General features: G+C 45.0%; 1 protein-coding gene and 1 pseudogene across 1 annotated transcript; one reads left to right on the plus strand and one right to left on the minus strand.

The window, feature by feature from the left end:
- Positions 1 to 17,172: 17,172 nt before the first annotated feature.
- On the minus strand, positions 17,173 to 29,690 carry LOC121162853. Its single transcript, XM_040990089.1, is given in 5 exon segments — positions 17,173 to 17,290; positions 21,844 to 22,002; positions 23,525 to 23,609; positions 27,690 to 27,803; positions 29,114 to 29,690. Coding segments are annotated over 5 exon segments (1,053 nt in total).
- Positions 29,691 to 48,930: 19,240 nt separating this feature from the next.
- Positions 48,931 to 49,923, plus strand: LOC121162855 (annotated as a pseudogene).
- Positions 49,924 to 50,948: the final 1,025 nt, after the last annotated feature.

Genomic DNA, 50,948 nt, shown 5'->3' on the forward strand with positions numbered 1-50,948 from the left:
GATGATTTACTCCTTAAGTGAGCGCAACGGCCGATGCTATGCCTATCTGAAGCCAGGAGACTCTTCCGGGTCTCCCACGTGGGTGCAGGGTCCCAAAGCTTTGGGCTGTCCTCGACTGCTTTACCAGGCAACAGGCAGGGAGCAGGAAGGGAAGCGGGGCTCCCAGGATAGAACCAGCACCCATATGGGATCCGGGCGTGCAAGGCGTGGACCTTAACCATTTGCGCCACCACGTGGGGCCCAGTTTAGGACAGAATTTTTAACTATAGATTTTTCACTTCTCTCTTCTTTTGTGGGGAGATACATTCTTTTTAAAGTTTTTGCAAATAATTTTTAGTACATAAATGACTCGCATGCACCTTAAGTTAGTGATGATAAGCAAAGCAAATCCCTTTTGGAAATCCCCTTATCTGTAAGGGGGGAGAGAGTTGGATTACTCGGTCAAATGATGATGGAGGTGAAAAAGTCCCAAGACAGTCAGGGTGAGGCAGCCAGCTATTTGAGTTTGATTCTGTCTTTGAGCCGGAGCACAGCATCAGCTCAGGCAGGGCAGGTATGTGTGTGACTTCATCAGGATTATTGGGTGACTTGCTTGTGGCCTGGGGCCCAGCAGTTCTCATGGAGCTCTCTGGATGTGTTTCGGTTTCAGGGACCACATATGACTCGGATGTCTCATCGCAGGGAGCCTGGTGAGTGTTCTCACTGGTAACAAAATACAGTCCGCCTTTCTTACTGATTTGTCTTATTTCATAACTGCATATTCATGAAGAAGTCACTTAACCTTTTTTGTGTGTGTGGTAGAAGAAACCTACTTCTGTATTCTATGCCATCTGTTTTAGAGCCAGCTCTTCAGGAACATGTATATATATGCAGACATTTATTGAGAGTTTACAATTTGCCATGCGTGAGTGACTGGATTTCCACACTTAGTAATAGTCATCTCATCAATCGCTTGAAGATTTTATTATGATACCAAATTTTCTATCGTGAAACCACAGTTCAGTAACTTGTCTAAGATCATTCAATTCAACTAACGAGGCTGGGTATGGAACAGAAAGGGATAGGACAGATTAGGGAATGGATGGGAGATTATATATTTATATAGGAACTTGAATTGTGGAGGTAACTGTGAAAAATCATGTTTGTGAATCACAAACTTTGCGCACTTATGCAAGAAGTCATTCTGTTGGTGCTATTCCAGCGTTGCGAACCTTTTGAAAGCTCCTTCAGTTACGGTGGTCTTAAGTAAATTATCCATTTCTTGTAAATCCCTGAATACTGAATAATCATTAAAAGTAGAATTTGAATTAGGTTAATGTACATTGGAAGAACTATCCAAGTGTGTGCATTTCAAATAACAGGCTAAAGATCTGTATATTGGTGAAATCCCATTTTTGTCAGGTAGTGGATACACATGGGGAAAAGTTGGCAAAACTCTGAAATGATCTGCACTGCATGGTGATGTCTGAGTTTTTAAAAATATGTAAATTTTATCTTTAATAAAAAGATCAATAATTCTTCTATAAAAAGGTGAAGGCAAAAGAAAAACTCATTTTTTATGACAAATATAAAGGAACAGAAAAATTTGGGAGAAAATACTGCAAAATGTAAGAATGGTTGATGTGGATGTAGGTAAAGATAAAGGGGTGATGTGAGTTTTTCTTTCATCTGAGACTGAAAACAGACATCAGTGTAGTGATTCCTTGATGTCCATGGGAGGATGGCTCCAGGCTCGCTTTGGTGCTGCAAGTCCAGAGGTGCACAGGGCCCTCAGATGTGTCTCTGCATGTATTTTGGTTCCAGGGACCACAGATGAAGTAATGGCACAGTGTTTGTGTGGAAGTTACATAATTGCCCTGTATGCTATAAGTCAGTTTCAGATGACTTACACCTAATATAGTGTAAATGCCATCTGAATAGTTCATGTGCTGTGTTAACAGATGATAAGAAGAAAGTCTCTACTTGTTTGGTACAGATGTGTTTTTCCTAAATATATTTACTTATTGGTAAGGCAGTCCACATTAGAATGAAGCAGCTAAGGCTGGGAGCTCATCTGGGTTTCCCACGTGGGTGGCAGCAGTTCAAGTACTTGGGCCATTTCCATGGCTCTCCTAGGTGCATTAGCTGGCAACTGGATCAGAAACGGAGCAGATGGGGCTTGAACCAGCATATAAATCGGATGCTGGTATTGCAGACAGTGGTATCATCCAGTGTGCTACAATGCTGTTTCCCTTGTAGCCCAAGTCGTTTTGATCCATGGTTGATAGGAACCGTGCATGTGGAGCCAGCTGACTCGGGTATCTGATTGTACAAATCTGGAGAGCTGTGTGGTTACATAAGAACAGGAAGCTAAGGATTCAATGTTTAGAAAGCTTGAATAGTAAAACTTCAACCCCAGTATTGACATACTGGTTGGGAGCTTGGTACCTTCATTCAGACCTAGAATTGTCTAGATCTGCACGGCAGCTTTTCCAGACCCAGGAACACAACTTTCAAAGTACAATTCACACAGGTTTCATTTTGTTTCTTCATTAAGGAAAAGTGATAGCACTGCTAGTGTGTCCCAAAAAAATTAACCACTTGTGGCAAAGGTATCTCGTATTGAAGTGCCTGGGTGGCATCGCAGCTTTGTAACCAAATGTAGCTTCTGGTTATAACCTGTAAAGCAGCAGGTAACAGCTTTAGTGGTTGGGTCCATGCCAGCCACATGTTGGGCCCAGATTGAGTTCTGGGGTGCTGACTGTTCAGGCTTTGGGGGAGTGAACCAACAGAGGGAAGATGTCTGCCTTTCAAATATGTGGCAAAAACAACTCAGAATGAGATGGGAATGTATACATTGCACCTGCAAAGGAATCAAGCCGTGGTTGAGTAGAGACTCCTGGCTCACTGGTTTGCTTTTGTTTCAGTGGTTCCAGTGGAGGAGTCATCAGCAGCTTAACCAGCATCGGAGATGATTCTGTCTTTGAGCCGGGGCACAGCATCAGCTCAGGCAGGGCAGGTATGTGTGTGACTTCATCAGGATTGTTGGGTGGCTTGCTTGTGGCCTGGGGCCCAGCAGTTCTCATGGAACTCTCTGGATGTGTTTCAGTTTTAGGGACCACATATGACTTGGACGTGTCATCACAGGGAGCCTGGTGAGTGTTCTCACTGGTAACAAAATACAGTCCGCCTTTCTTACTGATTTGTCTTATTTCATAACTGCATATTCATGAAGAAGTCACTTAACCTTTTTTTGTGTGTGTGGTAGAAGAAACCTACTTCTGTATTCTATGCCATCTGTTTTAGAGCCAGCTCTTCAGGAACATGTATATATATGCAGACATTTATTGAGAGTTTACAATTTGCCATGCGTGAGTGACTGGATTTCCACACTTAGTAATAGTCATCTCATCAATCGCTTGAAGATTTTATTATGATACCAAATTTTCTATCGTGAAACCACAGTTCAGTAACTTGTCTAAGATCATTCAATTCAACTAACGAGGCTGGGTATGGAACAGAAAGGGATAGGACAGATTAGGGAATGGATGGGAGATTATATATTTATATAGGAACTTGAATTGTGGAGGTAACTGTGAAAAATCATGTTTGTGAATCACAAACTTTGCGCACTTATGCAAGAAGTCATTCTGTTGGTGCTATTCCAGCGTTGCGAACCTTTTGAAAGCTCCTTCAGTTACGGTGGTCTTAAGTAAATTATCCATTTCTTGTAAATCCCTGAATACTGAATAATCATTAAAAGTAGAATTTGAATTAGGTTAATGTACATTGGAAGAACTATCCAAGTGTGTGCATTTCAAATAACAGGCTAAAGATCTGTATATTGGTGAAATCCCATTTTTGTCAGGTAGTGGATACACATGGGGAAAAGTTGGCAAAACTCTGAAATGATCTGCACTGCATGGTGATGTCTGAGTTTTTAAAAATATGTAAATTTTATCTTTAATAAAAAGATCAATAATTCTTCTATAAAAAGGTGAAGGCAAAAGAAAAACTCATTTTTTATGACAAATATAAAGGAACAGAAAAATTTGGGAGAAAATACTGCAAAATGTAAGAATGGTTGATGTGGACGTAGGTAAAGATAAAGGGGTGATGTGAGTTTTTCTTTCATCTGAGACTGAAAACAGACATCAGTGTAGTGATTCCTTGATGTCCATGGGAGGATGGCTCCAGGCTCGCTTTGGTGCTGCAAGTCCAGAGGTGCACAGGGCCCTCAGATGTGTCTCTGCATGTATTTTGGTTCCAGGGACCACAGATGAAGTAATGGCACAGTGTTTGTGTGGAAGTTACATAATTGCCCTGTATGCTATAAGTCAGTTTCAGATGACTTACACCTAATATAGTGTAAATGCCATCTGAATAGTTCATGTGCTGTGTTAACAGATGATAAGAAGAAAGTCTCTACTTGTTTGGTACAGATGTGTTTTTCCTAAATATATTTACTTATTGGTAAGGCAGTCCACATTAGAATGAAGCAGCTAAGGCTGGGAGCTCATCTGGGTTTCCCACGTGGGTGGCAGCAGTTCAAGTACTTGGGCCATTTCCATGGCTCTCCTAGGTGCATTAGCTGGCAACTGGATCAGAAACGGAGCAGATGGGGCTTGAACCAGCATATAAATCGGATGCTGGTATTGCAGACAGTGGTATCATCCAGTGTGCTACAATGCTGTTTCCCTTGTAGCCCAAGTCGTTTTGATCCATGGTTGATAGGAACCGTGCATGTGGAGCCAGCTGACTCGGGTATCTGATTGTACAAATCTGGAGAGCTGTGTGGTTACATAAGAACAGGAAGCTAAGGATTCAATGTTTAGAAAGCTTGAATAGTAAAACTTCAACCCCAGTATTGACATACTGGTTGGGAGCTTGGTACCTTCATTCAGACCTAGAATTGTCTAGATCTGCACGGCAGCTTTTCCAGACCCAGGAACACAACTTTCAAAGTACAATTCACACAGGTTTCATTTTGTTTCTTCATTAAGGAAAAGTGATAGCACTGCTAGTGTGTCCCAAAAAAATTAGCCACTTGGGGCAAAGGTATCTGGTATCGAAGTGCCTGGGTGGCATCGCAGCTTTGTAACCAAATGTAGCTTCTGGTTATAACCTGTAAAGCAGCAGGTAACAGCTTTAGTGGTTGGGTCCATGCCAGCCACATGTTGGGCCCAGATTGAGTTCTGGGGTGCTGACTGTTCAGGCTTTGGGGGAGTGAACCAACAGAGGGAAGATGTCTGCCTTTCAAATATGTGGCAAAAACAACTCAGAATGAGATGGGAATGTATACATTGCACCTGCAAAGGAATCAAGCCGTGGTTGAGTAGAGACTCCTGGCTCACTGGTTTGCTTTTGTTTCAGTGGTTCCAGTGGAGGAGTCATCAGCAGCTTAACCAGCATCGGAGATGATTCTGTCTTTGAGCCGGAGCACAGCATCAGCTCAGGCAGGGCAGGTATGTGTGTGACTTCATCAGGATTATTGGGTGACTTGCTTGTGGCCCGGGGCCCAGCAGTTCTCATGGAGCTCTCTGGATGTGCTTCATTTTCAGGGACCACATATGACTTGGACCTGTCATCGCAGGGAGCCTGGTGAGTGTTCTCACTGGTAACAAAATACAGTCCGCCTTTCTTACTGATTTGTCTTATTTCATAACTGCATATTCATGAAGAAGTCACTTAACCTTTTTTGTGTGTGTGGTAGAAGAAACCTACTTCTGTATTCTATGCCATCTGTTTTAGAGCCAGCTCTTCAGGAACATGTATATATATGCAGACATTTATTGAGAGTTTACAATTTGCCATGCGTGAGTCACTGGATTTCCACACTTAGTAATAGTCATCTCATCAATCGCTTGAAGATTTTATTATGATACCAAATTTTCTATCGTGAAACCACAGTTCAGTAACTTGTCCAAGATCATTCAACTCAAATAATGAGGCTGGGTATTGAACAGAAAGGGATAGGACAGATTAGGGAATGGATGGGAGATTATATATTTATATAGGAACTTGAATTGTGGAGGTAACTGTGAAAAATCATGTTTGTGAATCACAAACTTTGCGCACTTATGCAAGAAGTCATTCTGTTGGGTGCTATTCCAGCGTTGCGAACCTTTTGAAAGCTCCTTCAGTTACGGTGGTCTTAAGTAAATTATCCATTTCTTGTAAATCTCTGAGCTCCATGCAGTGTCTCTTCTGAATTAAGAAGAAAAAGTGGCGTTCCTGGTGCGTTGGTGCAGCGCTTAAGGTCCTCGCCTTGCATGCCCAGGATCATATAGGTGTGCTGGTTCTAACCCCTTGTCCCTGATTCCATTCCAGCTCCTCGCCTGTGGCCCAGGAAAGCAGTCCAGGACAGCCCAAAGCTTTGGGACCCAGCACACATATGGGAGACCCTGAAGAGGCTCCTGGCTTCGGATCGACATAGCATCGGCTGTTGTGCTCACTTGGGGAGTGAATCATCGGACGGAAGATCTTCCTCTCTGTCTCTCCTCTCTGTATATCCTCCTTTCCAATAAAAAAGAATAAAAATATATCTTTAAATAAAAGAAAAACAAGAAGAAAAAGTGGCTGGTGAGCAGGCCACGCCCTATCTCTGGGAACACCCCATAGTGGTACTTGGTGTTCTGGGTTATCCATACTCTGTGTATATTGGTGACACTTATTGTAACATGACTCAGCTCTTTCTAGGTGTTAGACAGCTGGAATCACTTTTCTCTGCTACTCTGTGAGTCTAGATGCTTCAGTCTAAGTCTGGAATACAAATTCTTAGTAGTAATCTCAAATTACTCTTTGCTCATCCAGAAAACCTTTCATATGTTTTCTGAAAGAAACTGCCATTCATAAGAGGGTTATGATGTGACTTTTAAGCTCTTTGGAGATGATTTTTTTCTTTAAGGGATTGACTTAGTTGAAAGGCCAAGAGTGAAGCAGAGAGACACAGGGAAAGAGATCTTCCATCTTCTGATTCATCTCTTAAATGATGTCAATAGCCGGGCCTGGGCCAGGTCCAAGCTAAAAACCTGGAATGCCGTTCAGGTCTTGCACAAGAGTAGTGGAGGTCCAGGCACTTGGGCCATCCTCTACTGTTTTCTCATGCACGTTAGTAAGGACTTGGGTTCATGGGGAGCACCCAACTGACGCACCAGGATGGGATGCCAGTGTTGTATGCAGTGGGACAACCCGCTGTGCCATAATGCTGTCCCCAGAGTTTCTTTGTTTTTTAAGGTTTTGTTCATAGATCCTTGCGAGCAGGAAATGAGGAAAGCTGCTGTAAGCTGTTTGATGTACGAGTTTCAGATATTAAGGAGCAGTAATTCTATCTTCCTAAACGATTTGATCAGGCAAGAAGGAAGAGTAGAAACCTTTTTCTTTTTTTTTTACTTTAGTTTTTCATGATATGGTTTCATAGGTTTGGGGATTTCTCCTTTCACCCTTTCCATCGCCCCTGCCCGCACCATAGAAACCATGTTCTAAAATCTGTGCTCAACACTGAGATTGTAAGGAGGCAGCAAGGGAAACATGCTACTCAAATTTCCTCTTTCTCCTCACATTCTCTTCCTAATCCTCCTCCTCTTGGTTGTCTTCTTTGTTTTCTTCATTCTCTTCCTTTTTCTTTCTTCCTCCATTATCCATCTCCATCATTATCATCAAAAATTTCAATAACAGAGGGTGGGTAGAGTGATGCTGATTTATTCCCCAATATCTGGCTCAGACCCAGGCTAGAGACCTGAGCCGGGAGCTCAACCCAGACCTCCCATCGGGCTGGCCAGAAAGTTACTAGTGGAGTTGGGACAATAGCCTAAGTGGTCAAAGGGCTTGTTTGTTTTGGCAAAGAGTGACACAGATATTAACCAGCTACCTGTGACCCATATCAGGTTCCTGACTATAAGTTTCTGCTCTGGATTCTGATTTCTTGTCCATGTACTAGCTGGAGGCTTTAGTGATGGCTCATGCAAGACCGGCAATGAGTTCCAAGTCTCTGGCTTCAGCCTGCTCAGGCCTGGCTCTTGCAGGTGCTTGGGGAGTGAACCAGGGGATGGGAAGTTTACCTTCAGAAATGTGAACATGTAAGGGTTCTTGAGACAGGTCACAGAAAGTAAACATTATGGGGGAAAAAAAACCACTATGCATAGATGGCAGATTTATTTTCACACCAGAGTAAACACATCTTTTAATTTCATCTTCCCTTTCTGTAGGAGACCAGGAATTGTTTCCCAGCTAAAGGCTTACTGAAACCTGCCAAGATTTTTGGAATAAATAAAATCATAGCTGTTCATTGTGGGGCCTCCCACACTCCAGGCAGAAGCAAGAATACCTCAGGGTAGATGAGACAGGTTTGGGGAGGGTTATTTTAAGGAAAAACAGAAGTTGTGACCAAGGTGTTGGATATGGTACCACAGGCTTAGCTGATATGGGCATGCCATATCAAGATGCGTGTTTAAGTTCCAGTTGCTCCACTTCTCATCTAGATTCTGCTGATGTGCCTGGGGAGGAAGCAGAAGATGGCCTTGCCAACCACACAGCAGATGCAAAAGACCTCTAAACTTATGGTTCAGCTTGGCCCAGCCCTGGCTGTTGTGACCAACTGCATTTTTTTTAAAGTTGTGAAAGTTAACTTTATAAATGGCAAGTGATAGATACCTAGCAATTTTGACAACTCTTGAATGTTGCTGTAACGACTGTTTGCATGAATATTAGTTAAGTGTCCTTTATTTATGATGATGAGGAGGAGGATAGCAGAAAAATGTACAAGAACATTCCTGGCTGTTGGCTTAACCATGGGTCGTCTTTGATTGGAGGTTGTTCTCATTCACACTTTGACCTGCAGAGAAGTGTCTGATTTGATAGACTACACGGCACAGCTACATTTCAACAAGCAAAAGTTGGAAGAGGAAAATCATAAGTTTAAATTGGCAATAGAAACCTTGGAAGAAGCCAATGGGCAGTTGTCAGAGGAGTGTGCTGAGCGACGCTTTCAGGCGAAAAGGTGAGGTCTGGGGGCTCTGCCTGCCAGATGCCTGCCGGTTGTTTTGTTTAAGTTTTTATTAAGATACAATTTGCATAGTAGACAACTGAACATTTTAATATACTCAGTTTAACATTTTCCTATATATTTATGTGTTGGACAGTCATCACTGATGTCTAATTTCAGACCTTAAAAATATTTGAAAGAGGGAGAGGGATAGAGAAAAAAAATCTGTCACTGTGGCTGACACTGTGGCATGGTGAGCAAAGCTGCTGGCTGCAGTGCTGGCATTCCATGTGGGCACCAGTTCAAGTCCTGGCTGCTCCTTTTCTGATTCAGCTACTTGGAAAAAGCAGCCGAAAATGGCCTACGTGCTTGGGGCCCAGTACCCTATGAGAGACTCAAATGAAACTCCTGGCTTCTGGCTTCAGCCTGGGCCAGTTGTGGCCATAAAGTAGCACATTGAAGATTGTTCTTACTTACCCTTTCTGCCTCTCCCTCTCTGCTCTTTTATGTAACTCCTTCAGATAAATAAGTCTTAAAGAGAAAAAGACAAGAGAAAGGCAGGCAGGCTGGTACTTTGGTGTAGCAAGCTAATCCTCTACCCGAGGCACCAGCATCCCATTCCTGTCCTGGCAGCTCCACGTCTGATCCAGTTCCCTGCTTGTAGCCTGGGAAAACAGCAGAGGATGGCTCAAGTCCTTGGGCCCCTACACCCCCATGGGAGACCTGGAAGAAGCTCCTGGCTTCAGACTGGCTCAGTTTCAGCCATTGATGCCATTGTTGAAAACCTCCCTGTGCTTCTGTGTGTAAAAATCTACATTTTAAATAAAAAGAAATCTAAACAACCATAACAAAGAAATCTCTCATGTCTAGCTTAACTCCGGAAAGGACGGCAAAAGCCAGGGCTGGTTCAGACTAAAGCTAAGGGCCCAGAACTCAATCTGGACCTCCCGTGCTGGCACTTCAGCCATTAGCGACTGCTTCTAGGGTGAATATTTAGAGGAAGCAAGAAAGAGTGGAACTAAGGTATGAAACAAGCTATCCCAATGTGGAATATAGGTATCCTGCACCTTGCCCTAAGCCCTGCATTACACACTCGCTCCTAATTTCAGCACACTGTAATCACTCCAGATAGAAACCCAAAATCCATTAGCTGTCCTTGTCACATACTCCTGGCTGTTAGGATTCCATTTTCTCCTTCTATAAGGAAGTTTGAACTCCGTATTTATTGTATCAAATCCCATAATGTGTGATCTTAGTGCATCTGCTGTCTCCAGTTTGGCATTCTTTCACCATTCATACGTGCTGTCACATGTTGCTGTTCTTATGGCCATATTCTGCACTACCATATTTGCTTATCTGTTGTGGACGTTGGGTTATTCTTGCAATTATGAATGATACCTCTGTGAAAATTTTTGTTCAAGGTTTTGTGTGGACATGTTTTCATGTCCCTGGAGTATTTACACTCAAGTGGAATTAGTGCATCATGCCGCAATCTACAGGAGGCATTGAAACGAGCTACCACTTTGCTTAACTCTGTGTGAAGTCCTGTACTGAATACCAGGAGATTGATGGATGAGCCAGGTGTAATATGTGCCCTCTAGACTTAGAAGGATGATAAAATACATGCATAGAAAAAAAAATCAGATGTTAGCCGAAAGACAGAGGAATAAAGGAATAAGTGATACGCCAGAGCAAGTATGAAGCTCCTGATAAAATGGGGTAGGAAGAGATAATCAGATACATGGAAAATGCTATACGATTCTCAAAAAATCTACATTGGGTGCTAAAATTCCTTTATAAAGATTGATTTGAATGAATGAATGATGGAGAGTGGAGAAATCTTCCAGTTATTCTACTCTGGAGGACGAGGACTTGCCTCTGGATGAGGCAAGCTCAAAAACTTTGCAGGAAACATGCAAACTTGGATGCTTTGTCTTCGCCCCCAGTTTACCTAGAACCTCTGTATTCAGAACTTTACAGATTTATTCTTATTGGAAAGTCAGATTTACAGAAAGAAGGAATGAGAGAAATATCTTCTTCCATTTGCTGGTTCACTTCCCAAGGGGCCACAATGGCCAGAGCTGAGCTGATCCAAAGCCAGGAGCCAGGAACTTCCTCTGGGTCTCCCATGCGGGTACAGGGTACCAAGGCTTTGGCCTGTCCTTGACTGCTTTCCCAGGCCACAAGTAGGGAGCAGGATGGAAAGTGGAGCAGCCAGGATATAAACCAGCATCCATATGGGCATACAAGGCAAGAACTTTAACCATTTGGCTGTCATGCCAGGCCCTCCCTGTATTCAGAATTTTAGCACCTGGACTGGTGTTATGGTGCAGCAGTTCATAATGTTGCCTGCAACACCTGCATTACACATATGTGCCAGTTTGAGTCCCAGCTTCTCTAGTTTTGACCCAGTTCTCAGCTAATGCACTTAGGAAAGCAGCAGAAAATAGTCTAAGTACTTGGAATGCAGTCTAAGTACTCCATCCATATAGGAGACCCAGATGGAGATGCAGACAGCTGGCCACAACCTGGCCCAGTCCTGGCTGTTGCGGCTGTTTGGGGAAGTGCACTTTTTGGGCCCATTTTCTAGAGGCTTGTCTATAGTTAACTTAGACAAGAAATGGCTGGAGCTAAGCCAATCGAAACCTAGGAGCCAGGAGCTTCTTCCAAGTTTCTCATGCGGATGCAGAATTCCAAGAACTTGGACTATCATCCACTACCCTCCTAGGCCATAAGCAGCCTGCTGCATGGGAAGTGGAGCAGCCAGACTAGAATGAATTCCCATATGGGATGCCAGCACTACAGGCAGAGGATTAGCTTGTTGAACCACTGCATTTGCTCTGTATCACTCAAAATCTGAGTTCTTCATTATGGGGTTCTGCTTTCAATTGTCACATTGGTGCTCTGACAGCATACCTAAATGTTGGAAGGTCTGCTATGGTTAAGATGTTTAATTGGATGTTAAATGTCCTTGGAACATGCATGTATTAAATGTTCAAACCCCAGAGAGCCCCTACTGGTAAGCAGGACTGTGGGACCCAGGGCAAAATCCTCAGTTCAGTGGGACCATGTCCTTGTCAGTGCTCTAGAAATGTTCTTTTTGAAAAAAAAGTGTTATTATTTTATTGAAAAGTCAGATATACAAAGAGGAGGAGAGACAGAGAGGAAGATCTTCTGTCCACTGGTTCACTCCCCAAGTGGCTGCCATAGCCAGAGCTGCGTTGATCCAAAGCCAGGAGCCTCTTCCAGGTCTCCCATAGAGGTTCAGGGTCCCAAGGCTTTGGGCTGTCCTCCACTGCTTTTCCAGGCCACAAACACTGAGCTGGATGGGAACGGGGAGCTGACAGGACTAGAACTGGTGCCCATATGGGATCCTGGCATTCAAGGTGAGGACTTTAGCTGCTAGGCTACCGCTCTGGGACCTCTGGAGAAATTCTAAAAGCACAAGTCCATCTGTGCTCCATGGTTCATCACAACACCCACTGTGTACATTCTGCTGCCCTCCCGTCATCTCCCCCATCGTTGGCCTGTCATCAGAGCCCAGTTCTGTACCAAGTCATGTGGACAGTGGATTTCCCCAACTGTGAATTAAGGAAACCTTTGTTTATAAGTTAGTCATCTTCGATATTTTGTTGCAGCAACAAACAGCTGACTAGTTGTGGCCCCTCAATGAGCTGCTTTTTGTCTCTTTACTTGCCTGAGTTATCCATTCTTAGATGCACAAGGAATTGGAATATACTCCAATCTTGGTTAGTTTTGCAGTATATCCTAATTATGAGTGTATGCTGTGGTAATGATGAACTCTGCGATGGTTGAATTTTCCAGGTTGGGTATACTTTTGTCATTTTTGCCCATACAGTTTGGCATGGATTTGGAACTCAGTAATCCCGTCTATTGAATGATTGATATAATTCCTTGGTAGGGAAATTGCTCGCCCTTTGAGGTTCTCAGAGAAGAGTTTTATAATCTAGTAAGAGATTCAAATAAGTATTTCCATGATATTGATTACTGAGGTTCATTTAATCAGCTTTCTATTGGTGGATGCTGAGGTCATTTACAGTGCTTTGTATGGTAAACACCTCTGTAATGAGCCTCTCTATGTATTCAATGAATTTTTGACTTTTTTTATTCCTCTCACCCTCCATGGTGTGTAAGCTCTGTAAGGATGAACGTGGGGTACAGAATCTGTTGTGGGGTCTCAGTAAATATTCATGGAATTGCATTAAGCAATATAATATATTTTTAGTAGGATTAAAAAAAAAGGGATTGAGTCAATGATGATTACCAAAGGGATTCTCCCAGTCCTGACTTCAGGAAAACATGTCTTCCCTCCCTTCTCACTTCCCCCTTCAGCTTCCTCCTCTCCCTAAATTCCTGAATGTACTCTGAAAGTATTTGGAGGCGCATGCACCAGGGGAGTACTGAGGAGCAACCACATGGAGGCAGGGCTGGGGAAATGGTCAGAACCCTACTGAGGAGTGGGACCACCTGCTGTTAAGATGTGGTTCCTAAAGTGTGCTAACCTGTGCAAAGCAGGGACCAGTGTTCCAGTGTCCTCCTGGATAAGACGACTGCACTCCCTGGCCTGGGGCTGGAAGCATAAGGGATCCAGAATCCAGAAAGCTTTCAATGTCTTTGTTTTGTGATTCAATAGCAGTAACAACTATTGATAAAAAGTAGAGGCCTACCACTAGAATCCTAATCCTTCACATTATCTAGTACTTTTATAATTTAGAAACACATAATGTTCAATCACACAATTTCTGTGAGTTAGGAAGTGGAAGTTTATACCTTTATGGAAGATACTTGGTGTGTTCATTATTGATTGATAAATGGTAGAGCTAGAACTGAACTCAAGGCTTCTGATTCCAAGTTCTTGGGACACAGAGTTAGTATTCTTTGTTTTTATGTCAATGGATTCCTAGCCTGAGATTTTTTTTTTCATTTGTATCTTATAAAGGCAGTGCTCGCTCATTTTATAAAAATCAGGAGATGTGTATAAACAAAGAGAAGCCTCCCATAAAATCTTTATCTTGAGCTCTGCCTGCAGGATTTGCTGCTAGCATTCTGGCAAACATCTTGTCCTAGAATGCATCGCCTTCTGACAGTTCTGCATTTGGGGCTGTTAATTATGAAGTAGCTTTTATGTGCATGCTCTGTGGTGACATTGCAACTGGGAACAGCTTCAATATAAGCTCTCTGGTTCCAAGGGCGGTTTCAATAGCGGAGTTTACACCTGCTTGAAATGTGTGGTCACAAAGCAGTGAGGAAGCAGCTGCATGTTCCTGTTTTGTAGTTAGGTTGGCTCTAGGAACAGTGACGCTGTACAGATCCCCCAAGACTGCAAGCCCAGGCTGAGCCCCATAGTGGAAACATTCAGAATAAGCTCATTGAAATGTTGTCATTGTCACTTTATGAAGTTGGTAAAGAGAAGGAATGTCAAATGCCTTAGGGGGTAAATGTGTGTAAAATATTTTGTCAATTAAATTCTTTTCCATTTCCTCACAATAAATCAGGAAACAGGAAACCGAGCTCTGGTTCTTAAGATTAGGACTCTCCAGGAAGAGGTAAGTTGTAATGCACAGACATTGGCAGAAGCAAATGTAGGGAGATGAGGCATGCCTATGTGTTGACTCAGGCTCCTAGGGGACAAAAAACCTGTTGGTTTGTCAAATTAAGGCTTGTTATGAGGGGTTAAGAGACTTGCCAGGTCTGCCTTTCAATGCTTTGTTGTTACGCAAACAACACACTTAATTCAAATTCTACTTTGTCACCTAATTCACATTCACATTTTATACTAAGTCCTTATCATTCCCTTACCTGAAGGTCCATAACCTCTTAGTCTCCCATTGTAGGGCATGTCCTGGGTCCCTGGGGCTCACTTACTTTATAGTTCCTGGAAGTAGTGCAAGGAAGGACAGTGAGGAGGTGGTCACTCCCTGGGGAGGGTGCACAGGGCAGTGCCCAGCTCTCTCCGGTTCGAGCTCTGAGTACTTAGAAAGGGTCTTGTTCCTCAACAATCTAGTCTGCTCAACTGAACCCCTTCTTGTACTCAGTGGGGCTCTGTCTCCAGCGTTTCTTGTGTCTCTCACAGATCAGTCGGTGGGGCGGGGAAGGCTAAACATTATGTTGTTGTACGCATCTTACAAGCTCGTTCTAGTACAAACAAGTGCTGACACATTCTTACTACTGGTCCTTACTCTAAGTTACATGCAATTACATTTCATTAACTAATGCTTCACACATTTCACATGCACATTAAACATTATGCTAGTTAATATTCCAGACAGTGCACATTTTGAGAGGGTGACTATATATAAAGATAGCTTTAAACAAGTTGGATTGTTGTGCTTATGTTTGAAGAGATGGTGGGATTTTTATGTTGGACAGACTTTGTTATTTTTGCAATTATCCATGCAAGTGGCCAACTTTTAAACATTCAAATGAAAGCAACACCTTGTTTGAAAAACCTTGGTGTGCAGGCACTTATGGGAGCTGCTGAGGATAGAAGAAGCAAAGTAACCCTGGGGAACTCCTGGGTGAGATGGCAAAAAGCGCTGTGGTTAAAACAAGAGACAGTGGCGTTTAAACTGGGGTGGGTAGGGAAAGCAGCATTGTAATGTCATCTTCTGATTACAAACTGGGTAGGGGCTTTATCAGGGAAAGAGCATTCCAGATGGGGCAGAGAGCAAACCTGGAGCCTCAGGGCTGCAGCTCACCTGTTCCCAGGCAGGGCTGGCCAGCCCAGGGTGTTGGCTGCAGAATGGACCAGGGGCAAAGCTGCAGAGACAGGCACATGACCCCACTCTAGCGTGCTTCAGGATGGTCATGGGCAAATGCAATGGAGTGGTCGTGTGGGCTGGCACTCGCTAGGGAGAATGAATGTGACGCTCTTTTACCTTGGGTACTGAATCTAACACTGCTGTCTTTTATTAGAATATTCGGAACATTGTGCAGATAGATGAACTGGAAAAGAAGATTGAAGCATTGTCTAAAATGGAGGCAGAATGCCAAGGAAGCTCTTCTCAAATTCTAAAATTATAAAAGTACTAGATAATGTGAAGGATTAGGATTCTAGCGGTAGGCCTCTACTCTTTATCAATAGTTGTTAATGCTATTGAATCACAAAACAAAGACATTGAAAGCTTTCTGGATTCTGGATCCCTTATGCTTCCAGCCCCAGGCCAGGGAGTGCAGTCGTCTTATCCAGGAGGACACTGGAACACTGGTCCCTGCTTTGCACAGGTTAGCACACTTTAGGAACCACATCTTAACAGCAGGTGGTCCCACTCCTCAGTAGGGTTCTGACCATTTCCCCAGCCCTGCCTCCATGTGGTTGCTCCTCAGTACTCCCCTGGTGCATGCGCCTCCTAATACATTCAGAGTACCACTAGTGGTCACAAAGCACGTGATCCTGCAGGATTCTAAAGCCCATGTTTTACTAATGAGGCCAAAGCTATGCTGAGCAAAGCTGTGTTTGCTGCAGAAAGCCACAAGGTTCTTCTGGCCAGGCCTGCAACCCAAGTTCCCATGCAGTTGACAGACTCAACCCTCAACCAGCAGGTCTTCAGTGAATGCCTGAAAGCGAACCAGTCTGAATGACTTTCAGAGTCCCTTCATCCTGGTTAGCACATCTGCATCAGTGCACTGCTGTGACCCACCATGACGTGGAAGACAGCAGTGCACTCAACAGCAGTTTCACATTCTCAGTGGGCAGGAGCATTTCCATAGAACCTGACTCAAACCTTAATCCTAGTAAGTTTTTGATCTCAAAGAACAAGTCTTCGCTTCCCTAGTGGAAGAAATGTGCATCAGAGCTTCTCAGCAACATGACAGGGTTGGAAAAGCCCATTTTCTTATTAAAAACCAGAAAAGGGGAAGTTGGACAACACCCGGCTTGAAAACCAGGTTGATGTCGGTTATCAGATATGTAGGAACACTTTTAGAAGCATTCTGGAGATTTTTCTTGATCTTACCCAACTTTTGTAAAGCTGACTGAGAAATGCGTCAAGAATTTTCATCTTGGCAGAAACCGAAAGCACACTCTGGCTCCCTCCAGCTTTGGCTTCTTTAAGGTATGACCAAATCATTCATCAGTGTACCGATACCCAATTGCCATCCTTCCCCCCACCAACCCCCAATCAATCCTCTGGTATTTTGCCCTTGTAAGCCATATACCCATTTCAAAGATGCTGTGCTTGGATGACCTACTAAGTGTTTGTTCTGGCCTCGAGCACGGTCTTCTGTTCTTCTGCAGCATTCATACTAATTTTCAGTTCTTCCAGTTCTTCTTTTAACAGATTTAGTCTCATAATAGGCTAGTGTGCACTGTGGGGGTGGGGCAGAAGGCAATGAGCAAACCCTCAAAATACAACTGCCAAAGACAAGGAGGAGAGCCAGGGGCTATTTTTAGACCAAGCTTTCAATCACCAAAGGTTTAAACCAGATGCCCACAGTGGTAAAAAATATACCCATGGTCTTTCATAGTCCTTAGCAAGGGAAGGAATTTAGGGAGAGGAGGAAGCTGATGGGGGAAGGGAGAAGGGAGGGAAGACATGTTTTCCTGAAGTCAGGACTGGGAGAATCCCTTTGGTAATCATCATTGACTCAATCCCATTTTTTTTAATCCTACTAAAAATATATTATATTGCTTAATGCAATTCCATGAATATTTACTGAGACCCCACAACAGATTCTGTACCCCACATTCATCCTTACAGAGCCTTACAGAGCTTATACACCATGGAGGGTGAGAAGAATAAAAAAAAATCAAAAATTCATAGAATACATAGAGAGGTTCATTACAGAGGTGTTTACCATAACAAAGCACTGTAAATGACCTCAGCATCCACCAATAGAAAGCTGATTAAATGAACCTCAGTAATCAATATCATGGAAATACTTATTTGAATCTCTTACTAGATTATAAAACTCTTCTCTGAGAACCTCAAAGGGCGAGCAATTTCCCTACCAAGGAATTATATCAATCATTCAATAGACAGGATTACTGAGTTCCAAATCCATGCCAAACTGTATGGGCAAAAATGACAAAAGTATATCCAAACTGGAAAATTCAACCATCGCAGAGTTCATCATTACCACAGCATACACTTATAATTAGGATATACTGCAAAACCAACCAAGATTGGAGTATATTCCAATTCCTTGTGCATCTAAGAATGGATAACTCAGGCAAGAGACAAAAAGCAGCTCATTGAGGGGCCACAACTAGTCAGCTGTTTATTGCTGCAACAAAATATCGAAGATAACTAACTTATCAACAAAGGTTTCCTTAATTCACAGTTGGGGAAATCCACTGTCCACATGACTTGGTACAGAACTGGGCTCTGATGACAGGCCAACGATGGGGGAGATGACGGGAGGGCAGCAGAATGTACACAGTGGGTGTTGTGATGAACCATGGAGCACAGATGGACTGAATCCAAACTTGTGCTTTTAGAATTTCTCCAGAGGTCCCAGAGCGGTAGCCTAGCAGCTAAAGTCCTCACCTTGAATGCCAGGATCCCATATGGGCACCAGTTCTAGTCCTGTCAGCCCCCCGTTCCCATCCAGCTCCCTGTTTGTGGCCTGGAAAAGCAGTAGAGGATGGCCCAATACCTTGGGACCCTGAACCTCTATGGGAGACCTGGAACAGGCTCCTGGCTTTGGATCAACGCAGCTCTGGCTATGGCAGCCACTTGGGGAGTGAACCAGTAGACAGAAGATCTTCCTCTCTGTCTCTCCTCCTCTTTCTATATCTGACTTTTCAATAAAATAATAACACTTTTTTTTCAAAAAGATCATTTCTAGAGCACTGACAAGGACATGGTCCCACTGACCTGAGGGTTTTGCCCTGGGTCCCACTGTCCTACTTACCAGTAGGGCCTCTCTGGGGTTCGAACATTTAATACATGCATGTTCCAAGGACATTTAACATCCAATTAAACATCTTAACCATAGCAGATCTTCCAATATTTAGGTATGCTGTCAGAGCACCAATGGGACAATTGAAAGCAGAACCCCATAATGAAGAACTCAGATTTTGAGTGATGCAGAGCAAATGCAGTGGTTCAACAAGCTAATCCTCTGCCTGTAGTGCTGGCATCCCATATGGGAATTCATTCTAGTCCTGGCTGCTCCACTTCCCATGCAGCAGGCTGCTTATGGCCTAGGAGGGTAGTGGATGATAGTCCAAGTTCTTGGAATTCTGCATCCGCATGAGAAACTTGGAAGAAGCTCCTGGCTCCTAGGTTTCGATTGGCTTAGCTCCAGCCATTTCTTGTCTAAGTTAACTATAGACAAGCCTCTAGAAAATGGGCCCAAAAAGTGCACTTCCCCAAACAGCCGCAACAGCCAGGACTGGGCCAGGTTGTGGCCAGCTGTCTGCATCTCCATCTGGGTCTCCTATATGGATGGAGTACTTAGACTGCATTCCAAGTACTTAGACTATTTTCTGCTGCTTTCCTAAGTACATTAGCTGAGAACTGGGTCAAAACTAGAGAAGCTGGGACTCAAACTGGCACATACGTGTAATGCAGGTGTTGCAGGCAACATTATGAACTGCTGCACCATAACACCAGTCCAGGTGCTAAAATTCTGAATACAGGGAGGGCCTGGCATGACAGCCAAATGGTTAAAGTCCTTGCCTTGTATGCCCATATGGATGCTGGTTTATATCCTGGATGCTCCACTTTCCATCCAGCTCCCTGCTTGTGGCCTGGGAAAGCAGTCAAGGACAGGCCAAAGCCTTGGTACCCTGTACCCGCATGGGAGACCCAGAGGAAGTTCCTGGCTCCTGGCTTTGGATCAGCTCAGCTCTGGCCATTGTGGCCCCTTGGGAAGTGAACCAGCAAATGGAAGAAGATATTTCTCTCATTCCTTCTTTCTGTAAATCTGACTTTCCAATAAGAATAAATCTATGAAGTTCTGAATACAGAGGTTCTAGGTAAACTGGGGGCGAAGACAAAGCATCCAAGTTTGCATGTTTCCTGCAAAGTTTTTGAGCTTGCCTCGTCCAGAAGCAAGTCCTCGTCCTCCAGAGTAGAATAACTGGAAGATTTCTCCACTCTCCATCATTCATTCATTCAAATCAATCTTTATAAAGGAATTTTGGCACCCAATGTAGATTTTTTGAGAATCGTATAGCATTTTCCATGTATCTGATTATCTCTTCCTACCCCATTTTATCAGGAGCTTCATACTTGCTCTGGCGTATCACTTATTCCTTTATTCCTCTGTCTTTCGGCTAACATCTGATTTTTTTTTCTATGCATGTATTTTATCATCCTTCTAAGCCTAGAGGGCACATATTACACCTGGCTCATCCATCAATCTCCTGGTATTCAGTACAGGACTTCACACAGAGTTAAGCAAAGTGGTAGCTCCTTCCAATGCCTCCTGTAGATTGCGGCATGATGCACTAATTCCACTTGAGTGTAAATACTCCAGGGACATGAAAACATGTCCACACAAAACCTTGAACAAAAATTTTCACAGAGGTATCATTCATAATTGCAAGAATAACCCAACGTCCACAACAGATAAGCAAATATGGTAGTGCAGAATATGGCCATAAGAACAGCAACATGCGACAGCACGTATGAATGGTGAAAGAATGCCAAACTGGAGACAGCAGATGCACTAAGATCACACATTATGGGATTTGATACAATAAATACGGAGTTCAAACTTCCTTATAGAAGGAGAAAATGGAATCCTAACAGCCAGGAGTATGTGACAAGGACAGCTAATGGATTTTGGGTTTCTATCTGGAGTGATTACAGTGTGCTGAAATTAGGAGCGAGTGTGTAATGCAGGGCTTAGGGCAAGGTGCAGGATACCTATATTCCACATTGGGATAGCTTGTTTCATACCTTAGTTCCACTCTTTCTTGCTTCCTCTAAATATTCACCCTAGAAGCAGTCGCTAATGGCTGAAGTGCCAGCACGGGAGGTCCAGATTGAGTTCTGGGCCCTTAGCTTTAGTCTGAACCAGCCCTGGCTTTTGCCGTCCTTTAGGGAGTTAAGCTAGACATGAGAGATTTCTTTGTTATTGTTGTTTAGATTTCTTTTTATTTAAAATGTAGATTTTTGCACACAGAAGCACAGGGAGGTTTTCAAAAATGGCATCAATGGCTGAAACTGAGCCAGTCTGAAGCCAGGAGCTTCTTCCAGGTCTCCCATGGGGGTGTAGGGGCCCAAGGACTTGAGCCATCCTCTGCTGTTTTCCCAGGCTACAAGCAGGGAACTGGATCAGACGTGGAGCTGCCAGGACAGGAATGGGATGCTGGTGCCTCGGGTAGAGGATTAGCTTGCTACGCCAAAGTACAGGCCTGCCTGCCTTTCTCTTGTCTTTTTCTCTTTAAGACTTATTTATCTGAAGGAGTTACATAAAAGAGCAGAGAGGGAGAGGCAGAAAGGGTAAGTAAGAACAATCTTCAATGTGCTACTTTATGGCCACAACTGGCCCAGGCTGAAGCCAGAAGCCAGGAATTTCATTTGAGTCTCTCATAGGGTACCAGGCCTCAAGCACGTAGGCCATCTTCGGCTGCTTTTTCCAAGTAGCTGAATCAGAAAAGGAGCAGCCAGGACTTGAACTGGTGCCCACATGGAATGCCAGCACTGCAGCCAGCAGCTTTGCTCACCATGCCACAGTGTCAGCCACAGTGACAGATTTTTTTTCTCTATCCCTCTCCCTCTTTCAAATATTTTTAAGGTCTGAAATTAGACATCAGTGATGACTGTCCAACACATAAATATATAGGAAAATGTTAAACTGAGTATATTAAAATGTTCAGTTGTCTACTATGCAAATTGTATCTTAATAAAAACTTAAACAAAACAACCGGCAGGCATCTGGCAGGCAGAGCCCCCAGACCTCACCTTTTCGCCTGAAAGCGTCGCTCAGCACACTCCTCTGACAACTGCCCCTTGGCTTCTTCCAAGGTTTCTATTGCCAATTTAAACTTACGATTTTCCTCTTCCAACTTTCGCTTGTTGAAATGTAGCGGTGCCATGTAGTCTATCAAATCAGACTCTTCTCTGCAGGTGAAAGTGTGAATGAGAACAACCTCCAATCAAAGTAAGACCCATGGTTAAGCCAACAGGCAGGAATGTTCTTGTACATTTTTCTGCTATCCTCCTCCTCATCATCATAAATAAAGGACACTTAACTAATGTTCATGCAAACAGTCGTTACAGCAACAACCAAGAGTTGTCAAAATTGCTAGGTATCTAGCACTTGCCATTTATAAAGTTAACTTTCACAACTTTAAAAAAAAGTGCAGTTGGTCACAACAGCCAGGGCTGGGCCAAGCTGAACCATAAGTTTAGAGGTCTTTTGCATCTGCTGTGTGGTTGGCAAGGCCATCTTCTGCTTCCTCCCCAGGCACATCAGCAGAATCTAGATGAGAAGTGGAGCAACTGGAACTTAAACACGCATCTTGATATGGCATGCCCATATCAGCTAAGCCTGTGGTACCATATCCAACACCTTGGTCACAACTTCTGTTTTTCCTTAAAATAACCCTCCCCAAACCTGCCTCATCTACCCTGAGGTATTCTTGCTTCTGCCTGGATTGTGGGAGGCCCCACAATGAACAGCTATGATTTTATTTATTCCAAAAATCTTGGCAGGTTTCAGTAAGCCTTTAGCTGGGAAACAATTCCTGGTCTCCTACAGAAAGGGAAGATGAAATTAAAAGATGTGTTTACTCTGGTGTGAAAATAAATCTGCCATCTATGCATAGTGTTTTTTTTCCCCCATAATGTTTACTTTCTGTGAACTGTCTCAAGAACCCTTACATGTTCACATTTCTGAAGGTAGACTTCCCATCCCCTGGTTCACTCCCCAAGCACCTGCAAGAGCCAGGCCTGAGCAGGCTGAAGCCAGAGACTTGGAACTCATTGCCGCTCTTGCATGAGCCATCACTAAAGCCTCCAGCTTGTACATGGACAAGAAATCAGAATCCAGAGCAGAAACTTATTGTCAGGAACCTGATATGGGACACAGGTAGCTGGTTAATATCTGTGTCACTCTTTGCCAAAAGCAAACAAGCCCTTTGACCACTTAGGCTATTGTCCCAACTCCACTAGTAACTTTCTGGCCAGCCCGATGGGAGGTCTGGGTTGAGCTCCCGGCTCAGGTCTCTAGCCTGGGTCTGAGCCAGATATTGGGGAATAAATCAGCATCACTCTACCCACCCTCTGTCATTGAAATTTTTGATGATGATGATGGAGATGGATAATGGAGGAAGAAAGAAAAAGGAAGAGAATGAAGAAAACAAAGAAGACAACCAAGAGGAGGAGGATTAGGAAGAGAATGTGAGGAGAAAGAGGAAATTTGAGTAGCATGTTTCCCTTGCTGCCTCCTTACAATCTCAGTGTTGAGCACAGATTTTAGAACATGGTTTCTATGGTGCGGGCAGGGGCGATGGAAAGGGTGCAAGGAGAAATCCCCAAACCTATGAAACCATATCATGAAAAACTAAAGTCAAAAAAAAAAAAAAAAAGGTTTCTACTCTTCCTTCTTGCCTGATCAAATCGTTTAGGAAGATAGAATTACTGCTCCTTAATATCTGAAACTCGTACATCAAACAGCTTACAGCAGCTTTCCTCATTTCCTGCACACAAGGATCTATGAACAAAACCTTAAAAAAAAAAGAAACTCTGGGGACAGCATTATGGCACAGCGAGTTGTACCACTGCATACAACACTGGCATCCCATCCTGGTGCGTCAGTTGGGTGCTCCCCATGAACCCAAGTCCTTACTAACGTGCGTGAGAAAACAGTAGAGGATGGCCCAAGTGCCTGGACCTCCACTACTCTTGTGCAAGACCTGAACGGCATTCCAGGTTTTTAGCTTGGACCTGGCCCAGGCCCGGCTATTGACATCATTTAAGAGATGAATCAGAAGATGGAAGATCTCTTTCCCTGTGTCTCTCTGCTTCACTCTTGGCCTTTCAACTAAGTCAATCCCTTAAAGAAAAAAATCATCTCCAAAGAGCTTAAAAGTCACATCATAACCCTCTTATGAATGGCAGTTTCTTTCAGAAAACATATGAAAGGTTTTCTGGATGAGCAAAGAGTAATTTGAGATTACTACTAAGAATTTGTATTCCAGACTTAGACTGAAGCATCTAGACTCACAGAGTAGCAGAGAAAAGTGATTCCAGCTGTCTAACACCTAGAAAGAGCTGAGTCATGTTACAATAAGTGTCACCAATATACACAGAGTATGGATAACCCAGAACACCAAGTACCACTATGGGGTGTTCCCAGAGATAGGGCGTGGCCTGCTAACCAGCCAATTTTTCTTCTTGTTTTTCTTTTTTTTAAAGATTTAATTTTTTTCTTTTTTATTGGAAAGGAGGATATACAGAGAGGAGAGACAGAGAGGAAGATCTTCCGTCCAATGATTCACTCCCCAAGTGAGCACAACGGCCGATGCTATGTCGATCTGAAGCCAGGAGCCTCTTCAGGGTCTCCCACGTGGGTGCAGGGTCCCAAAGCTTTCCACTGTCCTGGAAAGCTTTCCTGGGCCACAGGCGAGGAGCTGGAATGGAATCAGGGACAAGGGGTTAGAACCAGCACACCTATATGATCCTGGGCATGCAAGGCGAGGACCTTAAGCGCTGCACCAACGCACCAGGAACGCCACTTTTTCTTCTTAATTCAGAAGAGACACTGCATGGAGCTCAGGGATTTACAAGAAATGGATAATTTACTTAAGACCACCGTAACTGAAGGAGCTTTCAAAAGGTTCGCAACGCTGGAATAGCACCCAACAGAATGACTTCTTGCATAAGTGCGCAAAGTTTGTGATTCACAAACATGATTTTTCACAGTTACCTCCACAATTCTAGGTCTGAATGAAGGTACCAAGCTCCCAACCAGTATGTCAATACTGGGGTTGAAGTTTTACTATTCAAGCTTTCTAAACATTGAATCCTTAGCTTCCTGTTCTTATGTAACCACACAGCTCTCCAGATTTGTACAATCAGATACCCGAGTCAGCTGGCTCCACATGCACGGTTCCTATCAACCATGGATCAAAACAACTTGGGCTACAAGGGAAACAGCATTGTAGCACACTGGATAATACCACTGTCTGCAATACCAGCATCCCATTTATATGCTGGTTCAAGCCCCATCTGCTCCGTTTCTGATCCAGTTGCCAGCTAATGCACCTAGGAGAGCCATGGAAATGGCCCAAGTACTTGAACTGCTGCCACCCACGTGGGAAACCCAGATGAGCTCCCAGCCTTAGCTGCTTCATTCTAATGTGGACTGCCTTACCAATAAGTAAATATATTTAGGAAAAACACATCTGTACCAAACAAGTAGAGACTTTCTTCTTATCATCTGTTAACACAGCGCATGAACTATTCAGATGGCATTTACACTATATTAGGTGTAAGTCATCTGAAACTGACTTATAGCATACAGGGCAATTATGTAACTTCCACACAAACACTGTGCCATTACTTCATCTGTGGTCCCTGGAACCGAAATACATGCAGAGACACATCTGAGGGCCCTGTGCACCTCTGGACTTGCAGCACCAAAGCGAGCCTGGAGCCATCCTCCCGTGGACACCAAGGAATCACTACACTGATGTCTGTTTTCAGTCTCAGATGAAAGAAAAACTCACATCACCCCTTTATCTTTACCTACGTCCACGTCAACCATTCTTACATTTTGCAGTATTTTCTCCCAGATTTTTCTGTTCCTTTATATTTGTCATAAAAAAGTTTTTCTTTTGCCTTCACCGTTTTATAGAAGAATTATTGATCTTTTTATTAAAGATAAAATTTACATATTTTTAAAAACTCAGACATCACCATGCAGTGCAGATCATTTCAGAGTTTTGCCAACTTTTCCCCATGTGTATCCACTACCTGACAAAAATGGGATTTCACCAATATACAGATCTTTAGCCTGTTATTTGAAATGCACACACTTGGATAGTTCTTCCAATGTACATTAACCTAATTCAAATTCTACTTTTAATGATTATTCAGTATTCAGGGATTTACAAGAAATGGATAATTTACTTAAGACCACCGTCACTGAAGGAGCTTTCAAAAGGTTCGCAACGCTGGAATAGCACCAACAGGATGACTTCTTGCATAAGTGCGCAAAGTTTGTGATTCACAAACATGATTTTTCACAGTTACCTCCACAATTCAAGTTCCTATGTAAATATATAATCTCCCATCCATTCCCTAATCTGTCCTATCCCTTTCTGTTCCATACCCAGCCTCATTATTTGAATTGAATGATCTTAGACAAGTTACTGAACTGTGGTTTCACAATAGAAAATTTGGTATCATAATAAAATCTTCAAGCGATTGATGAGATGACTATTACTAAGTGTGGAAATCCAGTCACTCACGCATGGCAAATTGTAAACTCTCAATAAATGTCTGCATATATATACATGTTCCTGAAGAGCTGGCTCTAAAACAGATGGCATAGAATATAGAAGTAGGTTTCTTCTACCACACACAAAAAAGGGTTAAGTGACTTCTTCATGAATATGCAGTTATGAAATAAGACAAATCAGTAAGAAAGGCGGACTGTATTTTGTTACCAGTGAGAACACTCACCAGGCTCCCTGCGATGACACGTCCAAGTCATATGTGGTCCCTGAAACTGAAACACATCCAGAGAGCTCCATGAGAACTGCTGGGCCCCAGGCCACAAGCAAGTCACCCAATAATCCTGATGAAGTCACACACATACCTGCCCTGCCTGAGCTGATGCTGTGCCCCGGCTCAAAGACAGAATCATCTCAACTAGCTGGCTGCCTCACCCTGACTTTCTTGGGACTTGTTCACCTCCATTATCATGTGACCGAATAATACAACTCTCTCCCCTCTTACGGATAAGGGGATTTCCAAAAGGGATTTGCTTTGCTTATCATCACTAACTTAAGGTGCATGCGAATCATTTATGTGTTAAAAATTATTTGCAAAAACTTCGAAAAGAATGTATCTCCCCACAAAAAGAAGAGAGAAGTGAAAAATCTATAGTTAAAAATTCTGACCTAAACTGGGCCCCACGTGGTGGTGCAAATGGTTAAGGTCCTCGCCCCGCACGCCTGGGATCCCATATGGGCGCTGGTTCTATCCTGGGAGCCCCGCTTCCCTTCCTGCTCCCTGCCTGTTTCCTGGGAAAGCAGTCGAGGACAGCCCAAAGCTTTGGGACCCTGCACCCGCGTGGGATACCCGGAAGAGTCTCCTGGCTTCAGATCGGCATAGCATCGGCCGTTGTGCTCACTTAAGGAGTAAATCATCTGTCGGAAGATCTTCCTGTCTCTCCTCTCTGTATATCCACCTTTCCAATAAAAAAATAATAAAAATAAATCTTAAAAAAAAATGCTGACCTAAACTGGGCCGGTGGTTTTATAGAGTTGAAATATTGCTCATAAGGCAATGCCCATGACATGCTAGTAGTTCCAGTCAACGATCAGGGCTGTTAAGTCCACTGATGAATTTTTAAAAGCACACACATCTCGTCATTTTTACAACAAGCAGAAGAAGGGCGAAGAAATGATAACTACCAAGGCCTCAATAGCCAACACATCTCCTGATTTAGCTTATACTCAGTCCATGCAGACACAGTTCCCCAGACACCATGCAACCATTGCTTTCCCTTTCTCTCACAACAGAAAGTCCAGATGACTTGCAGGTACAGATATCTCAGCAGACAACTTTCGACTCACCTCTGTGGGCTATGTCCCATGCACGAAAAATACCAGCCAGCTGCTGGTCCTCACAGGTCTTTGGGGTGCTGCTGGTGACAACATCTCTGCCATCATCACCTCCCGGTTTCCATTCTATGAAAAGAAAACATTTGCAAGAACAGATGCTTTTCTGTGCTTCAATGATCCATTTCCCATTTGCCGGGTTTAACTTTAATAGTGAAGGCCTCTTAATAACCAGTAGTGAGTAGCAAGGACTTGGCCTGAATGAATCCATTAGAAGATGGACTTGAAGAGTCCCCTACTAGTTTTCTTTCTTCTTTTAAATGTTATAAAGAGGAATGGGAAGGAGATCGAGAAATGAAAATATTTTTGGCCCTATAATATTAAAAGCATGAAAATATGACTGCCATGACAGATAAAAATATCCCTCTCCCCCAAAATCAGGGCGCTGGCCTGGTGGCTCAATAAGTTAATCCTCTACCCCCACGCACCAGCATCCAATACAGGCACCAGTTAGTGCCCTGGCTGCTCTGCTTGCAATCATCTCCCTGTTTATGGCCTGGAAACATGGTAGAAGATGGCCCAGAGCCTCAGAACACTGCACCTATGTGGGAGGCCCAGAACAGACTGCTGACTCCCGGCTTTGGATGGGCCCAGCTTTGGCAACTGAGGCCATTTGGGGAACAAACCAGTGGATGGAAGATCTTTCCCTCTCTGGGATCCCTGCCACACCAGCATCTGATAGGAGCACTGATTTGAGTCCTAAGTGCTCCACTTCCAATGCAGCTCAAGGCTAACATCCCTGGAGAGTAGCTGAATACGGTCTCTCCCATGCGAGGGGCAGGATTAAGCTTCTGGCTCCCAGCTTCAGCCTGCTCAGCTCTGCCATTTCAGCCATTTCCCGGGTAAACCACCAGAGGCAAGCTCTCTCTCTCTCTCTCTCCCTCAACTCTGCCTTTCAAATGAAATATATAAATTTTTTTTCTAACCAAACTAGAAGTAAACAGAATCCACTATATAGCATGGATGCCATTTTACATTTTTGTTTGTTTTTCAGTGTCTGTGACCCTTCCAACAGTCTTAGCATTTCCTGAGGCGAAACTGAGGAGCTCCAGTCCTTCTCCTCTGGCCTCCCTCCTCTCTTTCTTCAGTGGAACAATTCCTCCTAAGTTTACTGAACTCCTCCAAAAGAGAAATGCTAAAATGGCCACTCCAGTAAGACACCTGTCAGGTGTATGAGTTTTAACTCCCTTACATCTAAGTCTGCCCCCTGTGAGATTCCCATTCATCCTGGAAAACTGTTTTCAGACCAGTAAGCTGGATCCAGAATTCACATCAGGTTTTTAACTGATGTAAACTAAGTTAAAAGAGAGATACCTCTATCTCAACTTTAATGATTGTTGAGTTCCAGGATTCTAAAAGTACACAGGCCTACAGCTAACTGGAAGCACCGATGTTAACAGATGAATGTTTAGCATCAACATTCAGAGATAACCGCATCACCACCAACTCCTGAGGACTCCAACACTCAGGGTTTTGACCAGAAGCAGAACCAGGGTCAATTACAAAGGTACTGGAACTTCTTTCAGTGCAGCAACTGTCCAAGTCCTCATCCAAGAGGAGCTTGTCTCTTCTTTGTGCCAGCCCAGGCAGGTGTCTGCACTTGGTGCTTAATGCCCACTCCGAGCTGTTCTTGAAACGTGGGGGATGGACAGAGGACATTTCACTCTCAGGAGTGCTGAAAGCAGGCAGGACTGGTGTCCCTGGAGATGCCACTTCCGGACAAGAAATGAAGGCGGCAAATTTGTCCAAACTTGCAAGAGGCGAGGTGGGCACTGGAAAGCAAGCCGCCAGCTTCTTGCTGTGGACCCATGGACTCTCAAAACTGCTGGTGCGGTACTTACCTATCTGCTGCGCTGGATCCAACGCAGCTTCTCTCCTCTGGATGGCTTTGATTTTTCTACGAATGCTTTCCACTGGGTTGTGTCGTTTCTCAGTCCCCTTCCTCATTTCAGCCATCATTGAGTATCTTCTGGTTGACAGAGAAATAGTGGCTGAAGGATAGACAAAAGCACACAGGTTTTTAAAAGTTTGTATCGTCCTAACCAGAATTTACTATTAGCACATTTATTCCCAAATCAAGTTTGAGGGATGAAAACACTCAATCTTTAAAAGCAGATATGGCTATATACAAAGTACTTACCATGCGCCTTTTACATATCAGCAACTTACTGCATTCAAGATAACTTTCTTGGGTCAGCAGCACTTGCAGTAAAGAGAAGGGACCCAAACTCACCCCAGGTAAGTACCAGAGCCCAGATTCAATCCATGCAGTCCAACCCCAAGACTGGAGATCTTTTTGAAAGATTATTCAAAATTCAGAACTACAGGGAAATATGGAGAGAGAGAAAGGCAGACTTTCCGTCGGGTACTTTACTCCCCAAAGCCAGGACTGTGCCAGGCTAAAGCCAGCAGCTTCGTCCAGGTCTCCCATGTGGGTGGCAGGGGTCCAAGCACTTGGGCCATCTTCCACTGCTCTTTCCAGACCATTAGCTGGGTCAGAATTGGTCCAGCCAGAACATGAACCAGTGGCCAGATGGGATGCTGCCTTTGCAGCTAAGCCATCAACCATGAACAATTCCAACCCCCCTAACTGGACTGTTGAAAGTTTTACTATTCATTTAAGTGATATGTCAAAAATGATGACAGAGGTGATGGCACCAATGGTGCCAACAGTTCTTACTGTGGTACCACCACAGACCGAACTCTAGTACTTATTATGAGATTACTAAGTATGACCCATAGTAACTTTACACAGAGCCTGCCAAAAGTGTGGAAATATCGTTTCACAGAAAGAAACTGACACTCAAACTTCTTAATGGTCACAGTTTTCACTCAGATGCATCAACTCCAACATAGTTTTATGACATGGCAAGATAGAAGGATATTTAAGATAAAGGAAAAAAATGGCATTCATCACCAACTTTTTTTTTTTTAATTCACGCAAAGTATTTTCCATCATTTGTACTTTTCACGCATATTTGAATGACGTGGTACATGCATGGATTTCAAACGTTGTTCAGCAAGATAAATTTATCTTTTTCAGGAAAGATCTATTTACTTTAAAGGCAGAGTTACAGAGAGAGGTTCACTTTCCAAAAACCTACAAAGGCTGGGACTGAGCCTGTGTAAGTCAGAAACTCCATTCGGGTTTCCCTCTGGGGGCAGGAGCCAAGTCCTCGGGCCGTCTTTTGCTGCAGTAGCAGGGAGCTGAACTAGAAGTGGAACAGCCAACACTGTTGCAGAGTTCCAATACAAGATGCCAGCTGCACAAGCAGAAGCTCAGCCTGCTCGGACACAAAAGTAGTCTCTAAATTTACCCTTTTCATTTTTAAGATTTGTTTACTTTTGTCGGAAAGTCACATATACAGAGAGGAGAGACAGAGAGAAAGATCTTGCAATTTACTCTGCAATTGGCTGCAACGGCTGCTGCTGAGGCGATCCAAAGCCAGTAGCTTCCTCTACACAGGTGCAGAGTCCCAAGGTTTTGGGCCATCCTCGACTGCTTTCCCAGCCCACAATCAGGGAACTGGATGGGAAGCAGGGCCACTGGGACACAAACCAGTGCCCCTATGGGATACCACATGCACAAAAGGCGAGGAACCCAGCCACTAGCCTCCTGCGCCAGACCCCTAAATTTACCTTTCAATTTCATTTTCCACAACCTTTTAGAAATACCCTTGGATGTCACTTTTCAAAAGAGCTTAATTTTACTTTGTTAAATAGCAATTAGGGGATTTGGAAATAAACCCCCAAATCTTAAACTGCTAATGTTTACCTATTTGAAAGGCAGACAGGCAAACCATCATGAATCTGCCATCCATGGGTTCTGCTCCCAAATGCCAATAACATCTAAAGTTACACCAGACTGAAACGGAACCCAGAGCTAAACTGATGTTTCCATGTGGGTGGCAGGAGCTCAAACATTTGAGCTAAATAACTGCCCCCTCCAGCGTGCATGTTATCTTAGCAGAAAGCCTGACTCAAACAGAGTGAACACTCAAACACAGGCCTTCTCTAAAATGGAATGTGGGTACGCCAAGCAGCATCTAAACACTGAGTCTAATGCCCACCCCAACTGAAACTTTAAAATACTCTAGGTGAAAAAAAAGTGTAAGTATTCAAACTATTATCAAACAATTGAATACTCAGGCCTGGCACAATGGCATCACTAATCCACCTACAAACACCAGGATGCAATATGGGTGTCGGCATGTATCCAGACTGCTCTGCTTCCCATCCAGCTCACTGCCTGTGGCCTGGGAAAGCTGTGGAGGACAGCCCAAAGCCTTGGGAGCCTGAACCTGTGAGGGAGACCTGGAAGAAGCTCCTGCCTTCAGATCAACTCAGTTCTGGCCATTGTGACTATGTGGGGAGTCAATCAGTGGATGGAAGATCTGTCCTCTCTATAAATAAAAATTAAACTAAATAAATGTAACAACAACAAATAGTTGAACACTCACAAAGGTTATGGTTTTCAGGACCTTAGCAAAAACTTGTAAAAATTTCTGCACATTTCATGGAAGTTTTATTTGAGAGGGCTATCTAGAAACGTTGGAAGAAGATACCCCAAATCCTTTCTCTCTGGCTTAATCTGACTCCACTGTGGTGGTCATTGGCTCCAGCCAAGGATCTCTGCACCAGCACAATCCTTTACCGTTTAACATAATGACCATCTACAAACCTACACGTGGCCACCTGACAACACTGTTCCATCTATTTAAGGCTTAGTCTTTACTTGCAAAAACAAAATACATTCCTATGCTGAAATCAAGCAATAAATCACACCCAGACTCTAACACACAGAGAGAATTGTACTACATATTTATCTCCTTGTGTTGTTTTAAATACATGTAGTTTCTTCTAAGTCTTATGTTTTTTTTTTTTTATTTCAAAAGCCATACTGTGATTTTCTTTCTAGATACCCAGTACATTACTACTGGAAGAATTCACAAGGTACAGCTGTAAACATGACATAATTATCAAGCTTAGTGACTTGCTCCAGGCTGCTGCAATTGTTAGCTCCCGCTGCTTTTCGTTAGCAGCTTTTCTGGAGAATTCTCTTAGCCAGCCAGGAGTTGCCCAGTGGCTCAGGGGAGGCTATGAAGGAGTAGTAATGGCAGAGAATTCATCTGTGAACCAAACAGCCGAGATCCATGTCTGACTTTGGTGCTGACCATCGTGAACACACTTGACCTCCCTGCAGAGAGCATTTTCATAAACTAGCTAGGTGTTCATCATGTGGTCAGTGTAGGTCAACCGTTTCTCCCTCTAGAACCAGAGAGGTGAGGCGCAAATTTGGCTTATGAACATCTTAAAACTAGGACTTCAAATAAGGCCAACATTTATGCTTAAGGGTGACCATGGGGGCTGGTGGTATGGCTTGGCACATTAACCTGCCTCTTGCAGTGCCGGCAGCCCAGGTGCACTGGTTTGAATGCCTGCTGCTCCATTTCTAATCCAGCTCTGTGCTAATGTGCCTGGAAAAAGCAGCAAATGACAATCCACAATGGAGACCCTTAGGGAATTCCAGGATCCTACCTCCTGTCTGGCCAGCCCCAGATAATAAGGCCATTTAGAGGAATAAACCAGTGTAATTCTGCCTTTCAAATAAGTAAATTCTAAACCTAAGCAGCCCAGCCTACCAGCCTACCAGCCCCTGTCTGCTGTCACAGCTCTGCTATACCATCAGAGCCCTGGTGGAGGGCTTGCTGTGGAGGCACGCACATCCACTTGCTCTGGTCACTGAACTACTTTTTGAACTTCATGACTCGCTTGAGCTTTGTAAGTTCCAGAGAATAGTTGCAACACTGGCACTTCATAAATGACAAATATTTGCCAGATTAAGCTGTTTGCTTTATCCAACACAGAGCAAAACATCTGTGGAAGTGCAACAAATTAGATGCAATGATAGAAATTTCAAATTTGCACTACCTTCTCCATATATAGTTTGGAAATCTCTCTTGTTCCTACTCTAGTGTCTTTTTCTGGTCTTAGACCCTGGTAGAAAGGATTAGTTGCCAGTTTTCCTAACACATCCATAGACAAGTCTAGCTCATTTTGTTTCTAACAGTCTTTGAAACACACACACACATACACACGGGAAAAACAGAAAGGGCTTTTATCAGGAGAATGAGCTACCTACAGTCTCTTCAAAGGAATTCCTCCCTTACTCGACTGTTTTACATGAACTTGGAACATGAGAACACCTGCAAACACGCCAACTCCAAGAACTGCGTTACTCTCCCAACCTCAGTCACAGTTCCCATCTTGTAGTTAAGATCCTTGTAATATTCATTGCTATTAGAATGGAACGAGCAGGGAGCACGAATGTGTGCCTGGGAAGGAGGGTAGGCTAGGAAACATCCCCCATACTACTACATGTGTCCCCCTAAAACACATAAAGCTTATTCACCTATATAAGTGGAAGAAAAAAATATTGCTTTAGATGGTCAACTCATTAAGTACTTATAAGTATATTGTGGGTAACATGGTGAGCAAAATAATGTCTGCTCTCCTAAATTTCATACTCTACGGGAAATTTGGGTATGACCATACAGCCACTAGGGCTGCCACATTAAATAAAGGACTCCCAGCGACATCTGAATTATAAACCAGAATACGGCCATACCACCCTGAACGTGCCCGATCTCGTCTGAATTGTTAACCGATTCTTTCACAAGCCAGGTAAGAAAGGTGATTGACTTAAAGCAAAACTCTAACAAATAATTTACGGATGAATGCTGGAGGAAATGGCAAACACTTCCTATGTCAGAGAGACTAAACTCTAGTTCAAACTCAACTTCAGATTCAAGCTCCAACATGCACCTGGGACATCACCAACCACATGGAAGACCCAGACTGAGTCCCCAGGACCCAGCGTGGCCCAGCTCTGGCTAGCAAAGGCATTTGGGAAATGCAACAACAGGGTCATCTTTCTGCCATTCCGATCAATGAACACTACAAATACACACGTGTAGGTGAACGGCAAACAAGCCATTCTATTTACCGAACTCACTAATGATCATATACCACAAACCTCTTCATCACAACATACAAGAAACATCTGTTCACCAAGACAAACCCAGGAAACTGTTGTTAGCAAGTCAGTGGATAGGAGGATTCAGAGTGTGGTTCTCCATTTAGCTACAGTTAGCCATTTTAAATTTGCCAGGTTTCTGCGTGGCTCCTGTTCAATGTATTAATGCATATTACACTGGCTTCTCCCTGCCCTTTCTAGCATGGCAACTACTGTTAATCCTAATGTTTCACAAACCACAAATCCCAGGTTTGGGCAAGCATTTCTGATTATTAATAGATGTGAAACTGATAGAAGCCTCCCACCTTTCACTTAACCGTGCTCCATTCAGCAATGTGGCTGGGTGCTAGCCAGTTTATTAGCAGAACAATTCCTGCAATGGCAGGGTCAGGCACATGCTTCTGAAGATGACCTACATTTTCCTGTTCACTTCTTATCTCAAGAAAGACTGGTTGTCTTCTCAGAGACCAAGAGAAACCTTACAATCCGCCTCTAACTCCCAGAATTCAGCGCCCCCACATTTCACCTGGGAGCCGCTACCGAGCAGCTGAAGCCTCAACTTTGCCTAGGTTGGCAAACACCGCTCCCGAGAAGCTGCAAAGCGCCCCCCCCCACTTCACTCTGGATCCGTTTCCCAGTTTGTTTCAAATGATTTCCATCTCTCAGTGAGCCCTGCTGAGCCCCTACACAGACTGCAAATTTGGGCCATGAACTTTTGTGTTGGAGGACACCTCACACCTAGCATTGCCAAATATCTGGGTTTCGGTCTCATAGGCAATACATTTCTCAACTTGAGATGACAAAAGGCAAGCATGGGGCACGTCCAATTATTTTCTGGGGGTTCAGAAGGGTAACAAGGGACTCACCACCTTATCATTCACTGCCTTGTCCAAGACCTAGAGAACTATCTTGTGCCAACGCAGTGGAGGAGGCGCACGGATCAGCTGACGGAGGTGGAGCTACAGCCCAGTGTGGGGTGGAAGAAATAAAGCTGCGGGCAAGGGGCAGAGGCGGCTGTGGTTTCCCACAGATGAGCCAAGTTGAGGCCAGAATACCGAGAGGCACCTGTGTGAGGAGCCCAGCCAGGGAGGAGTGGGGCCCGGGCCAGGTGTGGAGCCGCCATTGGGCTCCTCCAAGCAGCTAAAACAAGACAACCCTGCTCACCTGGGTTATGCTCCCTCTCTAATCAGGAGGCAGGAAAATCATTCCTTCCTTTAGGGTCAACTGAGTTTCCACTGGGCGAAGGTTTTCTGGGATCTTAGCTGCCTGGGGAGCCTGGGTCAGTACAGAAATGGGCAGGGCTAGGCTTCCCTGGGCGAGCAACTGGAGAGACAGGGAGGTGGCAGAGCAGCAGGGAAACCACCATCAGGGCAGAGGAATGCGATTCGGCCATGTCCGCAATCTCCACCAGGCAATTTTCCATCAGCTGGGGCTGAGGCCTTAAAAAAAAAAAAAAAAAAAAAGCCAGGGGTCTGAATGCAGAGCATCACGCACCTGTCAAGAAAGTGTAGCCTCAGAGTGGTCAGTGGACATCACTGGTGTGGGTTGCACTGACTAGATACCAGCTCCCCGATCAAACGATCTCCAAACACTGGCTGGCTGCTGCCCGGCTCGCCTGGCCCCTTCCCACCACCCACCTTCTATCCCTGTTTCTGTCCGTCCTCACTGCTGCTCACTCAGGGGGCTCTCAAGAGCTACTTGCGCACTGACTGGGTTTATAGCCAATCCAGATACTCCTACACGCGAACGCTGTGGCCATCGTGGCCTCCTAGCAGTGGACAGCATATCCAGTTGCCCATGGAGGATATGGCAATATGTTAGGGCCTGCAGAGGTCACCTGGTACCACCACAGAGGACAGAACAAATTGATAACTACTTCAGACAAGCGTTGTCAGTGAAAATCTGGGCAAATGGGGACTCTAAGATGGACTATGTCAGCCAGTGGATTGTGGAGAGGTTTCACCATGCTTGGAGGGGCCAGATCGGCAGTTGAACTATGAAAACCACTTGAGCAGGACCCTTGCAGCATGCTCCCCATGGGGGACCCTGGAATGGTGGGTGCCGGGTGTGGCTTCTCTGCTTATCTCCTCCCTTCCCCCAGAAACAAGAAGGAAAAAAGAGAATGTGAAAACAATGGTCTCACCCACTTTCTTTAGCCGTTGACCCTTTGCACCCTAATCAATTATGTAAAAATCATCACAAATAAAATTATTTTTAAATTGTTATTGGGAAGGCAGATATATTGAGAGAAGGTGATTAAAAAGGATCTTACATCTGCTAGGTCACTCCCCAAGTAGTCTCAATGGCTGGAGCTAAGGTGATCCAAAGCCAGGAGCCTCTTTCAGGTCTCCCATGCAGGTGCAGGCAGGATCCCAAGACTTTGGGCTGTCCTTGACTGCTTTTCCAGGGCACAAGCAGGGAGCTGGATGGGAATTGGAGCAGCCAGGACAAGTACCTGCACCCATATGGGATCCTGACACATAGGCTACTGCACCAGGTGCTATGACCATCATTTCTATCCCTAGGTGAGAAGGAGGCTGTTAAGAGTTGGGGGAGGAGCCCTGCGTTCAAATTCCCTAAGATGGAAGGCGAACATGTAACCCAGCACTTCAAGCATCCCAGGGGCCGGGCATCAAGACCCAACTCCAGCTCCTGATGCCAGCTTCCTACCAAGGCAGAACCAGGAGGTTGCAATGCCAACTCGGATAACTGGGCTCTTGCCACCCCCTTACGAAACCTGGATTATGTTCCCAGCTCCCAACATCAGTTGTTATGGACATTCAAAGAATGAAATACGAAATGGGAGCTCGCTCGTGTCCACTCTCTCCCTCTCTTGCCCGCTCGCTCTCTCACTCTCTACCTTTACCCACTCCTTGCCCCTAAACCATTGTAAGGCAGAACTTGAGTTCATATCCCAGACAGAGCGGCCAAGGCACCATGCGGTGGCCGCCTGATTGGCCCCAGGGATCCAATGAGACAAGGCATAGATGGCGCTCACTGCGTGTTGGCCTGCGTGCGTCAGCTCTTAGTCACGTAAAATGTTAGCACTGGCCTTCTGTGAGTCTTCATTTATGGAGATTTAGGGACCCTCTCCAAATGCCAAATTGTGCCTAGAAAGAAATGTCCAACTAGCCCATTCATCTCATTAGACACGCTCCACTCAACTTCCATGAAATGAACTATATTCACAGCCGCACTTGTGACCTGTGTCTCAATCCGCAGATGCTGAAACCAGCAACACCCACAGAGATTTCCCTGCTAGTCACAAAGGAGGCAGGGGGCAGGGCCAGAAATAACATTCAAATTCTGACTGCACTAGACCTTATCGCCTGTCGGACACATCACACACTCCCTGCTGCCCCAGAGGTGTGCGTCCTACTAGAGGGTTCTAAAGCAGGTGGGATGGCCCGAACAAGTCCCAATGCACCTGTGTGTGGATCTGCATTCCATCTCAATGCAGTATTGATTTACCGCAGTCCTCATGCTGGTGCTGATGGAACCCAACCACAATGGACTACTGATCCACTGGGAGCGAACAAGGGGAGGGTCCTTGATGATGACTCACATATTTCCCCAAAGGCAACCGGAAGCATGTCCCCAGCCCTGAATGCACGTGACCACAGAGAGTGGAGAAATGGGGCCAAATGCAGAACCACTGAAATAAAATCAAGACAGGGTTGATGTTTGTGGACGACCTAGGAAGAGTGGCTTATTTGCCAAACCATTGCCTTTTAGGATGCGTAGGTGAGGTTATTGCTGGACCTGGATGTAATTGGGTGGTTCTAATGAGCAGTCATCCAAGTCTTCAGAATATTTCGAGGATGTGAAATTCCATCGTGTGATGGATCAAAAAGTCTGAGAGGCTCGATCATCTAGGAGGCTGCTTCACAGAACTCATACAAGGAGCCAGTGGTGCGGCTAAGCATGCTAACTCACCGTGTGCAGAGACAGTCCCAGTTCAGGCTGCTCCCTGTTAAGGTACCTGGGAAAGCAGCAGCAGGTGGACCAAGTGGTTAGAACCTTGTCACCCACATGGGAGGCCTCCATGGGGTTCCTGGTTCTTGCTTTCAACCTGGCCAAATCATGGGAGCCATTTGGGGAATGGATGCAAGATCTCTCTCTGTCTCACCCTCTCTCTGTTACCCTTCCTTTCAAAAAAACAGAAAAGTTTTTTGGGGGGATGGCTCTGTGGCATGGTGTGTTAAGCTGTGACCTGCTGTAACGACATCTCACCAGTTCAAGTCCTGGCTGCTCCACTTCTGGTCTAGCTCCTGCTAATGTGCCTGGGAAAATAGAGGGGGGTGGCTCAAGTGCTTGGGCCCCTGCACCCACGTGGGAGACTGAAATAAGTCCATGGCTTCAGATCTGCCATGGTGGTGATTTATGGAGTGAGACAGTGGATGGAAAACTTGCATTTCTTTCCTTCTCTCTCTCTCACTCAGTATCTCTGTAACTCTGCCTTTCAAATACAGATTTATTGATTTATTGTTTTGTACGATACAGTTCCATAGACGCAGGGCTTTTTCCTTTCACCCTCCCCACTGCTCCTCCTGCCAACTGATTTCCCTTCAATAGTAACAATGCTATAGTCTTTCAACAGCAGACACAAGTCCATCACTCTGCTATTTCAGCATATCCTGACATTGCAGATACAGACAATGGTAGAAAGTCCAATCTCCTACTGTCAAGATCTGTTTAACAGCTTCATTAGATGTCCATCTTTAATTCAGAAGTAGAGATGCATATTGCAACGTATCTTCACTTCCCAGTATGCTAGTTTCCATTATACAGATCCTCTTGATGAATATATTTACATACATATTATCTCTTGATGAATATATTTACATACATATTATTTCTATATCTCAAATAAATCTTTAAAAATTAAAAAAAAAATGAAAGGCCCAGCATAATGTCTCAGTGGCTAAATCCTTGCCTTACATGCACCAGGATCCCATATGGGCACCGGTTCTAATTTCGGCTGCTCCGCTCCCCATCCAATTGCCTGCCTTTGGTCTGGGAAAGCAGTAGAAAGTGGCCCAAAGCCTTAGGACTCTGCACCTGCATGGGAGACCTGGAAGAAGCTCCTAGCTTTGGCTTTTTTTTTTTTTAAGTCACAGAAGGGACTGGTGCTGTGGTGCAGCAGTTAAAGCCCTCATCTACAGCACTAGCATTCCATATGGGTCCCAGTTTGAGTCCAGCTGCTCCACTTCCAATTAAGTTTCCTGCTAACAGCCTGGGAAAGCAAGGAAAGCTGGCCCAAGAGCTTGACCCATCTTCCCAAGTGAGAGATCTGAAACAAGTTCCAGACTCCTGGCTTCATCTGGAAACCCAAGAGACAACGAGTAGCCTAAAGCTACCCTGAAGAATAACAATCAAGCTGGAGGGATCACAGTTCCAGACCACAAGACATACTACAGAACAGTGGTTATCAAAACAGTCTGCTACAGAAACAGAAAGGAAATCCGTGGAACAGATAGAAACCCCAGGAGGGAGCCCACACTTGTACAGTCAATTCCTCTTCCACAAGAAGTCAGAAAATAATACAGGGAAAAGGGTTGGCCTCCTCAACAAACGCTGTTGGATAGCAGCCTGCAGAGGTAAGAAGCAAGACCCGCTACGTGTCACCTTACGCAAAAATCAGCTCTAAATGGACCAAAGACTCAATCTGCATTCACAAACCATCAAACGATTAGAGGAAAACATAGGAAAACATAGCATTCTACAAGATATAGGAATTGGGAAAGACTTCTCAGACAAGTGAAGACATAAGCAGTCAAAGCCAAAACGAAGAAATGGGACAGTATCAAACTAAGAAGTTTCTGCACAGTGAAGGCTACGCTCAACCAAGTGAAGAAGCAACCAACAGAATGGGAGAAAATCTTTGCCCACTGCACAGATAGGGGACTAATATCCAGGATTTACAAAGAGCTTCAGACACTCAATCACAGTAAAGCAAACAACTGTGTGAAGGAATGAGCAGACACGCCCCAAAATGACTCTATCATTGTAAGGATAGAAGTTACAATGAAATGGTCCAGGGTTGCCGGGGAGACTGTGGAGGGAGGAAGGGAAGAAAGGCAGAGTGGAGAATCGCTATATCTGACAGACTGTACCGTGGACAGCAATAATAAGAATTCTAAAAAAGGAAAAAAATTAAAAAGTATATGAAAAGGAAAGAAATGAGAATTGATTTTATTTTTCACTTTAGAAGTGTGCAGCTTTCCTTCTGATTGTGGACACACAGCTAGTTCGGACCAGTCCGTGACCTGTGCCTTCTGACCCACCATCACTGCTGCTGAAGTGGTTCCACCAAGGTGACTGTGCCCAGGGACGTCGGCCCTGTCCCTGGCAGCCCTGCTGGCTCCCCACCCCACTGACCCAGGGTGCCCAGCTGGGAGGAGTGAGATGTGTTGCTCTCCCTGGAAATGCGACTGCCTGCAGTTAAAGCCCTCGGGCCATCTTCCCCTGCTTAAGTCCCTCCCCTGACACATAAGCAGAGTCACTGGATCAAAAGTGCTACATTTGGGCTTGCTGCGGCAGCCTAGCAGCTAAAGTCTTCACCTTGAATGCACCAGGATCCCATATGGGCGCTGGTTCTAATCCCGGCGGCTCCACTTCCCATCCAGCTCCCTGCTTGTGGCCTGGGCAAGCAGTTGAGGATGGCCCAAAGCGTTGGGATCCTGTTTCTGCGTGGGAGACCTGGAGGAAGTTCCTGGTTCCTGGCTTTGGATCGGCACAGCACCGGCCATTGGAGTCACTTGGGAAGTGAATCATCGGATGGAAGATCTTTCTCTCTGTCTGTCCTCCTCTCTGTATATCTGACTTTGAAATAAAAATAAATGCATCTTTTAAAAAAAGTGCTATATTCAGGACTCCAACGTGGCATGCCAGTACTGCAAGTAGCAGCTTACTACACTATACCACAACCCTGGCCTGGGATTTTTTTTTTTTCTTCTTTAATATATGTTACAAAAACCTTTCTATAATACATCATTTACAAAGTTTACATTTTCTATGTTTGTGACCACAAACTTGTTTTCCTGTTTCAATTTATTGTGGTATCTGTGTCAGCCTCAGAAAGCCTTCCCTACATAATATCTCATAAATAGCTACAATTTTATGTTTCAGTAAAAACTTTTTTAAAGTGGACATTTTTTGAGAAAATAAATTCAGATGAGTAACAGACATGGAAAAATGCCCAGGCTCGCTAGTTATTAGGGAAATGCAAATCTAAACCATGTTGAGTTTCTTCCTAATTCCACTGAGAATGGCCTACATACACAAACCAACAAGCTTCTAATGGAGAGAACATGCGATGTCTGTCCTTTGGGGACTGGCTTATTTCAGGGCACATAGTGGTCTCTAGGTGGGATTATTTTGTTGCAAATGGTAAAATTGCATTCTTTTTAATACTAGAGACCATTATGCTTAGAGAAATAAGCCAACCTAAATGCAAAATACAAAACAAATGCATAAACACACATATACATATATTCCCATAATGAATTCTAATGGAGACTAACTTACCGTGGAGTAAGTTATGCTGTACTGTGTATTTCTATTTCCGAATAAAAGCAGGGAGTCTCAATGAATTAGTTAGCTATACCTTGACAGTATGACATTAGATTTTCTACCACTGCCTTTAGCTACAATGCCAGGATATACTTAAATAGCAGAACGTGAAACATGTAACTATTACTAAAGGACTAGACTCCTGCCATGATGCTGGGGGAATGGTGTAGATATAGGGGAGGAACCCCTGTATCTACAACACTGAATCACAGAAAATAGTAATAATAATAATAAATGAAAAAGAAGCTAAAATTAAAAAAAAATATTTTCTTGGGATCTGGCATGATAGGGTCACAAGCTAATCCTCAGCCTGCAGCACTAACATCTCATACGGCTCCAGTTTGAGTCCCAGCTGCTCTGCTTGCAATCCAGCTAAGTGCTACTGTGCCTGGGAGAGCAGCAGAGCATGGCCCAAGGTTTTGGGCTCCTGTACCCGTGGGAGAGCTCCAGAGACGCTCCTGGCTCCTGGCTTCAGACCAGCACAGCTCTTGTACCCATTTAGAAAGTGAACCAGCAAATAGAAGACCCCCCCCCCCTTCTCTCTGTAGTTCTTTCAAATAAAGTAAATCGTTCAACAAAATATTTATTTATATTTGAAAGGAAGAGTTACAGAGAAAGGGAGAATGAGAGAAATCTTCCAGCTTCCGCGCTGTGAACAGCCAGGGCAGCCGGGACTGGACCGGGCTGAAATCAGGAGCCAACGACTGTACCTCGAGCAGTGGTGGCCAGAGCCAAGGACTTGGTCCAGCTGCCGGGCCTTTACACGTGCTTTGGCAAGGCACCGGATGCTCAGTGCAACTCCAAGATTCAAATTAGCGCTGCTATGGGACGCTTGCGTCACATCCAGGTGTCACATCCTCGACCTACTGTGCCACAGAGGGAGCAGGGGAAATAACTACGTCAAAAGGATCAACATTAGACATGCTTAATGCATTTCATGCAAAACCTCCTGCGATACAGAGGAAAAAGAGAAGGGGGGAAGTCACGGACTATAAAATCGTTTTTAAAAATTTCTCGTGTTCTTTTCTGTTGCTTTTAATGAATTTGAGATTTGTTTTTGTGGACTCAAAACAGACTCAGCCTTTTAATAGGCAAAGACTACACAGCTTGTTCTGTGGATTTGCTCTACAGACAACCTTGTAAATATTTGTAAAATACATAGGAAAAATGTTTGAAACAAACATAGATCTTAGTAGTGTTCACTTAAGGATGAATAATAGGTTCTATATAAATCGATCCAGTGTGAAATCAACGGCTACACCATGTATGCCTAAAAGGAAAAACAATGCAAACACACCAAACACACACATACACATAAATGCAAAACAAACTGGAGCCATTAAGACCTTGCGCAGAAAACCCAATGAGACCGTGTGGGTAGAAGAAGTATTTATTTCTATATACTCAATAGCATGATATTCATGTACAACACATATTTGAAGAAAGACAGGAAAAATTAAAGATTTTTTTAAGACCCAATTTAGTTACTTTCACGGATGGCAGGTGATACACCATAGATTTGTAAGTGAAGGTCTTTCACAGTTACTGAAACCCACCCTTCCACTCAGCAAAACATTTTCTGCCAGGGAGTGAATGCTGAAGCAGAGGCAGTCTTCATCTTCCACCCTGGAGAAGCTGTATGTCTACTCTTGCTAGCACTCTTGGGTCTTGAATTACTCCATGCTTGTTAGCAAGTATGTTCATGGTCTTGATGTTTACCAGGCCTTGATGCCAGCATTCCAAACATTTATCCCTTATTATAAGCATTACCAAGGATAGAAATGCTTCCACTTTGACTTGTTCTCATTACTAAGCATGAGAAAGTTAAGAAAATGTGGTCCCTGCCAATAAGGTGACATCTCTTACTCAGCATTATGTTGCCTAATCTCTAATCAGGCATTCAGGCAGCCTGTGCTTAATGAAGCTAGGGCTGAGCTCAAAACGCCACAGCAGCAACTGCTGCCTCTGATTGTGATGTTGGAGCCTGGACTTCGGAACACTTCCCTGACACAGTGTGTGTTCTGCGCCCTGGCATGTGCATGGCCTGTCAGGGAATCAACACAAGCAATGCCTCTCAGCAGGAAAGTAGGTTAGCCCACCACTCCAGGTTTAGGGCTGAGGCCATGAATATCTGCAGGAAGTGCAAGCTGCCTTTGACCTCGTAGCTATGGAGTCTGGGAAGAAAGGTGCACACCCACAGCTGTGTGCCATGGCCAGAGACTTAGCAGATTCATCCTTGTGAAGACACCAACTGTGTCATTGCAAGGAGCCTTAAGCCTACTTTTTATGGTCTTATCTATCACCTATCAGTGCCTGTTGCTTTGTGAGCAGCAATGTGAATGGAGTGGGGGTAAGACAGTGTTCCCCCTCCCTGGGAGTGTGACACCCGTGAGATGGCACCCATCTCTACACCAAAAATGGGATAGTCTCGTGACTGACCACTTGGGCTGGGGCATCCGTGTGTGGGACTCACCCCAGGCCCGGGCTTGGCCCACAATGTTTACCCTTGAAGATTGATGTGGGACTTGGGCAGGTAAATGCCAACTGTGTGTGGGGGGCACATTGGACCCCCGAGAGTCGGGTCTGGCCTCTGTGCCCATACTCTGCCCTGAAGTGGTTCTTCTCTTTAGAAAAATGAACTTTGTCTTTGAGGGGAGGGGAGAGGAGGGAATGACTTGTTTGGGGCTGCAGGACCCTTTTTCAGGTGCGATCCTAACATACAAAAGTGTGTTGTAGAAAATAATACCAACAGTTTGAAAAAAGAAAAAGTGCTATAGTGCAGCAGGGACTCCTAGAACATTGTATACAGTGTGGTTACACATGCTCCATGCCACGTCTGAGTCCTAGGAGTGGGAGTTGCCCCTCTGCCAGTCATTGCCTCCCCAACCATGCGACAGCAAATGTGAGGAACAACAGAAGCTGTTTGCCCTTCTCTCTGAGAGCTGTATGGGATACCGCCCAGAGAAGGCCCCTCTTCCTGACCAATCCTCTCAGTTGTGGAGCCTCCCTGCCCATCATGTCCAGGGCACCAAGTCACAAAGCTCCGGTGATCTGCCAGACTCCTGGTGGGCATCAGCCTCATGGGGTTCCCTGGCCTGACAGAAGTGAAGCAGCAGTGTGCAGGTGGGTGGGAAACTTGGCACGAGTGCATGGGGTCCCTTGGGTGGTCATAGCAATGGGCCACAGTTGTGGAGAACCCTGGGCAGCAGGGAGGAGCTGGTGAGTGGAATGCATGGGGCTGACCAGGCAGGAGGGCACAGGGTGGTATTGCGAGACCCAGCAAAGAGGGGAGCTGAGGGGACAGCATGCCAAGGAACCAGATGCCAGGGTACTTGGCCTCTAGGTTGCCCGAGAACCCTTTCCATGCACCAGCAGCAGAAACTGCAAGCCCTCGAGCTGGTGGCCTGGCTCAGGATGCAGCTGCTGGTGAAGCATGAGCTGGAGAAGTGTGGGCCCCAGCCCAGAGCAGGGAGCCAGCCTGAGAGTTAGGACCTTTTGTGAGGTAGAGCTGTGGCTATGTGGGTTGCACAGGCTGCCTCCAGCCTCCAGACCCAGTCCACTGCTTTCCTGACCTTGACCCCAGACTTCCATGGTACTCTAACCCCATGGCCCTTGCAAGCTGTGAAATCCTGTCCTGTGAGTCAGAAAGCAGCCACTGTGTTGGTCAGTCCACAGTGTTTTCAAGTGAATCTGATGTTCGATTCCCTGTCCTGTCAAGCAGGCCAGATGTTGCCACAGCCTGGCTGCAGGGGCACACAGGAGTCTCCTCATTAGCTGAATATGTCCTCCTCACACCATGGTTACCAGTTCATCCTCACCCTAGCAAGTCAGGGAGTCACTAAACAGGCTTTGGTATGCACAGGGTCATTGCTTTTTGCATGGGGCCTGTGGATCTTCATCTTATTTGTTGGCTCTTGTCTTCATTTGGACTCCACAGCACTGGCACTTGCTGCCAGTGTTTGTGGCATGTGGAGCAGCCATCTTGCCCCTTACCCTTCCACTGGGCACCCCATGTATACTATCACAACCACCAGTTGCTACAGCCGAGGAGATCTCAAAGCCTCAATGTCCACAGGTATGTGTGAAGGTTCAGGTGGTTTTCTGATGGTACAGTTGGGGTTTGTTGGGAAGTGCTTAATGATGTGCATGGGTCTCAGTTTCTTGATCTGTCCAACAGAGATAAGATGTAGTCTCATAGAAGGGATTTGAATTTAATCCCAGGAAACCAGCATCTATGGTAAAGTGCTTCATCACTTACCTGTGTTGACTGGGCTCTGGGCTCCATCTCCTTATCCACTGGGGAAGTAAAAAGGAGACTCCTCCACCCAAATCCCAGCATGCATTCCAGGAACATTCTGGCTTCTGCCTGGGACTTGCCAGCCACCTCTGCTCCCCTTGGTTGCTCTGGGCCTGGGATTGCTGGAGGTAGAAATGTAGGGGGGTTGGGGCAGAGTAGGTAGTGGTCATTCTCTCCTCCCTCACTGGAGACTGCTGGCATTGGCTCATGGAGATGGGGTAGGTTTGCACCAGAGTAGGAAATGCAGATTTGCGTTTAAATGTGGCAAGTGTCCCCAGGCTCACAAGCTGTCAATAGGTCATTACTGATATTTCCTTGGAAATGCTTGATGAGTCTGACATGGAGACATGACCTCACACCAGAAGGTGTATAAGAGGAGAATCCTGGGAAGTCTGCACATGTTCCCAGGGCCTCAGGTGCATGTGGGTCTGCTTGGGAGGGAGGCAGGAGGAATATTCTGAAGGAGCCAGACAGGGAGTTCCAGGCTGCACCTGGGTCGCTTCCACATTCCTCAGACAGGCAAGTCTTACAGTGCTGTGGAGAGTGTGCCATGTGGCTCAGGGCTTCAGCTGTTCCAGAAAATTCCAGTATGGTTGATGTTTCCCAGCTGAACTCTTAGACATGAATGTGTGTAGGGTGAGTGTGTCTGCGTGTGTATAGCTGTGAATATGTGTAAGTGTGTCTATAAGAGTGCATGTCACTGTGTGTGTGTATGAGCATGTCCAAGCTGTGAAGATATGTGAATGCAAATATGTGTGTATGTACTGTGTGTGCATGTGTGTATGTACTTCTTTTTGTGAGTGTGATTGTGTGTCTGAATGAGCAGTGAGGGTGTGTGTGTGAGAAAGAGAATCAGCGAGAGGGGGGAGGATGTCCACCTGATTCTTGGGGCTTCAGCAAGGTGGGGGTTTGCCATTTGTGAACTAGCATATGACATAAAACCCATGGAGGTTGAAGAAAACCAGACTGGGGGCTTGGCCAACAATTTCTGCAGAGGTTCCATGAGGAGGGTGGGGGTGGGCATCTGGGTTTAAGAAGGTTTCAATGCATCAAAGCCTGATGGCTCTGTGGTGCATGGAGGATGAGAGAGGAGAAAGGAAAATACCTTCACTGTGCGCTCCTTGTCTGAGGTTGCCCCGAATGCTGAACGGCAGTGCTTGAGGGGCTTGAGTGCTGGCAGCAAGTCTGAGCTGGAGGGGCAGACATGAAGGATGACTGCGGCTAGGACAGCTGATTGCTCGAGTCCAGCAGGAGTGGCTTTGTGGGCAGCCTGGGCATGCCAGGTTCAGGGCAAGAGCAGACTGCCCAGCCAAGACTGCTGAGGGACAGAGTCATGGGTACAGATGCTGTCCATTGGATTCAGTCTCCTGCTTGTTACCAAGACTGGGAATTTGTACCTTCCAGTTGTCACTTTTATGAGTCATTCCCACAGTTGACTTTCCAGACACATTGTAGAAGTCAATATTTGAGGATTCGGTTCAGACAATTCTTGGGCTCTTTGAGCCATTCCTAAATTTAACATTTAAATGCCTTTCTTTCCTTCTGAGAGGCAGAGGGAGATGAGGAGGTCCATGGGGACCCAAGCATTGAACCCAAAAATTCTTCCAGAGTAAAGAAAAGCTAAAAGAATTTGTCCTTCCTTTCTGGTGTGCTAGGGTCACTCTGTGGTGAGAAAAGACAGTTGCTACAAACAAGTCCCAGACTTGGTGCCCAAGCTCTCCAGGGGTGTCCTGTTTCCGTCTGGTTCCCCACACCTAACAACCTCCTATCACTTCCAAGCCCTATCCCTTCTAAGCCCTTCCAAAGCCTGAGATGTAGAGTGAGTTTGGTCACAGTTGCACAGCAAGGAACTGATAGAGCCGGATCTAGACCCAGCAACAGGGTCCAGGCGAAAACAAGGAAGAAAACAAGTACCAAGAACTGGTGAGGTTCAGGCACCAGGCTGGGGGTCCCCTACCTGCCATGCCGTGGCTTGGCAGCTAACAAGTAGGTGCCCTTAGTCTGTGGGCACAGCAGGGGCACCATAGGACCCTCTCAGGTACTGTTGCAGGACTTGTCTTCATCGCTTCAGGCAGAAGAATCACTTCAGTTCATGTTGAAACAGGCTTTGGAGTAGGCCCTTCGTCTCCCTTTCCCTCCTTCCCAGGAGTGACTGAGTTTTGATGTATAGCACCTAGAAGCTCTTTGGTTGTTCTTGGCAAATGGTCAGCAGAATTTAAGTCACTGTGTGCATAGTCAGGGGTTCAAAGAAGTCCTCTGTGACTTGGAGCAGGGGAATCCACACTAAAATGTATAAACCTCTTTTGCAGGCTGAGCAGTGCTCGGGCCTGCAGGGCTTCCTGGTTTTCCACGGCTTTGGTGGGGGTACAAGTTCTGGGTTCACCTTGCTTCTGTTGGAACGCCTCTCTGTCAATCACGACAAGAAGTCCAAGCTGGAGTTCTCCATCTACCCAGCCCCTCAGGTCTCCACAGCTGCAGTGGAGCCCTACAACACTATCCTCACCACCCACACCACCCTGGAGCACTCTGACTGTGTATCTACATGGTGGACAATGAGGCTATCTATGACATTTGTTGGAGAAACCTGGACATTGGGCAACCCTGTTACACTAACTTTAACCACCTTATGAGCCAGGTTGTGTCCTCCATCACAGCCTCTCTGCGGTTTCAGGGAGTCCTGAATGTCCACCCGACAGAATTCCAATTTGGTCCCCTGGCCCTGCATCCAGTTCCCTCTTTCCACTTACGCCCCAGTTGTCTCCATTGAGAAAGAAGACCACGAACAGCTTTCTGTAGCAGAGCTCACCAATGTTTGCTTTGAGCCAGCCAACCAGATGGTAAGATGCGACCCTCAGTACAGGAAATATATGGCTTGCTGCCTGTTGTACCGTGGGGATGTGGTTCCCAAAGACGTCAACGGTGCCATTGCTACCATCAAGACCAAGCAGAGCATCCAGTTCATGGACTGGTGCCACACTGGCTTCAAGGTTGGCATTAATTACCAGCCTCCCACTGTGGTGCTTGGTGGAGACCTGGCCAGGGTCCTGCGAGCTGCATGTATGCTCGGCAATACCACAGCCATTGCCCAAGCCTGGGCTCGTCTGAACCACGAGTTTGACCTCATGTACGCCAAGCGGGCATTTGTTCACTTGTATGTTGGTGAGGGCATGGAGGAGGGAGAGTTTACTAAGGCTCAGGAGGAAACGGCTGCCTTAGAGAAACAGTATGAGCAGGTGGAAGCAGACTATGGAGAGGGAGAGGATGAGGATGAGGACTATTAGTCTGTCCACCACTGTCACTTGCTCTACTGTTCTGTCCTGTGTTGCTGTCCATTGTGTCCCTATATGTCAATATTGGTAATAGTTTTATTTTCTATATTTTTTATTGTTAATAACATTGTATTATGTGATACAGTTTTATAGGCACTGGGATTTCCCCCGCTCCTCCCACAAACCTCCCCCCATGGTGGATTCCTCCACCTTGCTGCATAACCACAGTTCAAGTTCAGTTGAGATTCCTTCATTGCAAGCATACACCCAGAATTGTGTCCAGCTTCTTATTGTCCTGATAGTTTTAACAGCTTCTTGGGGAGACGTTCCTTGGTCTGAAGGCTGAGCTAACAGAGTAAAATCACGGTTAGTTAAAAGCCCCAACAAAACATCAGCAACAATATATAGTGTTATGGAATTGATTGACATAGTATTGAGTAAACAATATGTTAAAAAAATGCAAGTTAAATTTTCCAAGACACATGTGTTGAGACAGTATCAATGACAGGATCAAAAAAATACAGGTTAAATTAAGGCAAACATGTGGTATCTAACCTTTTGGGATTCGCTCATTTCCCTTAGCATTATAGTTTCCAGTTGGGCCCATTTAGCCACAAAGAACTGCATTTTTTTAATAGCTGAGTAGTATTCCACGGAGTAGATGAACCAAAGCTTTCTTATTCAATCTTCTGCTGACGGGCATTTCGGTTGCTTCCATGTTTTGGCAATTACTGATTGTGCTGCAATGAACATAGGGGTGCATGATGGTTTGTCATGAAACAGGTGTTTTGGATATATTCCTAGGAGTGCTATTGCTGGGTCATATGGTATGCAGATTTTGAGTTGTTTGAGTGTTCTCCAGACTGATTTCCATAAAGGCTGTACCAACCTGCAACCACACCAGCAGTGGAGTAGGGTTCCCTTTTCCCTACATCCTCGCCAACAAGTGTCGTTGGTGTTCTTTTTTTATGTGGGCCAATCTTACTGGTGTTAGGTGGTACCTCATTGATGTCTTAATTTGGATTTCCCTTATTGCC

This window comes from Ochotona curzoniae, unplaced genomic scaffold (genome assembly GCF_017591425.1).
Source record: "Ochotona curzoniae isolate NIBS_2020 unplaced genomic scaffold, NIBS_Ocur_1.0 contig_584, whole genome shotgun sequence".
Classification (NCBI taxonomy): Eukaryota; Metazoa; Chordata; class Mammalia; order Lagomorpha; family Ochotonidae; genus Ochotona; species Ochotona curzoniae.